This window comes from Anas platyrhynchos, chromosome 31 (genome assembly GCF_047663525.1).
Source record: "Anas platyrhynchos isolate ZD024472 breed Pekin duck chromosome 31, IASCAAS_PekinDuck_T2T, whole genome shotgun sequence".
NCBI classification, from domain to species: Eukaryota; Metazoa; Chordata; class Aves; order Anseriformes; family Anatidae; genus Anas; species Anas platyrhynchos.
The window spans coordinates 4927844-4985726 of NC_092617.1; the positions used below are offsets into that span (position 1 = coordinate 4927844).

At 49.3% G+C, this 57883-nt stretch overlaps 3 protein-coding genes across 3 annotated transcripts; 1 reads left to right on the top strand and 2 right to left on the bottom strand.

Moving 5' to 3' along the window:
- Positions 1–20811: 20811 nt before the first annotated feature.
- On the top strand, positions 20812–21747 carry LOC113841122 (olfactory receptor 14J1-like). The gene has a single exon (XM_027447842.3). The coding sequence runs from the start codon at positions 20812–20814 to the stop codon at positions 21745–21747; it is 936 nt and encodes a 311-aa protein (XP_027303643.2).
- Positions 21748–27210: 5463 nt separating this feature from the next.
- LOC140000009 (olfactory receptor 14J1-like) lies at positions 27211–28287 on the bottom strand. Its single transcript, XM_072029695.1, has one exon. The coding sequence runs from the start codon at positions 28141–28143 to the stop codon at positions 27211–27213; it is 933 nt and encodes a 310-aa protein (XP_071885796.1). The 5' UTR covers positions 28144–28287.
- A 16501-nt stretch (positions 28288–44788) lies between these two features.
- On the bottom strand, positions 44789–45703 carry LOC119716211 (olfactory receptor 14C36-like). The gene has a single exon (XM_072029696.1). The coding sequence runs from the start codon at positions 45701–45703 to the stop codon at positions 44789–44791; it is 915 nt and encodes a 304-aa protein (XP_071885797.1).
- Between the last annotated feature and the right edge of the window lie 12180 nt (positions 45704–57883).

Consider the following 57883-nt stretch of genomic DNA (forward strand, 5'->3'; position numbering starts at 1 on the left):
ACAGGTCTCTGGAGGGCATTCTTCAAGAGTTGTTTATCCTTAAACACAAGTTGAACCACATTCAGGAGACATCACAGTAGGACTATCCCATGGATATCCAAAGCTTTGTAGAGGTAGTGTAATTAGCCTGGAGGAGAAGGGGGAGGTGAAGGAGAAAGAGAGAGCGAAGAAGTGGAGAAGTGTCCCTCCTTTTTCTCCCCCTAGATTGGCTCCTTAAAGCAAAAAGGCCAAGAGTGTAATTCTTAATACTTTCTGAGTGATGGTTCCTGAGGAATGGACGTGATGGCAATGCTCAGTACAAAGAACAGATTTGTCACATGGCCAGTAATTTTATAGACTCATAAGCCAGTGCTACACAACATAGAAAAATAACTTTAAAACAGCCCCAGAAATGAGAAACAGCACAACAGGAACATATGCAGCAAGTAATGTGCTATACAACACATTTCTGAAAACAAGCCCAACAGACTTGAGATCCAAAATGTCGACCTTGTGATCAGCAACTATTAAACTGGTCTAATGCTTATAACAATTTAACTTTAGCACTCTGTGGTAAGATCTGTCATTATCTCAACCCTTCGTGCCCCACACTGGGCACCAAAAAGACTTGTGGTTTAACGCGGCAGTTCGAGTACATCGAATTATTTGAAGAGGTCCAGAGAAGAGCCACAAAGGTGATCAAGGGGCTGGAGCACTTCTGCTATGAAGGCACGCTGAGAGAACTGGCACTACTCAGCAGCGGAGAAACCTTAGAGCAACCTTCCAGTGCTTAGAGAGGACTTACAGGAAAGCTGGGGAGACAGTCTTTGTCTGGGAGTGGAGTGATAGGACAAGGAGTAATGACTTCAAACTAGAAGAGGGCAGGTTTAAATTAGGTATATGGAAGAAATTCTTTCCTCTGAGCATGGTGAGGCACTGGAACAGGTTTCCTGGAAAAGCTGTGAATGTCCCATCCCTGGAAGTGTTCAAGGAGAGGTTGAAATGAGTTTTGAGCAAGCAGGTCTAGCAGGAGGATGGTTGGAATAAGAGGATCTTTAAGATCCCTTCCAACCCAAACCATTCTATGATCCCATGTTTCTATGATTATCTGTGACACTGCTACCATTGTCCTTGTGAAGCCCGTAAAGGCTCTCCTCAGAGATTTTAACCAAGATTTTTGGTTAGCCCAGCTGGCATCCTGTTACAAGTGGTGTCCCCCAGGGCAACCTATCTTGTTTCATGTCTTTATTGATGACCTAGATGAGGGGATTGAGTGTACCCTCAGTAAATCTGCAGATGACACCCAGTTGGGAGGTAGTGACAATACACATGAGGGAAGGGTGGCCTTTCGGAGGGATCTGGATAGGCTGGATTGCTGGGTTGAGGTGAATGGGATGAGGTTCAACAAGGCCAAGTGCAGCGTCCTGCACTTTGGCCACAATAACTCCATGCAATGCTATAGGATTAGGGCAGAGTGGCTAGAAGACTGTGAAGAGGAAAAGGACCTGGGAGTGTTGATGGATGCTCGGCTGAACATGACCCAGCCGTGTTCCCAGGTGGCCAAGAAGGCCAAGGGCATCCTGGCCTGTATTAGAAATAGTGCAGCCAGCAGGAGCAGGGAGGTGATCGTCCTTCTGTACTCGGCTCTGGTGAGGCCACACCTCGAGCACTGTGTTCAGTTTTGGGCCCCTCATTACAAGAAGGACATGGAGGCCCTGGAACATGTCCAGAGAAGGGTAACCAAACTGTTGAGGGTTCTGGAGCACAGGTCTTATGAGAAGTGGCTGAGGGAACTGAGATTATTTACTCTGGCGAAGAGGAGGCTCAGGGGAGACCTCATTGCACTCTACAACTTCCTGAAGAGAGGTTGTGATGAGGTGGCGGTCAGCCTCTTCTCTCAGATAACTAATGATAGGACTCGAGGAAATGGCCACAAGTCGTGCCTGGTGATGTTTAGATTAGATATTACAAAAAAAATTTCTCTCAAAGAGTAGTCGGGAACTGGAATGGTCTGCTCAGGGAGGTGGTGGAGTCACTGACCCTCAGTGTTCAAGAACCACCAGGACAAGGTGCTAGGAGATATGGCTTAGTAGCTTAGTGGGTAGTATTAGTGATAGGAAGGTTGGAATAAATGGTCTTGTAGGTCCTTTCCAAATTTGTGTTTCTATGATTTCTATGACTCTATCATTGGACAAGGAGAATGGTTTTAAACTGGGTAGATTTAGATTTGATAGTCAGATGAAATTCTTGACTTGGAGGTGAGGCACTGGAACTGGTGCTGTGGGTCCAGAGGTCACCCAGAGGGAGTTTGGATCAGCCCATGCCCTTGTGTTTGAAGGAACAGCTGGTGAGAGTGGAGAGGCAGCAGTGAAATCATGGGAACAGCAGAGTGAGAGCAAGGTGGGGAAGAAATGTGTCTGTCTGTAGCCTTCAGGGAAGTGTGGGAAAGCGCAGGAAAGCGTGCAGAGGAGAAGACAGAGGGCTCTGACAAGAATGGAAGGCTGCAGCAAAATTGACATCATTGTCCCCTTGGCCATGGGTTGTGAGGAGACGTGTTTTACTCATGATATTGGGACCATGAATTTTCCTTTCAACCCTGTGCAAACACCTGGAGGTGTCATACCAATGTCCTTCAAATGATATTATGGGCATTGCCCCCTATCCCACAGACCCCGGGAAGAGTGAGACATGGAGGTGCTGGAGTTGCAGGATCTCCCCTCCAGTGGCTGGGGTCAGGCCTTCACCTTCTGATTCACCAAAACAAACCAAGAGTTCTCAGCACAGTGCCTTTGCCTGTCTGTAGTTATGCCTTCCAATTATCTGCCCAACAATTCCCATGCGAGGCTTTCATAGTAACAGACTAGAATAGCCAACACAGTCTGGAATATAGAGTCTAGAGCAGTCTAATACCACAGAATAGAGTAGCCAACAGAGGAGAGACATGTACTCTGATATAATGACAACCATCAGAAAGCTGATCCCAGCTAGATGACTGATATGGGGAGGTCAGGAGTAGCCTGTCCAGGAGAGATGTCAGATTGGGGTACGGGAAGAAGAAGTGAAGAGGAGCTCAGAAGCTTACCTTTGTAGAGGTAAGAGGGTTCATGTAATGTTGATGCTGCTGTAAAACTGATTTCAAGCAGTTGTGTAGGGCCTGTAAACTATTTTATAAAGAATCCCTCAACTTAAACGTTAGTCCAACATCCTGACAGGAATCCACTATTGCAAAGCAGAACTCAAAATATCACCCGAAGAAAAACTCAGCGCAGAGCCCCTTTTTCTTACATTTCCTCTCTTGCTCAGCCTAATTCCTGCCCTTAACACTAACATTAAATGCTCTATTTATCCATAGACTTCTTCACAAACCTAAAAAAACCCTAAGCCATAATGCTTGCCCATACCCTAACCAGAGACCTGACACCACAAACAGAACACCAAACCTTCCAACTAAAAAATTGTTTACTCTCTAAACCAGAAAGGTAAGTCCCAGTCTGTAGGGGACAACAGAGAGGTCAGCTCTACCTCAGGATCTCTTGCCCCAGCAGCAGGAATATGACTGTGGCAGTGACTGTGAGGTCACTTCTGTCTCTGCACTTGATTGGGCAGCAGCAGGAACGTGTCACAGAAAGGGACTGTGAGGTCAATTCAGTCTGGAGGTGGCAGGTCACCCTTGACGTAGATCTGGGATCTGGACTTTTAGGTTGACATCTGGCAGTGGCCCTGCTAGGCCAGCAGAAGGCACCTGCTTGGCATGCTGACTGGGGGATCCCCTCTGCCTCCACACCCAGGAGGACCCAGGCACAAAGAAGGCCCCAACATGGGTTGTCCTGTCCCTTCTGCTTGAGTCCATGACTAGGCAGCAGGAGGCACAAGGCTTGGCTGTGTCTCCACAAGAAGCTGCAAGGCCAGCAGCAGGGCCCTGGCTTGGAAGGTTCTGCTAAGGTGACTTGCGTCTGGTTGGCTGAGAGGCCGCAAGGAGCCTGCTGGGTTGGGATGCCTACTTCAGGAGGGGTTTCCACCCTGATGGAGCTTCCTTTGGTAGTAGGAAAGAGCAGGAAAAAAAAAAAAATCTGCCACAAAGTGCACCATGGATGGTTGGCACTGGCTACAAGGAAGAAGAAATATCCAGGGGAACAACTGGTCTTGCTGCTAGAGTCTGAAGCAAAGAAGGCATTAAGTGCCTCATTATTTACCTTATATCGAGATCTTCAACAGATTTCCCGCATATCTAATAAAGGATGATGGTTCCCCTTAATCCTCCTTTATTTATAGTATTTTTATAAAGAGTTTTTCATTGTCTTTGAGAGTCACAGACAGATTGAGCTCCAGCTTGGCTTTGGCCCTTCTAATTTTGACCTGCACAGCCCCATAACATTCAGGACTCAGCTCCAGACAAACTGACTGCATGCATGAGAAGGAAGCACAGAAGAGGTGGAACCTGGCAGCTTTCCATTCTCTTCTGTGACTCTGTTCTGCAATTCCATTCAACTGGTTATTCCTGTATTACCCAAACTTTCCTGCAAGTCCTGATGATGCTGTCTTCTCAGAGATAGCACAATCACACACAAAGTTTGAATTGTCTGCCTGTAGACATGAAGAGCTGACAGAATGGAGCATCATTGTGGGGCAACCTTGAGAAACTGCAGGATTTTGCCTACAGAAACCTCTTGGCATTTACAAGGAGAAGAGCCCAGTCCTGAAACAGAGGAAGAGGAACCCCACACGTGAGGGCACACTGGGACCCTGCTGAGTGAGCAGTGCCCAGGAAGGCCTAGGTACCACGAGGGATGCCATATGAGCAGTGGTGCCTGCTCAGCAAGAGCTAGGCCAGCTTCCTACAGAGCTCCCTTAAGAGGAGTATGGCCACCAAGAACATCCTAGTTATCAGACGCAGCTCAGATCTGGGGTAAGACTATATAGAAGTGGGTCTGCAGCCAGCAGGAAAAGAGGTGCAGGTCTAGGAGTCCCTAGGACAGCCTGGTGTGGAGAGGTTCAAGGGCTCTACCAAGGCTGAAAGTCCCAACAGGACCCAGGTCTTTGTGTCCATGGCTATGACTGCTGTCTTTGCCACTGAGGCCTATGATGAGACAGCTGATCGTTAAAGCACCAGGGTCTCATTGCCCCCTCGCCCCCACCCATGAACCAGGCAGGAGTCGTACCATTCTCCTGCACTTGGCCATTCTCCTGCACTTGGCCATGCACAGCTCGTGGCAAGAGGGCCCTGGTGCAGAGAGCCAGCTGTGCCCAGGAGCAGCTCCTCTGCGCAGCGCAGCAGGGCTGGGGGCTCTGACCGCAGCTGGCACACAGAGAGAAGAGAAGGAGAAAGGGCTTGGAGGCAGTTGGCAGTGGGAGGATGCTGAGAGCTGCCTGCAGGAGAAACCTGCACAGCCCTGTACAAGGTAAGGGTCTGGCTTCAGGGCCATGCAGCTGCAGGTACTTGAGGGGTCTCCTCTTGTTAGGTCTTGTTTCTGAGAGGGCAGTGGGCAATGCAGTAGGCTTTTAGAATCCTGCTGGGTTGCAGTGCGAGGTGAGAAAGTCTGGCAGAAGCCCCTTGGAGTGTCATAACCCAGCTGCCCTTTTTAGCCAAGAGTTGGGTGTCTAAGTCTCCTCCGGACACTGCAGGGGATGCAGATTGTGTATTGGGACACCCCAGATTTCGAATATCCAGCTCTGTCCGTGGGGCATTGTCCTGGGCTGCAGGCTTCTCTCCTGCAGGATGCAGCTCTCTCGTGGCTTCCTTGTGTTATCCAGGTACCTCAAGGAGAAGACACCTCTGTACTAAAACCATGTCTGTGCTGCTGGATGGCTGTCTGTGGGCAGCTGGAATGAGGCCTCTGCACTCTTGCAGAAGAGGGAAAAGCTGAGATCCTGCTCATGCACCTGCAGATAAGGTGAGGATTTTGTCCATCTGCACTGGGGTTGGGGCTTCTTTGCTTTAAGCTGTCTCCACTTCTTTGGAAACACAAGAGTGTGATTGTTCTACTAAGAATAATAAAATCTGACTTGCTCTACAGTGTGGTTGGAAGTGTTTTTTGCAACAATCCTGCAAAGTTATGGATCTCGTAAGTGGACTAAACTTGAGTTTCCCCCTTGTTCCTGCTTTCTCACTGCTACACAGAAAGAAGGACACCTCTAAAGTCCCCAGCAATCCATGTTTGCAGTGCCAGTCTCACCCAGCATCAGCTGGGACTCAAGCGATAGAGCTGCAGAAAGCTCCTTTTGCAAAAAGAGTGTCTACAGATGAGAGTGCTCTAAGGCTTGCAGTAGGTTTTCCTCAGAGAATTGTCTTCTAAACTTTTTCTGCCTTCTCCTTCTCTACAGAAAACAGTGTTCAATGTCAGAAAATGCCCAACGTCAGCTCTGTGAGTGAGTTCCTCCTGCTGGCATTCACAGACACGCGCGAGCTGCAGCTCCTGCACTTCACGCTCTTCCTGGGCATCTACCTGGCTGCCCTCCTGGGCAACGGCCTCATCCTCAGCGCCGTAGCCTGCAACCACCGCCTCCACACCCCCATGTACTTCTTCCTCCTCAACCTTGCCCTCCTTGACCTGGGCTGCATCTCCACCACTCTGCCCAAAGCCATGGCCAATGCCTTCTGGGACACCAGGGTCATCTCCTATCAAGGCTGTGCTGCCCAACTCTTTCTCTTTGCTTTCTTGGTTGTAGCAGAGTATTACCTTCTCACTGTCATGGCCTATGACCGCTACGTTGCCATCTGCAAGCCCCTGCACTACGGGAGCCTCCTGGGCAGCAGAGCTTGTGCCCAGATGGCAGCAGCTGCCTGGGGCAGTGGCTTTCTCAATGCTGTCCTGCACACAGCCAACACATTTTCCCTGCCCCTCTGCCACGGCAATGTTGTGGACCAGTTCTTCTGTGAAATCCCCCAGATCCTCAAGCTCTCTTGCTCAGATGCCTACCTCAGGGAAGTTTGGGCACTAGTTTTTAGCGTTTCTATAGCCTTTCTTTGCTTTGTTTTCATCATGTTATCCTATGTGCAGATTCTCAGGGAAGTGCTGAGGATTCCCTCTGAGCAGGGCCGGCACAAAGCCTTTTCCATGTGCCTCCCTCACCTGGCCGTGGTCTCCCTCTTTATCAGCACTGGCATGTTTGCCTACCTTAAGCCTCCCTCCATCTCTTCCCCATCCATGGATCTTATTGTGTCAGTTCTCTACTCAGTTGTTCCTTCATCAGTGAACCCCCTCATCTACAGCATGAGGAACCTGGAGTTCAAGGATGCAGTAAGGAGACTATTTGGATACATGCTTCTTTACAATCACTAATGTTTGTGAGTTCCCTGATTATTTCAGGAACTGTGAGGAAAAATTTTGTTACTATATTTCTCTATAAATATTTTCCACATTTTTTTTTCTTTTGATTTAAATTATATTATCCTTAACCTGCTACCTGATTTTCTTATTTATATTTTTTCATTTATAGTGACCCAGTCCTCTAATTATCGAAAGAAGCAGGTTATGTAGAGAAACATAATAAATAAAAAAAAAAAAAAAAATCAGATCTACTTTGTTATCTGCTGCAATCTCTTCCCATCTCCTCCTGTGTGGGGGACCAGCTCCAGCACACAGGAGGGTCTCTGGGCCAAGAGCCCAGCTGCTACATGGAGTTGGGTCAGGGATGCTGCTTCTCTGGAGCCATGGTCATGGCCAGCAGCAGGACGTGGTCTTGTCACTGCTGCTCTCTTCTGGCTTTACGTGTGTTCTCCTGTGCTTTTTTATTCGGATAAGCCATCAGATCTCATGTGTCTTGGTGACAGTCCTGTTCTCTCTGCAGTGGCATCCCTGTGGCTGCAGGCAGCAGCAGGCACTGTGCAGCCCTGGGTCACAGCTGCCTCCCTGCTAGCACCACAGTAACAGGAGGGTCTGGCTCAGGGCAAACCAAGAACCCTGGACACCTCTCCAAAGCTGCTGCCAAGAATACAGCCAAGAGGTTGCTCCCTGCTCTTCGCTTTTCTGGGGTTCTTGTGCCGGGTTCTTCACCTGGGGCTCAATAACCCCAAACAGAGCTACAGGCTGGGAGATGAGTGGTTGGAGAGCTGCCAGGCAGAGAAGGACCTGGGAGTACTGGTTGATAGTTGGCTGAATATGGGCCAGTAGTGTGCTCAGGTGGCCAAGAAGACCAACAGCATCCTGGCTTGTATAAGAAGCAGTGTGGCCAGCAGGGCTAGGGAGGTGATTGTCCTCCTCAGGTACTGATAGGAGAGTGATGTAACCACTTGAGAAGCTAAAGTCAGAATGAAAACTTGAAGTGACTTGGAGTATTAATGGGCCCCACTGAGGGCTGTTACTAACAAAGCCTCCCCAGGGCTTTGTTAGGGCAGATAATTGGAAGCCATGGTTACAGACAGGCAAAGCACTGTGCTGAGAAAAATCTTGGTTGGTTTTAGTGAAGCAGAAGAGCCAAGGCCTGACCACGGCCACTGGGAGAGAAGACCCTGCACACCCGTGTCTGGATCAGGGCTCTTCCTGGGGTCTGTGGGATGTGGTGGGTACTGTGATGCTATTAGAAGACCTTCATTTTGACACCTCCTCAGCCCTGCACATTGTTGCAAGGAAGCAATGCCAACAGTCAGCATGCCAAGCAGGTGCCTTCTGCTGGCCTAGCAGGGCCACTGCCAGATGTCAGCCCAAAAGTGCAGTTCCCAGGGAGAAGGTAAGGCTGACCTGCCACTTCCAGACACAAGTGACCTCACAGTCCCTTTCTGTGACATGTTTCTGCTGCTGCCCTATCAAGTGCAGAGACAGAAGTGACCTCACAGTCAGTGCCACAGTCACATTGCTCCTGCTGGGGCAGGAGATCCTGAGGCAGAGCCGTGCTCATCACAGCATTCCCATCCTTCTCCTTCTTTTGGCCCACAAGCTGATCAGATCAGGGTGAGCAAGAGAGTAAAGGTAAGGGAAAGGGGCTATGGGCTGCGTTTTGGCTTCAAGAGATACTTTGAGGTCAGGCATAAGAGTAGTGGATTCCTGTCAGGTTGTAGAGTAGCATTTAGGTTTAGGGATTAATATCACTTGTTAAAATAAGGGAAAGGCTTTACATGACTGTTTTAAACCAGTGTTACAGCAGAATCAACATTGTCTGAATGTTCTAAACTCACAGAAATCATTAATTTCTCCTGGCCAAACTCCTTTCCCCCCCCCCAAATCTCACATCTCTCCTGGCCAGGCTTCTCCTGACTTCCCCATATCAGTCATCTTCCTAGGGACAGCTTTCTGATGGCTTTCATGATCTCAGAGTATCTGTCTCATATCTGCTGGCTACTCCTTTCTTGAGACTGATGTGGCACCTAAGTCAGGATGAAAAGTATCCCAAAGGCTGTAGGCGAACCCTGCACAATATGCCCAGCATTTCTTGTACTACCCCAAAAATTTTGTTTCCTGATTTCAGCTTCTGGATACGGAATGGTTTCTGTGCACCCAGGCTATCTTTTTTTGAACCATTATGCAGTTTGCCCCAAGCATCTTAGAGGCAGTGGCCCCCTCTGTGTCGAAAACTGAAAGCAGTCCTAAAGGATGACTTCAGGCAAAAGCTGACACCTCTGACATGACAAACCCTATCCAAGACCTCTTCCTCTATGCAGCCTACCAGGTACTTAGAAGGAGCTGATCTCAGAAACTACATGCACAGCAAGTGCCTTCTGCTGCCTTACCATGGACACTGGCAGATGTGAGCCTAAAGGCACAGATCCCAGCCAGGAGTCAAGGGTGACCTGTCAGCTACTTCAGAAAGCAGTCACCTCACAGGCCATTTAACAACCATTCGCTTCCTGCTGGACTTAGTGTTTCTGAGGCACCACTGAGCTTATAATACCACACCTACAAAACACCCCCTTTTTGGGCCCGGACCTGCCCAGGTAGAAGTGATCTGGTTGTGATCCTCCAAGCTCATGGCACACCTGCTGGGCTCCCAGCCTCTCTGACACACAGGAGCCAGTTCTGGGCCAGTCCTTTGAGGTGCTAGGGCAGGAGGGATCTTGCAGACAATGTTTCAGCCCCGTGCCTGTTGGCGGTCTCTCAGCTCCTAGTGCAGACTGAAGAACTTGTTTGTATCCAGAAGCCATGAGCCAAAAGGTGGCATAGAAGGCACTCAGGGGAAGCGCCCTCTCAGCCCCAGCCCCAGCCCGAACCCCAACTGGTGGTGCTGCTCTGCAGAGCGAGGGGGCTGTGGTGCCTGTGGCACAGGGGCTGCAGAGCTCTCCTCTGCCTGCTCACAGCAGATTGAGCACTTGAGCTCTAGACAGTCCACATGGGACACAACATGGTGCTTAGCAGTAAATATTGGCGTCATCTTTCTAAGACAAGCTAGCAGTTTCTCAGAGACTGGCAGCACAGCGGTCTGCTTGTGGGTATTGATGAGTTACTAGATATTCCTTATGTTTGGGGTTTGTGAGGAATGTGTTAACAATTCGTGTCCATAAAGAACAGTCCTGTCTGCCTCTGGGCCCTGCACTGGCAATTTAATTCTTGAACCACAGATGCAGTGTGTCCCAGTCTCCCCCTCATTCTACTCAATTTATCACGTCTTCAGAAAACACTCCCTAAATTTATGAACCTGTTTGCTTTTGTTATTCCGGACTTCTATTTCTAACAGTTACAGCCTTTTTTCCTGTCTTCTTTGAGATTAACTTAACACTGCTATAGATGTGTCTGTGAATGGCTGGGGAAGAATGTTTTAATTACTCGTGAAGTGTCAAATAAGAAAGCTGTTTGATGTCTGGGAGTTTCAGACCAACTGATAACAACTAGTGACTGTTATGGGATACTATGTGGATCTTTGGTATCTGGCTAGGAGGCCGAGAGATTAAGAGGAAGGAAAAAGAAGCTGAAGGACGGCTGGGAGACAAGACTTGCAGAAAATGTTCTATAAACTTGGTATGCTGCCGAGTGAGTACAAAGGTGAGAGGAAGACTACGAGCCTTCATCATGAAAGACCCCTAGAGACCCCCAGAGGAGACTGATGCGCATGCTCCAGTAGGAGGGACTGGACCCTGGAAGCTAATTATAGAATCATAGAATCATAGAATATCCTGAGTTGGAAGGGACCCTTAAGGATCATCAAGTCCAACTCTTGACACCGCACAGGTCTACCCAAAAGTTCAGACCATGTGACTAAGTGCACAGTCCAATCTCTTCTTAAATTCAGACAGGCTCGGTGCAGTGACCACTTCCCTGGGGAGCTTGTTCCAGTGTGCAACCACCCTCTCTGTGAAGAAATTATAATTAATTATAATTAATTATAATTATAATTATAATTATCTATTTTTTTTTTGGAAGTAGTAATGAATATATATTAGTCTAGGAGCATAAAAATCAGCTGCTTGATGTAACTGGTGTGCGTCCTGGTGGTGCGGAGACTCCCGGTGCACCCAGCGCTGTTTGCTTACCTCTATTCCTTTATATTCTTTTAATAAATCCTATTTTTTTATTTAATCCTAATTTGAATCCTGAGCCATTTATAACAATTTGGGGGCTCGTCCGGGATGGTTATAGTTCCTGAATTCTGATTTAATCTAGGAGAGGCGCCCCACCATTTGGTGGCTCCTGTTTGAGTCAGATCGGGACTAATGCCATCCTGAACCTGAATAAAGGTAAGCAAAGAATTTGATTTTTTTTGAGCTCCCTTGTTGCCGGCTGTTTTTTGCCCGTAATTCTGCGCGCGAAGATCCGGACGAAGATGACAGAGTCGTTTGGATACCGTTCGGTTGGATTCCGGTGTCCGGAATCGAACCGGATGAAGACGACAGTCGTTTGGATACCGTCTGGTTCAATCCCAGACGAAGACAGCAGAGACGCTGGTGGGTACCGTCCGATTGGAGTCTGGACGAAGACGACTGATTCGTAAGATACCGTCCGGTTGGGTAAGGGTACGGTTGCCAGTTTTTGTGTGTGAGAGTGTAACTGAGACTTCTAAAGTCAGCGTGGAGGTCTTTTTGTTTTCTCACTGGTTCTAATCTCCTGTCGGGGGGGCTGGACTGGTGAGAAGAGTGGGTGGGTGATAGGTCCTAAACCCCCTGCAAGACACTCTCACTGGGCAGCCAAGGGCTGTGGGAATTGCCACTAGTAAAATTCCTGGATGGGTCAGATAAAATCGAAGACCAAGGACCAGAAAGGGAGCAAATTACCAGATATATGACCAAAAAGTCCATTATGAATAATGATTAGAAATTGGAACAATAGGGGCCCCAGAAAATTAAAGAGTAAATTAAAAATAATCCAGTATTATATGATAGAATGACCAAAAGAACCCTTAAGACCCCATGTATTTTGATCCACGGAGGACGGGGTCTGTCAGGCTTTGAACATTAATAGTAGAATACCTGTGGATCCGGAAAAGAGCAAGCTGAAACATTGGAATTAGAATTTAGAGAGCAATTGATTAAGAATGAATATGTGCTACTGTGCTGTGCTGCACTTATACCACCAGATAACAGAAGCCTCTCGGACACCGAGAACCAGATCAAAAACAACCTCATGGTTCAGACTTTAACCAAGGGGTCTAAAATAAGGAGGACTGTTCATAAAGGGACAGGTTATGCATATGTATAGGAATGTTCATGTATATGTAACTTTTTACTAAAGCAATTTGTCACGTTAGGCCTGCACGACTTTGGTGGGACTACCCACCCCGTGCTGCACGGAACTGAGTAAACATACCTACTTTACAATCTTACTGATTGTGGAGTCAGCTTTCTGTGAGTCATTTTGGTGAGCCAGGCAGGAGGCACTCTGCTCGGCTGCGGGATCGGCTGCAGCGTGGACGCCCCTAGGTGCACCCTGAGTGTTTTTGCTCAGAGGGGACTCCACTCTCAGCTGCTCACCGCAGGAGCAAGGATCTCCTGAAACTGCAGACAAACGGTATGTTTTCAGCTGCTGGAGGGATACTAACTGGAGTGTTAATAATTGTATGTGTTTTTATGTATGTATTTTGTGTTGAAAGTATTTGTGTAAATGTAAGGGTTTGAAACAAAGTGTTACAAGTCACTTCACGAAGAACACAGTCAGAGACAATACTTATTTGGTTGGTTATCATTCTAAATTATATTCCTGTGGTATGAATGAGATGTGCTTGAGGCCTCTGTGTGCGATTGTGCTGTGTGAGTGAGACGCAGCGTTGCTGCAAAGCGAGTGCAGAGTTCCGATCCCTGGTTCCGTACTCTCTGCAAGGGAGTGGGCAGAGACGAACGAAGTGCTTGACAGACTGAAAAGAAGTGCTGTTTTATCCAAGTTTTGAGTGGTGGTGCCTAATATATGGGCCCGGTGTATCCTGTGTATCTTGTGTATCCTATTTTTGCTCTTAAATGTTTTGACTGTGACAAGAAAAAGGCAGGAGCATGATATGACATGCTTCCTGCAACATATGAGGCCCGCACAGGCCGAGACCTGGACTCGCTGAGACCTGAACAGGCTGAGAGACCAGAGCGGCGCCGAGAGACTGGAGCGGCGCCCGGAGAGCTGAGACACTACGGAGGGAACTACCGCTGGACGGAGAGAGCCCTGAGAGACGCTGCAGAGCCACAGATGGCTCTGAGAGACACAGAATAGACCTGACAGAAGCTGCAAAATGCAGGGAAATTGAAGTAATTGCGGAACATCCGAGATCGAGTTGCTACGGGAGACCAGAGGCGTCAGTGGACACTGGTAGCTGACCCTCACCGTGAGGCGAGTCAGCACAGAGCAGAGGGACGGACATCAGGACCCTGCAGCCTGTCTGACGTAACCATGGAGGCAGCGGCAGCGGCTGTGCTGCTTCACTCTAGCGTTCTTTTTATAAAAGGTTTATCTTGCAATGCAAAAAAAGACTATTAGTCCCCAGATCGGTGTTATAACTATTACTAATGACGACTTAGCTCTATTGCAGGGCAGAGATGCAGATTACACTGCCAAACGACCACCGGCAGGCTCTTTCACAAACCTAAGGTTGCAGCTGGCACTGCCTGCAGCCGTATAGCAGACGTTACACTCTCTTTCCTAACTAGTAATCATGTGTCTCATCCATTTGTGGTGAATGGCCAGTGACAAAAAGAAAAGGGGGGAGACAAAGACAGAAACGGTACAAGGAGGATGCCACTGACACTAACAGCATGGGTAATAGGAGTAGTATAAGTGATACAGGTGACGGTGCGGGGCGCTCTGCCTGCTGCTCGCCTTCGCCTGACTGTGCACTGCTGCCAACGGTGCTAGAGTAAAATGTGAAGACTGCTCAGATGGCAGTGATGAGAGTGCTTGTGTGAAGAAGATGTGTACTGAATCTGACTTTGTGTGCATAGATATCAATAAAGTGTGTAACCAGCAGAGAGACTGCAAGGACTGGGGTGATGCCCCTGAAGGAATGCAACATAAATGAATGTGACTGTCCAGCTGGGAAACTGTGGAGATAGTGATGAATGCCAAAACCCTGGTATCTGTAGTCAAATCTGTATCAACCTGAAAGGCTATCAGATGAATCCTGCTACAGGAACCTGGAAAGGGCCATACAGCAAAGCAAATTAGATAACTGTTATTTAACTTGTCAGAAGATAAAAAAGGAAGTGTTTCAACAAGCAGCCACGGGAAGGAAGAATCACTGAACCCTCGGTGTGAGGGACTGTACCTTGTTTTACTGACTACTGAAACAGCTGTAAGAACCGCAGAAAGGGACCCATGCATCCGGAATAAAAGGACCAGTAACTGCTGAAACTTGGAGGGTTGAGTCCGCTCCTGGGAAACTGAAACTCAAGCTAAGGAAGAACTAATATTCTGGCAACGAGGCTGTGCATGAATTAAGGATGCCAAATAAAGGGGACAAGCCTGAAGGGAGGAAAGGGAGAAGGCAAGACCAGGGCAGGACCCTCCACTGCGGTGTGTATGGTCTACCAAGGGAGGCAACCCCTATGGGTATTGACTGCCGAGTGAGAGGGCCTCGACTGGACTTCTCCCACACTAAGGTCAGGTTGTCCTGAGAAAATAACATAAGAACCTTTTTTTTAACCTATATAAATTTGTGATTCGTTTTCCAGGAGCTGGATCACCCTGACAGGCCGAATGGTAACACAAGCCTGAATCAACCCTGAAGGTGTTTGCCTATTATGATCCAGATACGTGGGCAGAAGACAGATCCTGGGACTATAGGACCCCAGTATATATACTTAATAGAATAATTAGGTTATTAGCTGTAATAGAAATAGTTATAAATGATGAGAACTGCTTTGTATCAAAATAGCCTAGCTTTGGATTATTTACTAGCACAAGAAGGAGAAGTCTGTGGAAAAATTAGCTTTAGTAATTGCTGTTTAAAAATTGATAAAAAGGGTGTTTCTTCCTAGTAGCTGATAGAAAGTTATGTTCTGGTTTAGGATGAGAAGAATGTTAATAATATGCTGATGTTTTAATTGTTTTTAATTGTTACAGAGCAGTGCTTACATCAAGCCAAGGACCAAGCTAAATTCAGCTTCTCACTGTCCTGTCAGCAGGCAGGCTGGGAGGAGGGCCGGACTGCTCGGGGTTAGGTTGGGCATCGGACAGCAGGTGGTGAGCAATTGCATTGTGCATCACTTGTTTCGTACACATTATTACTAGTAGTACTATTATAATCATTATTGTTATTATTATTATTGTTATTATCTTCTTGTTTTTATCTCAACTCACAGGCTTCACTTTCCCATTTCTCTCTCCCATCCCAGAGAAGGAGAGGGGGGAGGTGAGCGAGCAACACAAACCTGGAAGGATATGGAATGGGATTTATTTTCATTTATTTTCATTTATTTTTATTTTCATGGCTGCCTGGTGGACCATGGGTTAAAAGAGTGTTATTTTTATTGTTATGTGGTGTAAAGATGTTATTGTTTATACCTTGTATGATACCTTGTCTTACATTATTAATACACCGGGTGATAAATAGTACATTGGTAATAACTTCATTTAAAAAAAAAGAAGAGAATATGTCAATTATGATGCTTAAGAATTGGACCCTCCAAGAACAAACTGATGAAATCCAATTATTAATAACAGAAGAGACACGAATTGGGGATATTAAAAAGAAGATAAGGGATTGTGAGGAATGTTTTAACAATTCTAATTCGTGTCCATAAATTCGTGTCCATAAATTCGTGTCCATAAAGAATAATTCTGTTTGAATCCTGTCTGCCTGGGCCCTGCACTGGCAATTTAGTTCTTGAACCACAGATGCAGTGTGTCCCAGTCTCCCCCTCATTCCAGTCAATTTATCACGTCTTCAGAAAACACTCCTTAAATTTATGAACCTGTTTGCTTTTGTTATTCCGGACTTCTAGTTCTAACAGTTACAGCCTTTTTTCCTGTCTTCTTCGAGATTAACTTAACACTGCTATAGATGTGTCTGTGAATGGCTGGGGAAGAATGTTTTAAGTACTCGTGAAGCGTCAAATAAGAAAGCTGTTTGTGTTTGATGTCTGGGAGTTTCAGAACAACTGATAACAACTAGTGACTGTTATGGGATACTATGAGGATCCTTGGTATCTGGCCAGGGGGGCCAAGAGATTAAGAGGAAGGAAAAAGAAGCTGAAGGACGGTTGGGAGACAAGACCTGTGGAGAGTGTACAGAGAGTGTTCCATAAACTCGGAATAGTGCCAAGTAAGTACAAAGGGTGAGAGGAAGACTACGAGCCTTCAGCATGAAAGACCCCTAAAGACCCCCAGAGGAGACTGATGCGCATGCTCCAGTAGGAGGAACTGGACCCCGGAAGCTAATTATAATAATCTACTTTTTTAGAAGTAGTAATGAATATGTATTAGTCTAGGTGCATAAAAATCAGCTGCTTGATGTAACTGGTGTGCGTCCTGGTGGAGCAGAGACTCCCGGTGCACCCAGTGCTGTTTGCTTACCTCTATTCCTTTATATTCTTTTAATAAATCCTATTTTTTTATTTAATCCTAATTTGAATCCTGAGCCATTTATAACAACAGCATCCACGTTACATAAACCCTCCTACTTCTATGAAATCATAAGTTTCTGTTGGCCAAGCTCTTCTTCCCACCCCGAAATATCATATCTCTCTTGTCCAGGCTGCTCTTGATCTCCCCATATCTTATTGGGATCAGCCTTCTGATAACATCCATGATCGCAGGGTATCTGTCTCACCTCTGTTGGCTTCTCCATTCCTCAGACACTACTGGCATGGTAGTTAGAAGAGAAAAGGACACAAAGATCCTTAGGAGCATCCTGTACAATGTGCCCATCAGTTCTGCACCTCCACAGAACTGTGTTTCCTACCTACATGTTTCATTCCCAGAATGGCTTCTATGGAATCAGGGTTATTGTTTTCTTATGCATGTTTTAGTTTTGGATATTCAGAGATGGAATAAGGAAAGTTAAGGCACAGATGGAACTGATCTTCTCAATGGATTCAAGGAATAATAGGAAGGGATTTTACAGATACACTGCTCAGAAAAGAATGGCCAAGGAGAATGTACCCCCTCTGATGGATGAGAAGGGTGCACTGGTAATGACAGACATGGAGAAGGCTGAGGGACTCAACAACGTCTTTTCCTCAATCTTCCCTGCCGGTCAGGCTTCCCAAGTCTTTCCTTTCCCTGAACCTGTAGATGGAGGCTGGGGGTGAAAAGTCCCACCTGGTGAGAGTGAAGAGCAGGTCCAAGACCACCTGATGACACTAAACAGGTACATGTCTAGGGGGCCTGATGACTTGCATCCCAGGGTCCTGAGGGAACTGGCTGATGTAGTTGCCAAGCCTCTCTCCATCATACTTGGTGGCAGATCATTCTACAGAAGAGAAGGCTCCAGGGTGACCTCTTTGTGGCCTTTCAGTACTTAAAGGGGACTTCTTAAAAAGATGGAGAGTGACTCTTTGCTCAATCGTATGACAGGACAAGGTGGAATGGTTAAAAGTAAAAGACTGGAGATTTGGACTAGAGTTTAGGAGGAAACTTCACTCAGAGGGAGGTGAGGCACTGGAACAGGTTGCTGAGAGACCTTAGGGATGCCCCATCCTTGGAACTGATCAAGAGCATGTGAGATGAGGCCCTGGGCTACCTGATCTCATGGGGGGCATCCCTGCTAATGGTGTCCATGGACCGGGGCTTGGAACTAGATGCCTCTAAGATCCCTTCCAATAGGAGCCATTCTCTGATTCTATGGTCTCACTAGCTCTACCTCAAGCATGACTCCCATGTCATCAACCTTCCTTCACCTGACCAGAACAGAAGGTGCCTCACCATCATCGTCAATGCCATGTGCATACTTCTGCCTTATACGGTCCCTATCTGTGCCACATTCCTCCTGTAGGTCCGTCAGCTCCACAGATAGAAGTGGCTTCCCAGCCTCCTTCCCAGACATGTGCCTCCTGCAGGCCCAGCAGATCCTGAGGCACACCTGACTTCATCCCAGCATTCCCAGCCAGCTCCTCCTTGTGGCCTGTGATCTGATCACATACCTGTCACCTCACATGCCTCTTCCAATGCCATGGGACTGCTGCAGGACCTCACAGTCCCTGCCCGGCCCCACGGAGACAAACAGATGAAATTAGGGGTAGGAGTGAGGTTGAAGCTGAGATGTGCTGGGTACATGGTGGAGGGCTTTGGGGGTTAGATGATCAGATTAATGTTTAGGGATTAGAGGTCACCCTCCAGGGTCAAGGGAACAGCAAATCATCAAGGGAGAGATTGGTGTTCTGCTTAAGGATCCTGCTCAAGGTATAGGATAAGGGCAAGCTTTGAGGACTTCAGTTTAGGTCTGGTTTGGAGGTTAAGGTTAAGGTTGGCATTTTATTCCTTGGTTAGGCTTTATCATCCTTCTGCTTGCCTTCCTATTAGCAGATGAGTTTGACATCTGTCATTTCCAAGTTCTGAGGAATGTCTTTGATCCATCTGTCCTTTCCAAGGTCTTGAGATAGGTCTTACGATGACATCTGCAGATCCACTTGAACCTCTCTCACCCTTCCCGTACCACCTCTAGGCAACGTGAGGACTGACTGGGAGGATGGTGGTTTAGGAAAGGGCTTCATTAAGATCTCTGAGGAGGGCTGTATTTGGGCTTCTCTCAGACCATGATGGCAGTATCATAGAAAACAATGACACTCGTGAGGACAGAGGAGCAGGTGGATAAGGCCTTGGCCTGCCAATACAGGACACACACACACCTGAAAACTGCATGAGGGAAGAGGAAGATTGGATCCAAAATGTAGATTATGAAATCAAAGACTGTGAATATCACCTTGGCACTGCAGGACAGCTCCAGCAATGGGGCAAAAACACAGAAGGTGTCTACGACACTGGGGCCACAGAGCTGGAGCTGGGAGGAAGAGAAATAATTCCTGTACATGAGAGAAATTCCCCTGGTTCAGGTACAGCTGCCTTCTGGATTCAGGCCTTCCAGTTCTCGAGCCTTGCAGAGAACAGGGATGGCATACAGCCCAGGGCTGACCGTAGGACATGACCCCAGTAGGAAGCACTGCAGTCATGCAGAAGGTGCAGCTGAGAGTGCTGCCACCTCTGTGAGCAAAGAGGGTGCTGTCCCCAACCAGGAAGCTGGCCAGCATCTGGCGCAGGGTGCTGGAGCTGTGCAAGGACAACTCTCCCCCAGGAAGAAGGCGATGGGCATCTGCAGGTGTTTGGTGTTAGGCACAGGAACAGTGATGAGGGTGTTCCACATCCCAGTCACCATACTGGTCATATGAGAGAGAAAGAAGAGATTTGTGTACGGGTAGAGGATCTTCCATGTGGATTACTGGGAAAACTCAACAAATGCTGTTTAGTGTCCCATTTCCTTTATGGAAACCCTTTTAGAGCATTCAGTTCCCCCTCTCTTGTTAGAACACATTCAGAGGGGTGAAATGATCCCTGGCAGTCGTGGCTGAAGTGTCCTGCCATGCAGTGGGAACAGAATAGGGGTTAAGGGTGGGAAACATTTGTACTCATATTTGATAACCACAGTCCAACAGCACAAATCACACTTTAAAAAATCAGTCTCTGACATCTACAGAGAGAAGCAGTCAGTGATGTCTTCAGTCTGATTTGAACACCACACCTCAGCAGAGAGCCTGCTGCCTTGGGGAGCTGTCAGCCCTGAGGCCTTGGGGACACCTCGAGGGAGCCCAAGGGCACAGAGCAAGCGATGCCATGGTCGGGTGCTGTGCTGCTGAGCTGGGACGGGCTCCTGGGCCCAAGGGGAGCTCCTGGTAAGCGCTGCAGAGAGACAGCTGTGCCCAGGAGCAGCTCCTCTGCACAGCGCAGCAGGGCTGGAGGCTCTGACTGCAGCTGGCACACAGAGAGGACAGAAGGAGAGAGGGCTTGGAGGCACTGAGGAGCACAGCAACAGAGGGCAGCGTGTGGCAGGACACATCTGCAGGCTCTTGGCACCGTGAGGCTCTGGCAGCAGGGCACTGCAGGTGGGGTTGCCAGAGGGGTCTTCTACAGCTGGCACATCCAATAGCTGATAGCATCTGTCAGGCTGGGTCTCTCTGTTTCTCCAGAAAGGAGTGGAAGATGCTTTAGAGAATGGCATTTATAAGGTGTCATTTCCACAAGAAGATTGAGGCTTTGTTTATCTGAAGGAGAAGGCTTTTTTTTTTTTTTTTTTGGTTCTGTGATTTCCGATTCCTGCACTGCAGAAGAGGCAAGTTTGAGGTTAATGTGTTCTCAGGATTGTACAGGAGACTGAGAATCCCAGAGCATTGCACAGAGAGATCAGAATGGAAACAATGAGATTCTGGCAGGTTCTCCTGTAAAGAGAGAAGATCGCCTGGGGTGTGTGCTAAGACAGGGAATAGGTTTTCCTCATTTAAGTCTGTTCTAACTTTGATCTGCATTGTCATCTTCAACAGGAGGCTCTGCTTAATGTCAGCAAATGCCCAACAGCAGTTCAGTCAGTGAGTTCCTCCTGCTGGCATTCGCAGACACGCGGGAGCTGCAGCTCCTGCACTTCGCGCTCTTCCTGGCCATCTACCTGGCTGCCCTCCTGGGCAATGGCCTCATCCTCAGCGCCGTAGCCTGCCACCACCGCCGCCACACCCCCATGTACTTCTTCCTCCTCAACCTCGCCCTCCTCGACCTGGGCTGTATCTCCACCACTCTGCCCAAAGCCATGGCCAATGCCCTCTGGGACAACAGGGCCATCTCCTATCAAGGTTGTGCTGCTCAAGTTCTCTTTTTTGTCTTCTTCTTTGGTTCAGAGTATTCAATTCTAACCATCATGGCCTACGACCGCTACGTTGCCATCTGCAAGCCCCTGCACTACGGGAGCCTCCTGGGCAGCAGAGCTTGTGCCCAGATGGCAGCAGCTGCCTGGGGCAGTGGCTTTCTCAATGCTGTTCTGCACACGACCATTACATTTTCCCTGCCCCTCTGCCAAGGCAATGCTGTGGACCAGTTCTTCTGTGAAATCCCCCACATCCTCAAGCTCTCCTGCTCAGATGCCTACCTCAGAGAAGTCTGGGCTCTTGTGCTTAATGTTTCTTTAGTCTTTGGTTGTTTTGTCTTCATTGTGCTGTCCTATGTGGAGATCTTCAGGGCAGTGCTGAGGATGCCCTCTGAGCAGGGCCGGCACAAAGCCTTTTCCACGTGCCTCCCTCATCTGGCCGTAGTTTCTCTGTTTGTCAGCACTGCTGTGTTTGCCAACCTGAAGCCGCCCTCTATTTCCTCGCCATCCCTGGACCTGGTGGTCACACTTCTCTACTCAGTGGTGCCTCCAGCAGTGAACCCCCTCATCTACAGCATGAGGAACCAGGAGCTCAAGGATACAGTGAGGAAAATGTTTCCATACATGCCTCTTAAGCAACCATGATGTGTTCAGAAGATCTGTACTTAATAATATGCAAATATTTTGATTCATATTATATCATATCATTTTTATTGTTACTAGTGTATTCCTAAGTTTGTCATTAATAGTAATCCTAACAGAAATCAAAGGGTATTTGGGAAAATGATACAACATTTCTTAAATTATATTTCTTTGTTAGTATTTGAACTACATTTCATTTTGTTTTTATTAATCTCATTCTTAGCATTCTGAATGTTACATCTTGTGTAAGGTTTGACCACATCATCTAATGTACATACAGAACCAGGCTTCCTTGGTAGAGAAAGACAGTAAAGATGTCAGTGGAATTTCATAGGTCTCAGTATCCTTCTCTTCCCATCTCCTCTGGAGCTGGGGAAGCAGCCCCAGCATCCAGGAGGGGCTCAGGTCCAGGAGCCCAGCTGCCACGGTTAGGAGCAGTGTATTTGGATTCGACCTTGTGGATCTAGGTGACAGTCCTGTCGTCTCTATAGCAGGGTGTCATGGTTCCACTCGAGTGGGCAGCCGAGCTCCACCACAGCTGCTCTCTCACTCCCCCTCCTCAAAGAGGAATGGGGAGAAAATATGTGAAAAGGGCTCAAAGGTTGAGATAAGGATGAGAAAATCACTCAGTAATTATTGTAATGGGCAAAACAGACTCAGCATAAGGAGATAGTAAGATTTATTGCTCATTACTAACAAGCTAGAGAAGTGAGAAACAAAGGAAAGAAACCAAAAGCACCTTCCCCCCGATCCACCCTCTTCCACCTCCTCCCCCTGAGCGGCGCAGGGGAACGGGGGAATGGGGGTTATGGTCAGCCTACAGCACTTCTTCTCTGCCGCTCCTTCTTGGTCACTCTCGTCCCCTGTGCTGTGGGGTCCCTCCCACGGGATGCAGTCCTTGATGAACTGATCCGGCGTGGGCTTCCCACAGGCAACAGCTCTTCCAGAACTGTTCCAGATATGGGTCTGTACCACGGGGTCCATCCCTCAGGAGCAAACTGCTCCAACCTGGCTCCCCCACAGGCAGCAGCTCCTGCCAGGTCACCTGCTCCTGCGTGGGCTCCTCTCCACGGGCTACAGGTCCAGCCCAGAATCTGCTCCGGCAGGGGTCTTCCACAGGCGGCAGCCTCCATCGGTGCAGGGCCACCTGCTCCACCGTGGTCTCTTCCACGGGCTGCAGCGTGGAACCCTGTTCCACCATGGTACTCCATGGGCTGCAGGGGGACATCCTGCTTCACCATGGTCCTCACCACAGGCCGCAGGGGACTTCTGCTCCGGCGCCTGGAGCACCTCTCCCCCTCCTTCTGCACTGACCTTGGTGCCTGCAAGGCCGTTCCTCACTCCTTTCACTTTCCCAGCTGCTGTGTGGCGCAGTGGTTTTTTTTCCCTGTCTTAAATCTGCTCTCACAGAGGCGCAAAACAACATGGCTTATTGGCTCAGCTCTGGAAAGCAGTGGGGCCCTTCCCAAACATGGGGCAGCTTCTAGATCCTTCTCACAGAAACCACCACTACGGCCCCCTGCTACCAAAAACTTGCCATGTAAACCCACTACAAATATATTGCCTGCCTTCTTCGGTAAATCACTCGTAATGTTACTCGTGATTGGCGAAGCCTGTGGGTCTTGTGTTGTTGTGTTTTTTCCCATTGTACTTTATCAAATGTTGTCCACAGAGAAATATTATTCTTTATTTTGCTTGTGTATTTAAATTAATTGAAGTGCCTTTTTGTTTTATGTCCTTCCTCTGAGGTCTTTTCTGTGGCTGCAGAGGCAGTGCCCGTGTGCAGGAGGCAGAAGAAAAGAGTCACGGCCCAGTAGTCCAGCCCTAGAGCACCAGGACCTGGTGCATGCAGAGCTGTTCTCCTACCACTGCCACCCTCTCCTGCTGAGCCCTGCTGGCGGTGTAAGGCCTGGCTGCTCCTGGAGCTTGGTCCAGTATTGCTGTGTGGCTATGCTGGGACTGCAGGCCAAAGTGCAAGAGCTGAATGCAGCTCTGTGATGTGCTTCCTTGAGCCTCCGGGGTCCCTGTGCCCATTCCTCATGCTATGGGGCATCTCAGAGGAAGGCGATGCACTGCAATGCTGAGGTGCCTCCCAGCCTCTGCCAGTGGCTGCAGGAGCCAGAGGGACCTGCAAGTGCTGCAGTGCATTGCCTGTGTGTGTGTAAGGCAGGGACTCGTGTCTCTGAACAGCCCAGTGTAGATGAGCAGTGCACGAGGCCAGTTCAGATGTTGGCACCTCACAGACCCCCGACATTCTCTGTGCAGAACTCCAGTAATTACCCCCAGCGTTCCCATGAGATTTCTGTCACCCTCCTTCCACAGGTTCATTTCAAATGCCTCTCTCTGACTTAACACATTACCCTGCTTTTTGGACTGGTGGGGACAGCAAACTGGTGGCTGTTGGTGACAGCCAACATAGCTTCACTAGGGGCAGATCGTGCCTGACAAACCTGGTGGCCTGTGGTGGTTTTACTCAGGTGGGCAGCCGAGCTTCACCACAACTGCTCTCACACTCCCTCTCTCCTCAAAGAGGAAGGGGGAGAAAATACAACACAGAGAACTTGAGGTTTGAGATGAGGAAGGTTTAATTAAACGGAAAGGGAATGGGGAGGGAAAAAAAAGAAACAAAAGAAACAATAAGTCTGTGAGGAAGCACAGAGAGAGGGAAAAAAATATTCTCTAATTCCCATCAACAAGCGATGTTAGGCCACGTCCTGGGAAGCAGGGCCTCAAACGCGTAGTGGTTGTTCAGGAGGAACAGCCCCCTCCCCCACGAGAGCCCCCCCTTTAATTGCTGAGTGTGATATCAGGTGTTATGGAATATCCCTTTGGTTGGTTTAGGTCAGCTGCCCTGGCAATGTCCCCTCCCCAAAACTTGCCCACCCCCAGCCTGCTGGCTCTTGGGGGCTTGGAAGGAGTCGTGATGCTGTGCCAGCACTACGCAGCAATAGACACAGCACTGGAGTGATATCAGTGCTGTTCCAGCTACGAGTGCAGAGCACAGCACTGTGCGGGCTGCTGCAGGGAAAGGTGACTCCAGCTCAGACAGATCCAACACACCCACTGAGCACCTTGTCCCTGCAGATCCCCTGACATTTCCTGGCAGATCCAGATTCCTCTCCAAGCTGGCATTGGCCATCTGCCCCACTGCAGTGGGCAGTGTTGTCTATTTGGGCATGTGCTGCCACAAAGGAAGTTCTTGGCTTAGCGCTTGGTTCCTCAGGGACCACTCTGGGACTCTCAGCCTCTGTCTCTCACTCCATGAAAAAAAACAATAAACAGAAGAGCAGAGAGCAACCTCTTGGCTCTATTTCTGATAGCACATTAGGAAGAGGTGTCCAGGGTCCTGGGTTTGCCCTGAGCAAGACCCTCTTGCTACTGTGGTGCTAGCAGGGAGGCAGCTGTGACCCAGGGCTGCACAGTGCCTGCTGCTGCCTGCAGCCACAGGGATGCCACTGCAGAGACAACAGGACTGTCACCAAGGTACACGAGATATCAGGGCTTACCCAGAAAAAAAGAAGCACAATGTGGAAGCCAAAAGAGAGCAGCAGGGAAAAGGCCACGTCCTGCTGCTGGCCATGGCCATGGCTCCAGGGAAGCAGCAGCCCCGACCCGAAGGCAGCAGAGAGGCAGAGCCCAGCGGGCAGGGAGGGGCAGCCCCAACGGCCACCGGGGCTGCTTCTGCATGTGGCAGCTGGGCTCTAGTCCCTGAGCCCCTCCTGTGTGCTGGGGCTGCTCCCCTAAATCCAGAGGAGATGGGAAGAGGTGGCAGCTGACACCCACAAAGTTCACAGCTTCTTTATTCTATTTATCCACAGAGAACCCAGTTCTGTAGGTATATTAGATGATTGGGTGACAGACAATAAATAATTAGTAGGCAGGAAGACAAGAGTAGAATTCAGTCAAAATGACAAGTTTAAGAAATAATTTTAAAAATAATAGAAGAATTACAAGCTGTTGTATGAAGAGGTTTTTCAGAAAACCTGTTCGTTTTATAGGCACATTATTGGTGCCAAAGTAGGATGTCTCCAAAGAGTTTCCACAAGGTTTCCTCGAGCTCCTGGTTCCTCATGCTGTAGATGAGGGGGTTCAGTGCTATAGGCACCACCATATACAGAACTGACATGGAATATTCTCTGCAGGGGCTACTTGCACTGCTGCAGCTCCTTTCTCTGACCCAGCCACAGGAGCCGGAGCAGCTGCAGGAGCAGGAGCTGGAGCGGCTGCAGGGTCCATCATAGTGGTCGGAGTGGCCGTTGGGTCTGTCACAGGACTTGGAGTGGCTGCAGGGTCTGTCACTAAGTTGGTAGTAGTATCAGCTGCAGCTCGATAGGCATGGGCCAGACCCCAGCACACTCCAGTGATTTGTGTCACTTTGGAACTGCCAGAGTCATGACACCCTTTTTTCAAGCATTCTACCCATTTTTTAGGATTTTGCAGTTGTTCAGGGGAGAATTTCCAAAACACTGGAGGTGCCCACTGCTCTAGAAACCTGCCCGTATCCTCCCACACTCCCTGCCACTCACAAGTGTCCCGCCTCAGGACAGATCTCTGGATAAAATTCCTAAGTGGTTGTTTAACCTTAAACAAAACCTGAAGCACATTCAGGAGACATAACAACACGAACATGCTAGTCTGGGTGTCCCAAGGATATTAAACATCTTGGAGAACTATCGTACCAAGCTCGGAGGATAAGAGGGAGGTGAAGGAGAAAGGAAGGTTGAATGAGTAGGAAAAAATGTCTCCTTCTTCCCCCTCCACAGATTGGTTCCCTGACAACAACAAAAATAAATAAATAAATAAATAAAAATAAAGGCAATAGGTGTAATTGCTAATAGTTTCTGAGATATGGTTTCCAAAGTATAGAGTCGATGACAGTGCTGAGTACAAATACCAGGTTAGGGTCATGACCAGAAATTTCATCGTCTCATAAGCCACTGTTACACCTCACAATACCATAACAATCTTAAACCAGGGCCCAGAAAGGATAAACAGCATGACAGGGAACACATACAAAAAGTAACGTGTAATAAAACTCAGTTTGGAAAACAGGTGCAGCAGACTTGATATTAAAGCAATCAGCATTGTGACTAGCAACTATTAAGGAGGTCTAATAGTTATACCAATTTTAGCTTAACACACTCTGGTGAGATCTGTCGTTATCTCAACCCTTCGTGCCCCAAGTTGGTTGCTAAAAAGGATCGTTGTGGTTTAACCCGGCCGGCAGCTAAATACCACACAACCATTAGCTCTAATTAGCTGTAAGCACTGCTCTGCAACAAGTAAAACATCAGCATGTCATCAGCACTCTTCTCATCCTAAGCCAAAACATAACACCCTACCAGCTACTAGGAGGAAAATTAACACTATCCGAGCTGAAACAAAGACAAATGCTATACCTAGAGGTCATATATTGCCTGATATTAACTTGAGGTAAACTAGAAAAGTGAGATAGCCAAATTATTGCTAAGTAAATATTACCACTAGAATCAGTTTCTTCAGTGTGGCTTTCAGCTCCTGGTTCCTCATGCTATAGATGAGCGGGTTCACTGCTGGAGGCACCACTGAGTACAGAAATGAAACCATCAGGTCCAAGTAAGAAGAGGAGATTGAGGGGGGCTTCAAGTAGGCAAGTATGGCAGTGCTGACAAAGAGGGAGACCATGGCCAGGTGAGGGAGGCACGTGGAAAAGGCTTTGTGCCGGCCCTGCTCAGAAGGCATCCTCAGCACTGCCCTGAGGATCTGCACATAGGAAAGCACAATGAAAACAAAACAAACTAATGCTAAACATGCACTAACCACCAGAAGTCCAACTTCCTTTAGGTAGTCTGAACCTGAACAAGAGAGCTTGAGGATGTGGGGGATCTCACAGAAGAACTGGTCCACAGCATTGCCGTGGCAGAGGGGCAGGGAAAATGTATTAGTAGTCTGCAGAAGAACATCAAGAAAGCCACTGCCCCAGGCAGCCGCTGCCATCTGGGCACAAGCTCTGCTGCCCAGGAGGCTCCCGTAGTGCAGGGGCTTGCAGATGGCAACATAGCGGTCGTAGGCCATGGCAGTGAGAATAAAATATTCTGCTGATATAAAGAACAGAAAGAAAAAGACCTGTGTAGCACAGCCTTGATAGGAGATGGCCCTGGTATTCCAGAGGAAATTGGCCATGGCTTTCGGCACAGTGGTGGAGATGCAGCCCAGGTCAAGGAGGGCGAGGTTGAGGAGGAAGAAGTACATGGGGGTGTGGAGGCGGTGGTCGCAGGCTACGGCGCTGAGGATGAGGCCGTTGCCCAGGAGGGCAGCCAGGTAGATGCCCAGGAAGAGCGCGAAGTGCAGGAGCTGCAGCTCGCGTGTGTCTGCGAATGCCAGCAGGAGGAACTCACTCACAGAGCTGATGTTGGGCATCTGTTATTTCTGTGAAGTGGTCCTGCACAAAGAGAAAGAATAGTAATAATGTACAGCAGACATATCAGAGGAAAATTCAATTGTTTAAAACCGTCAAACAGATTTTCCACTTGCAGGCAGTTATTTTGAAGTTCCCTTTAATGACTTCCCGCTGATACTGAGTCTCTCTGAGAGAAGAGTGTTCTTCTGTGGGCAATGGAAGAATCAGTCCTGCACTACAGCTCAAGGTAACAACATGGTAGGAACATGGGGCAGTCTCAGATTCACTTCAGTTCATATCAGATTTCCCCAGTTTTGCTCAAAGTTCATCACAGAGCAGACACATGGAGATTTATGTCTTTGTTTATTTGTTTGTTTGATTTGTACTCTTTGTTCAGCTGCTCCACCACATCTGAGGAGTCCTAAGGCATAAATCCTGGGCATTCAGCTGCACTCCAAGTGAAACCTTGTAGATCTTCAGAGTCACAGATACTGCATTTTAGAGCAGAGTGCCCTTCAGAGAGGAGAGGCAGTCAGTCCATCAGTTCTGGTCTCAGCTGCCCTGTGTTGGCCGGTCTTTGAGCTACAGGACAATTCTCCTCCTATGTTCTTGGAGTCATAGAATCATAGAACATCCTGACTTGGAAGGGTTGCACAAGGATCATCAGATCCCACCCCTGAATCTGTACATGACCACCCAAAAATCAGTCCATATGCATGAGGGGGTTGCCCAAATGTTTGAATTCTGACAGCCCCAGTGCTGTGACCACTTCCCTGTGGTGCCTGTTCCAGTGCCTATAGAACCTGGACACTTCTGAGTTTTTCTAAAACAGAAATTCTGGGCATTCCCCCTGCACTTGAAGGGAAACTTTGTGTCTGCTCAGAGAAAAAGGGACTGTCCCTACAGTGCAGAGCGTCCTTTAGTGAGGACAGACAATCTGTCCATCAGTGCTGGTCTCAGCCGCCCTGTGAGAGCTGCAGGAAAGTTGGACTCAGTTGTTCATCTGAAAGGAACCTGAACACTGCTGAGAGCAGAGGAATCCAGGCTCAAAGTGCCCATCTCCACACCCCTCACCCTGTCCCTCCACTCAAGCACACCGAGGGCTCATGCCATGGGCATGTGAAACCCCCACCCCCAGCCAGCCTGGGAACAAGACCAGAAGCAGCACGGCCAGCTGGAGAAGCCAGGAGGAATGCCAACGTGCCGCTGCCAGGGGAGGCAAGGCCAGGGAGGGACAGACGGACACTCAGCAGACCCTCCTGTGCTGCAGCTCTGCCTGCAGACGAGGCAGCTCCTTATCATTGCAAATGATCTGTGATCATCTCAAACTGTCAGAGACCCCCCAAAGACAGAGCACTGGGCATTGGAGGGTTTGCAGCTTCTAAAGATCAGCTAGGATAAAACCTGAGAGGACCACAATGATGATGTTGGTGCTGTCTGTGGGCTGAGGTGTGGGAAGGGACTTCATGAAGTTCATTGATGAAATATCGATCCCTCACTGCAATACTCTAGCAGTCTCAGTCTGCAGTACAAACCTGACCACCTATTACCATGAAACTGGCATCCACTCTACCACAGGTATCTGCAAGCACAAGCTACAGTAAAAGTCTTGTCTTTCAGGTAGCCCCTGCCTTGGTCTTCCTTTTGAAAAATCCAATCATATATACCATTCTTTAAAATATCTTCTACTCCTACCTGGAGAAACAGAGAGACCCACCCTGACAGATGCCATCAGCCATGTGATGTGCCAGCTGTAGAAGACCCCTCTGGCAACCCCACCTGCATGGCCCTGCTGCCAGAGCCTCACGGTGCCAAGAGCCTGCAGATGTGTCCTGCCACACGCTGCCCTCTGTTGTTGCGCTCCTCAGTGCCTCCAAGCCCTCTCTCCTTGTCTCCTCTCTGTGTGCCAGCTGCGGTCAGAGCCCCCAGCCCTGCTGCGCTGTGCAGAGGAGCTGCTCCTGGGCACAGCTGTCTCTCTGCAGCGCTTACCAGGAGCTCCCCTTGGGCCCAGGAGCCCGGCCCAGCTCAGCAGCACAGCACCCGACCATGGCATCGCTTGCTCTGTGCCCTTGGGCTCCCTGGAGGTGTCCCCAAGGCCTCAGGGCTGACAGCTCCCCAAGGCAGCAGGGTCTCTGCTGGGGTGTGCTGATTGAGGCAGACTGAATTCATCACTGTCTTCTCCTTGATGAATTTGGGAGAGACTGATTTTATGCTATTATAGTTTGATTGTCAAACATGAGTACAAATGATTCCCTCCCTTAACTCCTATTGTGGAGGAATGAGCTAGCCTTAAAGCTAGCTCTCTAACCAAACTTAAACGAAAAGCCTCAAAACTTGTCCTTATCCCAGAACCTGAGCAGGCATCTTGAGCAGAACACTAATCCCTCACTCAGAGCCTTTGCTATTCCCTTAACCCTGGATGGTGACCTCTAATTCCTAAACATTAATCTGATCATCTAACCCCCAAAGCCCCCCACCATGCACACAGCACATCTCAGCTTCAACCCCACTCCTACCCCTAACTTCAGCTGCTTGTCCCCTTGGGGCATGGCAGGGACTGTGACGTCCTGCAGCAGTCCCATGGCATTGGAAGAGGCATGTGAGGTGACAGGTATCTGATCAGATCAGAGGCCACAAGGAGAAGCTAGCTGGGAATGCTGGGATGAGGTCAGGTGTGCCTCTGGATCTGCTGGGCCTGCAGGAGGCACTTGGCTCTGACGGAGGCTGGGAGGTCACTTCTGTCTCTGGAGCTAACAGACCAGCAGCAGGAATGTGGCACAAATATGGACCATAAAGAGCAGAAGCATGCTCAAGGCATTGAAGAAGATGGTGAGGCACCTTCTGTTCTGGTCAGGTGAGAGACCACAGGAAGGCTGATGGCATGGGAGTCATGGTTGAAGTATAGTTTGTGAGACCATAGAATCAGAGAATGGCTCCTGTTGGAAGGGACCTTAAAGGTCACCTAGTTTGAATCTCCCGGCCATTAACAGGGATGTCATTAGCAGGGATGCCTCCTATGAGATCAGGTTGTCCAGGACCTCACATAACCTGCACTTGTTCAGCTCCAGGGATGGGGCACCTCTGAGATCTCTCAGCAACCTGTTCCAGTATCTCACTACCCACTAATTGAAGAAATTTTCTCCTCAGCTCTAAGCTAAATCTTCCCTCTTTTAGCTTAAAACCATTCCCCCTTGTCCTGTCATTATCTGAGTGAGGAAAGAGTCACTCTCCATCTTTTTATAAGCCCCTTTTAATATTGAAAAGCCACAAAGAGTTCACCCCTGAGCCTTCTTTTCTCCAGGCTGAACAGCCCCAGCTCCATTGAGCACCACGCTCTGGGTGTGACCTTCAGGCCAACTCCTTATCCAATGAATGGTTCACCCATCAAATGCGTATCTCTCTAGTTTGGAGACAAGGATGTCATGTGGGACAGTGTCAGTGGTCTTACAGAAGTCCAAGTAGATGATATAGGCTGGTCTTCTCTTGTTGTCTGATGTGATCACTCCACTGTAGAAAGCCATCACATTGGTTAGGCATGATTTCCTCTTCGGTGAAGCCATGCTGTCTGTCTGAGATCACCTCTTTGTCTTGCATGTGCCTTGACATCGATTCCAGGAGGATCTTTTCCATGATCTTTTCAGGCACAGAGGTGAGGCTCACCATTCGGTAGTTCTATGGGTTCTCATTTCTACCCTTTTTAAAAATGGAAGTGATGTTTCCTTTTTCCAGTCAGCAGAGACTTCACCTGACTGCCAGGACTCTTCAAATATGATGGAGAGAGGCTTGGAAACTACATCAGCCAGTTCCCTCAGGACCCTGGAATGCAAGTCATCAGGCCCAATAGACTTGTACTTGTTGAATTCCATCAGGTGGTCTCAATCCTCCTCTTCACTTGGAGTGGGTGGGACTTTGCCCCCCAGCCTCCATCTATGGCTTCAGGGAATGAAAGTCTTGGGAAGCCTGACTGGCAGGGAAGACTGAGGCAAAGATGTTGTTGAGTCCCTCTGCCTTCTCCATGTCTGTTATTACCAGTTCACCCTTCTCATCCATCAGAAGAGGGTACACTCTCCTTGGCCTTTCTTTTCTGAGCGATGTATCTACCGAATCTCGTCCTGTTATTATTTTCATCCCCTGCTAAGCTCAGTTCCATCCGTGCCTTAGCTTTCCTTATCCTATCCTTCCACATCTGAAACTGAAACTTGTGAGAGAGCCTGAGAAAAGTAGCCCTGCATCCATAGAAGCCATTTGGGAAACAAAACTTGTAGGTTGGAAGCATGATTTTGTGGAGGTGCAGAGCTGATGGGCACATTGCGCAGGATGCGCCTAAAGATCTTTGTGTCCTTTTCCCTCCTGACTACAATGCCACTTCATTCTCAGGAATGGAGGACCCAACAGAGGTGAGACAGATACACTGAGATCACAGAATCACAGAATCACAGAATTTCTAGGTTGGAAGAGACCTCAAGATCATCGAGTCCAACCTCTGACCTAACACTAATAGTCCCCACTAAATGGAGGTGGTAAATGTCATCAGAAAGCTGATCCCAGTAAGATATGGGGAGGTCAGAAGCAGCCTGGACAAGAGACATGTGAGATTATGGGGTGGTAAGAGGAGCATGGCCAGCACAAATTAATGATTTCATAGAGGTAAGAGCATTCATGCAATGCCAATGCTGTAGTAAGACTGACTTAAAACAGTAATGTATGTCCTTCACCTTACTGGGAACAGTGATTTTAATCCCTAAACCTAAATGCTACTACAACACTCTGAAAGGAATCAATTTTCTCTCTTGATAACCGTAATGCCTTCACCTAACACTAACATTAAAATGCTCTATTTAACCCTAAACTCCTTGGCAGACGTAAAACACCCGTAAACCACGGAGCTTGTCCATACCTCAACCACAGATGTGACAGCATAAGCAGAACACCAAACAATCCCACTAAAACTTTGCTTAATCTCTAACCCAGAAAGCAAAAAGAGATACCGAGGGAGCTATAGAAAGCTCAGCTCTGCCTCAGGATCTCCTGCCCCAGCAGGAGGAATGTGACTGTGGCAGGGACTGTGAGGTCACTTCTGTCTCTGCACTTGATAGGGCAGCAGCAGGAACGTGTCATGGAAAGGGACTGGGAGGTCACTTGTGTCCGAAGTAGGTGGCAGGTCAGCCTTGGCTTCTCCCTGGGATCTGCACTTTTGGGCTGACATCTGGCAGTGGCCCTGCTAGGCCAGCAGAAGGCACCTGCTTGGCATGCTGACTGGGGGATCCCCTCTGCCTCCAGAGCCAGGAGGACCCAGGCAGAAAGAAGGCCCCCAGATGGGTTGTCCTGTCCCTTCTGCTTGAGTCCGTGACTGGGCAGCAGCAGGCACAAGGCTTGGCTGTGTCTAGCCAAGAAGCTTCAAGGCCAGCAGCAGGCCCCTGGCGTGGAAGGTGCTGCTGAGGTGACTTGTGTCTGGTTGGCTGCGAGGCCGCAAGGAGCCTGCTGGGTTGGGATGTCTACTTCAGGAGTGGTTTCCACCCTGATGGAGCTTCCTTTGGTAGTAGGAAACAGCAGAAGAAAAAACTGCCACAAAGTTTGCATTGGAAGTTTGGTACTGGCCATGAGGAGGAAGAAATGTCTAGGGGAACAACTGGTCTTGCTGATAGTAACAGAGGCAAAGAAGGCATTAAATGTCTCAGCCTTTACCTCATCCCTTGTCACTGGGTTTTCCCCCCAAAATCCAATAAAGGATTATGATTCTCCCTAATCCTCCTTCATTTAAGCTATTTCTATTATTTTTATCTTATTTTATTTTATTTTTTTAATTGTCTTTGACGGTAATAGATGGATTGAGCTCCAGCTGGGCTTTGGCCCGTCCAGTTTTGACATGCACAGCCCCATAACATTCAGGACATAGCTCCAGACAAACTGACAGCATGCATGAGAAGAAAGCACAGCAAATGTGGAACCTGACAGCCTTCCATCCCCTGCGCTTCTGTGACTGTGCTACAATGCCATTTAGCTGGTTACTCCTGAATTATCCAAATTTCCATGCAACTCTTGCTGCTGCTGCTGTCTGGTCAGAGATAGCACAATTACACGAAGGTTGAACTGTCTGCCTGCTGGCATTAACAGCTGATAGAATGGAGCATCACTGTGGGGCAACCTTGAGAAACTGCAGGATTTTGACTTCAGAAAACTTTTGACTTTCACATGGAGAAGAGCCCAGTCCTGTACCAGAGGGAGAGAAACCCCACCCATCAGGGCAGACTGGGACTCTGCTGAGTGAGTAGTGGCCAGGAGGAGGAGGCCCTGGGCACCACGAGGGATGCCATACGAGCAGTGGTGCCTGCTCACGAGGAACCAGGCCAGCTTCCTACAGAGCTGCCTTACAAGGAGCATGGCCACCAAGAAGATCTGAGTTATCACGCTCATCTCAGATCTGCTGTGACACCACAGAGATAAGGGTCTGCAGCCAAAAAGGAAAGATGTGGAGGTCTCAGAGTCCCTAGGAAAGCCATGTTTAGACAGGATAGAGGGCTGTGGCAAGGCTTAAAGTCCCAACAGGACCAGGTCTTTGTGTCCATAGTTATGGCTGTTTTCTCTGCTACTGAGGCGTATGACGAGACAGCTGACTGTTAAAGCACCAGGGCCTCATTGCCTCCTCATCCCCTCCCATGAACCAGGCAGGGGTTGCACCATTTTCCTGCACTTGGCAATGCACATTCCCATCTCCTACTGCCCCACAAAGAGCCCTGAGCAGTGTCTGAATGGAAAGGATCTCCCTTCCAGGGGACATGGGTCAAGGTCTGGCCCTTGTACTTGGTGAAACACATCCATTTTTCCTACACATCAGTGTCACCTTCATATTGCCTTTGTCTCCTTGTCCTCACTGCCTCCAGGGTTCTGCTCTAACAAGCTCCAAGGGAGGCTGTGTCAGTGCTGGCCCTCAGGGGGACACTGCAGGAAACTTGCCTGGGGTTTGTGGGCTCATCAGCAAAGCCCCCAGAGGGGTGATTGCAGTGCCTTGGGCTGGTGCTGTGCTGCTGAGCTGGGCCGAGCTCGTGGGACAGAGAGAGCTCGTGGCAAGAGGGCCCTGGTGCAGAGAGCCAGCTGTGCCCAGGAGCAGCTCCTGTGCACAGCGCAGCAGGGCTGGGGGCTCTGACCGCAGGCACCCGGGCAGAAAGGGATTCCAGGCAGCCTGGAGGCTGTGGGCAAAGGAGAGTTCAGAGCAGGAGAAACCTTCACAGCTCTGCCCACGGTAAGTCTCTGGCTGCACGACAGTGCAGGACAGGCTCCTGGGAGGGGCTTCTGTATGCGGAATGTCTCTGCCTGGCCAGGAGCTGCCAGGATGCCTCTCGTGGCTTGTGCAGTGTGGAGGAGAAGATGCTGCAGGGCAGCCTTGGACAGAAGATGAGCAGGTCAGGGTCTGCCTGCAAAGAGAAGGCACTTTGCACTCTCTGCCTGCCTCATCCTGCTATGATTGCGGGGCAGACTCTGCATTAACAGAGTGGCTGGGTTTGCCCAGGCGATGGAGCTTCCTGTTGCATTTCAATAAGACATAAACAGGTTAGTGATGAACCCGAGAGTATCCCTTCAGGTCTCTCTGCTTACACACTGCACCAGGGCTTTGCTGAGATATTCATTAAGGACCTGCAGACAGGGAGATCTCCCCAGAGCTGTCCTCATCCCCGGCAGCTGTCTGCAGGGCTGAGCTTGGCACACAGCGGGTGGAATGGGGTCTGTGAGCATTGATGGGAGGAGCCGTGGGGACAGAGAAAGAGCTGCTGGCAGGGACAACTGCAGGCAGCAGGGACATGGGCAGGCAGTGAGAGGGAGCTGCTCCCTCCCTGCCATCCCCTGCAGTGCAGGCACCTTCCTTCCAGCAGCCCCTGGTCTCCTCTCTTCCCCTCAGAGCTTCTGTCACGGCTTGTATAATATGGGGGGCTGAGAATATGGGGTGTCTGAACCCTAAATCTCTGTGTAGTTAGTCACATTTGCTGCAGGCCCCCTCCACCTTCCTCCATGGAAGAAGTCACAGAATCACAAAATCATAGAATATCCCGAGTTGGAAGGGACCCACAAGGATCATCGAGTCCAGCTCCTGGCTCCACACAGGTCTTACCCCCAAATTCCTACCATATGACCAGGAGCATATTCCAAACGCTTCTTCCACTCCAGAACTCTTGTCCCTCTGCTGTCTGTGCAGGGCAGATGGCACAGGGCTGTGAGGACAGGCGCTACCTCACCGACACCGCAGCCTCTGCACTGGCTTGGGTCCGCCTTGCCTGCCCATGCCTGCTTCTCTCCCTTGCCCAGCGTGGCAGCTGGTCGTGCCTGATTCTGACGGGGAGTGCTGTGCACGAAGGGTGAAGCAGGAGATGATCCCTGTTCTCTCCGGCCAGACGTGCACGATCCATCTGCTGGTTTTGTCTCCTGGGTATTGAACAGGGAAGATGCACACAGAGGCACACAGCTAAACACCCCTCACTCAGCAGAGGGAGCCACTGCCCAGGAACCTTCCCTCTTGGAACCTCAAATGGAGCAGAGCAGGCTCACTGGGAGCTGCTGGGCAGAGGAGGCTGCAGTGTACAGGACACTCAGCAAGCACACAGCAGGGATCCAGACAGGGATATAGGCAAAGGTCTTCTTGGAAACAGGGAATGTAAGGCTTTAATTGGGAATTTTCTCAATTTTGCTCAGAGACATTACTTGTAACACTCTCTATTTATTTTTTTTTTCTCATTTGGCAGTGTCCATGTCCAGAACCAGCAAATGTCCAACGTCAGCTCTGTGAGTGAGTTCCTCCTGCTGGCATTCGCAGACACGCGCGAGCTGCAGCTCCTGCACTTCGCGCTCTTCCTGGGCATCTACCTGGCTGCCCTCCTGGGCAACGGCCTCATCCTCACCGCCATAGCCTGCGACCACCGCCTCCACACCCCCATGTACTTCTTCCTCCTCAACCTCGCCCTCCTCGACCTGGGCTGCATCTCCACCACTCTGCCCAAAGCCATGGCCAATGCCCTCTGGGACACCAGGGCCATCTCCTATCAAGGGTGTGTTGCACAAGTCCTCTTTTTCGTATTCTTCATTGGAGCAGAGTATTCCCTTCTCACCATCATGGCCTATGACCGCTACGTTGCCATCTGCAAGCCCCTGCACTACGGGAGCCTCGTGGGCAGCAGAGCTTGTGCCCAGATGGCAGCAGCTGCCTGGGGCAGTGGTTTTCTCAATGCTGTCCTGCACACGGCCAACACATTTTCCCTGCCCCTCTGCCAAGGCAATGCTGTGGACCAGTTCTTCTGTGAAGTCCCCCACATCCTCAAGTTCTCCTGCTCAGATGCCTACCTGAGGGAAGTTGGGGCACTTGTGTTTAGTTTTTCTTTGGGGTTTGGTTGTTTTGTTTTCATTGTTTTCTCGTATGTGCAGATCTTCAGGGCAGTGCTGAGGATGCCCTCTGAGCAGGGCCGGCACAAAGCCTTTTCCACATGCCTCCCTCACCTAGCTGTGGTCTCTCTGTCTCTCAGCACTGCCTTGGTTGCCTACCTGAAGCCCCCCTCCATCTCTTCCCCATCCCTGGACTTGGTGGTGTCATTTCTGTACTCGGTGGTGCCTCCAGCACTGAACCCCCTCATCTACAGCATGAGGAACCAGGAGCTCAAGCACGCCTTGTGGAAACTCATTGGATACATGCTTCTTTGGCATCAGTAGTGTGCCTATAATTTTAAATGGACACACAGGTTATCTGAACAATCTCTTAGTAAAATAGCTTGCAATTCTTTTATTATTATTAATATTATCTCTTAAAATTGTGATTTTGATTGAATTATATTCATGGCATCCTATTTTTTTTTATTTACTTTCACCCAATCATCTTATGTACCTGCAGAACTTGGCTTCCTGTGTGGAAAAGGAGAATAAAGAATCCACGAGAACTTCATTGGTCTCAGATGCTATCTCTTCCCATCTCCTCTGGAGCTGCTCCCACACAGAGGAGCAGCCCCAGTGGACCTTGAGACTGCCCCTCACTGCCCGCTGGGCTCTGCCTCTTTGCTGCCTTCGGTTCGGGGCTGCTGCTTCCCTAGAGCCATGGCCAGCAGCAGGATGTGGCCTTTTCACTGTTGCTCTCTTTTGGCTTCTATGTTGTTCTCCTGAGCTCTTGTACTTCACTAAGCCCTTAGGTCTCGTGTACCTTGGTGAAAGTTGTCTCTGCAGTGGCATCTCTGCCACATCTCTGCTTCTTGCAAAGCTGGTGTCAGGAATACACCCAAGGAGCTGCTCACTTGTCCTGGTTTCAGCTAGGATAGAGTTAATTTTCCTCCTAGCAACTGGTAGGGTGGTGTGTTTGGGATTTAAGATTAGAATAATGTTGATAACACACCGATGTTTTAATTGTTGCAGAGCAGTGCTTACACCAAGCCAAGGACTTTTCAGCTTCTCGCTCTGTCGTGCCAGTGGGCAGGCTGGGGGTGCAACAGGAGCTGGGAGGGGACAGACCCAGGACAGCTGATCCAAATTGCCCAAAGGGGTATTCCATACCATCTGACATCATGCTAAACAATAGATAGGGGTGTTTATCCAGGGTTGGAGGGGTGGCCGCTCGGGGATAGGCTGGGCATTGGTCAGCGGGTGGTGAGCAATTGCATTGCGCATCACTTGTTTCGTACACATTATTATTAGTAGTACTATTACCATTTTTTTTTTCTGTCCTAATAACTGTTTCTATCTCAACCCACAGGCTTAATTTTCCTGTTTCTCTCCCCCATCCCAGAGAGGGAGCGAGGAGGGTGACTGAAAGGCTGTGTGGTGTTTAGCTGCCGGCTGGGTTAAACCACAACAGTGTGAGACACTGCCTTTCACTGCCAGGTACCAGGTCAACCAATGCTGGCCCCACACTGCGAGGAAAAAAAAAAAAAAAAAAAAAGCTAAAAATGTTACATACAGAAGATGGTTCTTGAGGATACAAGACTGCAGGCACCTGTGGGCAGTACAGACACTGACCCGTGGTCTCAAGGCAAGGCTCCCTGAGTGGGGTGAGGGGAGATCAGAGGATGTTGTCTACTTGGACTTCAGCAAGGCTTTCAGCACTGTGTCCCATAACATCCTCACAGATAAGCTCAGGAAGTGTGGGATGGACGAGTGGTCAGTGAGGTGGATTGTGAGCTGGCTAGATGTCAGAGTTCAGAGGGTTGTACTTAGTGGAGCTAAGTCTAGTTGGAGGCCTGTAGCCAGCAGTGTCCCCAGGGATCTACCCTGAGTCCAGTCCTGTGCAACTTATTTGTCAGTGACCTGGATGATGGAATAGAGTGCACCCTCAGCAGGTGTAAAGATGTGCTGTGTTTCAGTCAAAGTGCTCTGTTTTGAGTCAAAGCTCTTCTCAGGCTCTCCTCAAAGCTCAACTCAGACTCTCCTGCTCAGATGTCTACCTCAGGGAAGCTGGGGCACTTGTGTGTAATGTTTCTTTAGCCTTTGGTAGTTTTGTTTTCAATGTGCTGTCCTATGTGCATGTATTCATGTATTTCAAAACTGATTTTCATTCTTTGGAATACTATTCCAGTTAAAATATTTTTCTTCAACTCACTTCTACTTTTTTTTTTTTTTTTAAAGAAAAGTCCTCATTAACAGGTGCTGGTAAGCTCTTTGTAATTAACCATATAAAGTAACCATATAAAGTAACTAGAAGGTAGTCATTTTCTGTGACTCTTTTTTCTCAGAATTTCTCCTCAGGTACAGCAGAGGTGGTGGAATGAAGAGCCTAGCTGCAATGTGGAGGAAAAGCAGAGACGTGGCTGAGGGACTTGATGTTTTTTCTGCAGTAGTCTGTACCAAAAAGTTCTCCTATGCCTCTGTATTCAGTAAAAGAGATCAAGGATGAGGAGAGTATGTATTGACAGGAAGGCCATGAAAAACCACCAGGACAAGGGCCATTTTCTGCCCCTACAGAGGACTAACCCTGGGTAAGGCCCAGACTGGGAAGCAGCCCTGTTGGATGTTGGTGGTGGGCAGTGAGCTGGCAATAAGACAGCCATGTGCCCTGGCAGCATAGGAGGGAAGGCTGAGGGGCACCTCACTGCAGCCTTCCAGGAGCTGCAGGGATGTCAGGAAGAGCCCAGGACCAGGCTCTGCTCTGTGGTGCCCAGGGAGAGGGCAAAGCCACGGGGTGTGAGTCGAAGCAGGATCTGCTGGGCCTGCAGAGCAGGAAACACTTTGTTCCCCAGCTCAGGGCTCATCCGCAGCAAGGCGGCCATGAGCCCTGCCTGCCCTCCTCCTACCATGCTGCATGCGGTGGCTGCAGCAGAAGGGACCCTCAGCCAGCCCCTGCATGGGGCTCTGCCACCCACCTCACCCTGGCCCTCTCCAGAGCCCTCCTTGCTGCTCTCTGATGCATGCCAGGACCTCCCCATGTGTGCCACTATTAGAACAATGAAGAATATTAAAAAGGACTTTGCATCCCTGGGGAGGTTGTTGAGGGGATCAGCGGTGCACATTGTGTTCTCCTCTGTCCTCCCGCTGGGTGACTGCGATGCAGATAGAAGGAGCAGAACAGGACAGGTAAATGACTGGCTGAGGGGGAAGTGTCTGGACCAGGGATTTGGGTATTTTGATCTTGGGCCGTCCTTTGAGAGGCTGGGTATGTGGGCTACGGACAGACACCGACTGAGCAATTGGCGCCCAACTGTTTTGGGGAGCAAGCTCTCTGGGCTGATTACCAGGGTTTTAAACTAGGTTTGATGGGGGAAGGGAGGGGAGCTAAAGGTGACAGAGAAGGGCTGGGGGAAGTTGTCACTGCTGTCACTGTTGAAGACAGGGAAAAACTTCTGAGCTCTGAGGGCTCCTCAGGGAAGGTAGAGTTCCCAATCCCCCGTCCAGTATCTTCTTCTTGCATCCCCCCAGGGGTAACTGCACCTGCTGCTTCCCTAAAGTGCCTGTACATCAATGCACGGAGCATGGGAAACAAACAGGATGAGCTCGAGATCTGTGTTTGGTCGTGGGGCCACAATCTCGTTGCAAGCACTGAGACATGGTGGGACAGCTCGCATGACTAGAATGCAGTCATGGAGGACTGTGTCCTCTTTAGAAAAGATGGGCTGGGGAAGTGAGGAGGTGGGGTTGCCTTTTATGTGAGGGAGCAATTAGAGTGTACCCAGCTCCAGCTGGGGGAGGGTGAAGGACAAGCGGAGAGCTTGTGTGTTAGAATTAAGGGGTGGGCTGGTATGGGAGAGACGGTGGTGGGGGTCTACTACAGGTCTCCAGATCAGGAGGAGGAAGTCGATGAGGCCTTCTATGAGCAGCTGCTAGTAGCCTCACGATCACGAGCGCTAGTCCTCATGGGGGACTTCAACTACCCAGACATCTGCTGGGTAAGCAACTCAGCCAGGCACGAGCAATCCAAATGGTTCCTACAATGCGTTGAGGACAATTTTCTGACGCAGGTGGTGGAGGAGCCGACGAGGTGGGGGGTGCTCCTGGACCTCGTTCTTTCCAACAGGGATGGCCTTGTTAGAGATGTGAAGGTTGGGGGCAGCTTGGGATGCAGCGACCATGAGATGGTGGAGTTCCACATGCAACTAGGCAAAGAAAGTAAGGCTGAAAGCAGGATTGCAACCTTGGACTGTCGAAGAGCCAACTTTGACCTCTTCCGGGACCTGCTTGGGAGTATCTCATGGGATAGGCTGCTAGAAAGCAAGGGTGCTTGTGAGAGCTGGGCTACATTTAAGCAGCACTTCTTCCATGCTCAGGATCGGTGCATCCCAAGGAATAGGAAATCGGGGAAGGGGGGCAGGAAACCTGTGTGGATGAGCAAGGAGCTCATCAATAAGATCAAATGGAAGAGGATGGTCTGTGAAATGTGGAAAAAGGGCCTGTCCTCTTGGGAGGAGTATAGATGTGTTGTCAGGGCCTTCAGGGAAGCGACAAGGAAGGCTAAAGCCCACCTAGAGATGAGGCTTGCAAAAGAGATAAAGGATAATAAGAAGGGTTTCTTCAAGTATGTAAACGGCAAGAGGAAGACTAGGGATAATGTGGGTCCCTTGCTGAATGAGGAGGGGTTTCCTGGTCAAGGGAGACGTTGAGAAGGCATACTGAATGCTTTCTTTGCGTCAGTCTTTGCTTCAAGGACACTCCCCCGGGACTCCTCACCCCTGGCAATAGGACAAAGGGTCTGGGAAATGGAGGGCTCCCCCCTGGTGGACGTGGGAGTGGTTCGGGAGCGTCTGTGTGGGCTCAACACACACAAATCCCTGAGTCCCGATGGGATGCATCTGCGTGTGCTAAGGGAGCTGGCAGATGTGATCGCCGAACCGCTCTCTATCATCTTTGAAAGGTCCTGGAGAATGGGTGAGGTGCCTGAAGACCGGAGGATAGCCAAAGTCACTCAGAAGTGACCTCGTAGGCCCTTTCTGTGACATGTTGCTGCTGTTGCCCTATCAACTGCAGAGACAGAAGTGACCTCACAGTCCCTGCCACAGTCACATTCCTCCTGCTGGGGCAGGAGATCCTGAGGCAGAGTTGAGGTCATCAGAGCATTTCCTCTCATCTCCTCCTTGTCGCCTACAAGCAGATCAAATCCATGGCCCCTCACATTCATCTTTGAATGCCGTGTGACTGCATGGAGTGGGTTTACGTGGTATGGTTTTGGTAGTGGGGGGCCATAGAGGTGGCTTTGGTGAGAAGAATCCAGAAGCTGCCCCATGTTAGGTAAGGGCCCCACTGCTGTCCAGAACTGGGCCAATAAGCGACATTGTTTGCACCTCTGTGAGAGCATATTTAAACAGAAGAAAAAAAAAAAAGCAAAAAATGTCCTTGTGTTTGGGGCAGCTTTTCAAACATTGCCAAGACCTAAAAGGTCCTGTCTCCCTGCATGGGGACGGTCAGTTTCTGAGACAGAAGTGACATCTTAGTGGGATGGAAGGACACAGCATGCTGTAGGCAGGCCCAGCACAGCATGCGTAGCAGCCCTGCACAGCCCCTGAGGGGCCCAGCCCCAGTTCGTGCCCCCCAGCTTGTGCTCCAGAAGGGCTCCCCTAGGTCCTGTGTCACTTTTCCCACCTGGGTCCCTCGGCTATCCAAGGAAATCTTGGAGGCAGTGTCCACCTCTGACTGGAAAACTGAAACCAGCCATGAAAATAGATTGAGGAAACAGTTCAAAGCTGTGCAAAAAAGGATTCCAAGTAATAGCTGAAATAATCTCCCTTGCCAGCACCACCAGCTTTTTTTTTTTTTCTATGAATGTTCATTATTTATTTTCACAGTTTTCCATTGACAACACCATGGAGAAGTGCAATAAATCAAATTATGCTTTCTTGAACAATAGTTTTATGAAAACATTTAGGAAAATACATTTTACATAAACACACGTTTACCAAAACACATTTCCCAACAATTCTAATGCTTCTTTCTTTTTTTCCTTTTTTTTTTCCTCCTCCATTTATTCTGTCCTTGAAGAGCACTCTGAGGGAGAGTCATTGAATTAAAGAATAATGCATGTTTAAAAGACTGAGATTGAGAAATACGCTCCATGCCATCATGAAGGGAGATAACAAAGAGTGTCAACAGTGTTGGCCCAAGTGCCCATCACTGAGGGATGCTGCTGGTAACTGGCTGAAAGGAGGACTTTGTACCACTGACACCTTGCCCCCGAAAACATCATCCCCTTTTTCAGTCCAAATATCACCAGTGTGGCTAAAGGGAACCCCAGGAAACCATGGCAAAGGCCTTGCTAAAGTGCAGGTTTACCTCGTTCCCTTCTTTCCCCTCTCCTTCTGTTTCAGCAGTTCCTTTGGTTCCTCCAACTGCCTGAAGATGGCTGTGGCAGGACTTTCCCTATCACATTCCCAGGGTTAGAGGTGACAATTGCAGTTCTGCCAATCCTTTTTCTTGCCCTTCCTGAAGATGCGTTTGATGCCCACATTTTTCAAGTCCCCAGAAATCTTGCTGATCCAAATGCCTGACAGCCCGGTCCAGAAAGGCGGGGTAGTGTGACATAACAGAGAGGGGCATCTGCAATGAACCTATGCAAAAGGGGTTCCAGGAATCTCACAGGGACACTGGGGGTTGTTTCTGGAATCACACAGGGCAATGGCAGGGCTGTGTGAGGTGTCCACATCTGAGCAGACCTCATACACACATGCCTTTAGAGAGAGCTCCTGCAGTCACTGCCAGAGGCTGGGAGACACCTCAGCTGTGGGGAGCCTCGCCCTGCTCTGCCCTCCTCTGAGATACCCCAGGACATGAGGAATGGGCACAGAGACCTCGGTTCAAGGAGGCACATCCCAGAGCTGCCTTCAGGTGGCTTCCCAGGGGACGTTACTTGGCCTTGTGACACTGTCTGCCCAGCTGGCCTTCATGAGACTTCTAGGAATAGCTGATGGCCTTTGTGCTCCTTCGTGTTCATCTCTCCACACACATATGATGTGCCAGCCAGCACCAGCATTGGGTTTCTCTTTCAATGTCTCCCATGCACATACAGCAGGCCCTGCTCTTCTGGGAAATCTTATCCCCCAAGAAGCAATGAGCAATGGCCTGGCCAGCCATTGCTGAGCTTACTACCCACACCTCTGAGCTTGTGATGGCACTCTCCAGAGTATGAAAAATTATTAAAAAGAAAACCTTGTTCCTGCAATGTATTATGAGTCATATGCAGAAGACAATAAGTTTTTTTTTTGTTTGTTTGTTTGTTTTTTAATATTAGTTCATCAGTTTCCTCAAGGCATCCTTGAGCTCCTGGTTCCTCATGCTGTAGATGACGGGGTTCACTGCTGGAGGCACCACTGAGTACAGAACGGATACCACCAGGTCAAGGGATGGCAAAGAGATGGAGGGGGGCTTCAAGTAGGCAACCATGACAGTGCTAACAAACAGGGAGACCACAGCCAGGTGAGGGAGGCACGTGGAAAAGGCTTTGTGCCGACCCTGCTCAGAGGGCATCCTCAACACAGCCCTGAAGATCTGCACATAGGATGCCACAATGAAAATAAAAGAACCAAAGACTAAGGAAAAACTGAAAACAAGTAGCTCAAATTCCCTGACGTAAGCATCTGAGCAGGAGAGCTTGATGATCTGGGGTGTCTCACAGAAGAACTGGTCCACAGCATTGCCGTGGCAGAGCGGCAGGGAAAAGGTGTTGGCCGTGTGCAGGACAGCTTGGAGAAAGCCACTGCCCCAGGCAGCTGCTGCCATCTGGGCACAAGCTCTGCTGCCCAGGAGGCTCCCGTAGTGCAGGGGCTTGCAGATGGCAACGTAGCGGTCGTAGGCCATGATAGTGAGAATTGAAAACTCTGAACCAAAGAAGAAGACAAAAAAGAGGACTTGTGCAGCACACCCTTGATAGGAGATGGTCCTGGTGTCCCAGAGGGCATTGGCCATGGCTTTGGGCAGAGTGGTGGAGATGCAGCCCAGGTCGAGGAGGGCGAGGTTGAGGAGGAAGAAGTACATGGGGGTGTGGAGGCGGTGGTCGCAGGCTATGGCGGTGAGGATGAGGCCGTTGCCCAGGAGGGCAGCCAGGTAGATGCCCAGGAAGAGCGCGAAGTGCAGGAGCTGCAGCTTACGCGTGTCTGCGAATACCAGCAGGAGGAACTCGCTCACAGAGCTGCTATTGGGCATTTTCTGACATTGAACACAGTTGTCTGTTGAAAAAGAGAAGGCAGAATAAAGTTAGAAGAGACTTCTCTGAGGAAAATATTTTGAAAGTCTTAGAGCACTCTCATCCCAAGACTCTCTCTTTGCAGGAGAATCTTTCTGCAGCTCTACCGCATGAGTCCCGGATGATTCTTTCTGAGGCTGGCACTGGGAGCAGGGATTCCTGTGGCTCCAGAGGAGTCCTTCCTGCTGTGAAGCATTCAGGAAGCAGGAACAAGGGGGAAACTGAAGTTCAGTCCACTTATAAGATCCATGAACTTCGCAGTGTTGTTGCAAAGAACACCTTTCTCCAGTATAGAGCAAGACAGATTTTCTTATGCTGAGTACAACAAGCACACTCTACTGTTTCCCAATATGTAGACAGCTTAAAGCAGAGAAGCCCCAGTCCCACTGCAGATGGACAGAATCCTCACCTTGTCTGCAAGTGCATGAGCAGGACCTCAGCTTCTCCCTCTTTGCCAGGGCTGCAGAGGCCTCACTCCAGCTGCCCACAGACAGCCAGTCAGCAGCATGGACATGGTCTTAGTGCAGAGGTGTCTTCTCCTTGTGGCACCTGGAGAACACAAGGATGCCAAGAGAGAGCTGCATCCTGCTGGAGAGCAGCCTGAAGACCAGGAGGATGCACCTCAGACAGCTGAATTTTTGAAAGCTGGGCTGTCCCAGCATCCCAGCTCCATCCCTTCAGTGTCTGGAGGAGGCTTAGCACTTGGCATTTGGCTGTCCAGGTGAAGCTGGGTTATGGCTCTCCATGGACTTTCTGCCAGATGTCCTCACCTCACAGTGCAAACCAGCAGGACTCTCAAAGCCTACTGCATTGCCCACTGCCCTCCCAGAAACAAGACCCAGCAGGAGACACTTCCAGGACCTGCAGCTGCATGGACTCACAGCCAGACACTTACCTTGTCAAGGGCTGTGCAAATTTCTTCTCCAGGCAGCTCTCAGCATCCTCCCACTGCCAACTGCCTCCAAGCCCTCTCTCCTTCTCTCCTCTCTGTGTGCCAGCTGCGGTCAGAGCCCACAGCCCTGCTGTGCTGTGCAGAGGAGCTGCTCCCGGGCACAGCTGGCTCTCTGCACCAGGGCCCTCTTGCCACGAGCTCTCTCTGTCCCATTAGCCCGGCCCAGCTCAGCAGCACAGGCCCAGCCCAAGGCATTGCAATCACCCCTCAGGGGGCTTTGCTGATGAGCCCACGAACCTCAGGCACTCAGAGACAACTGAAGACATCTCTCCAGAAGTCCAAGTAAGAGGCAAGTTTCCTGCAGTGTCCCCCTGAGGGCCAGCACTGACACAGCCTCCCTTGGAGCTCGTTAGAGCAGAACCCTGGAGGCAGTGAGGACAAGGAGGCAAAGGCAATGTGAAGGTGACACTGAGGTGTAGACAAACTGGATGTGTTTCACCAAGCACAAGGGCCCAGACAATAATCAATGATTTAAAATTTGAAAAGACTGAAAAGGAAGATAAATTTGTAATAATAATAATAATAAGAAGAAGAAGAATATGTACAGCACAAGTGATGCACTATGCAATTGTTGAGAAGCCCCTCACCAATGCTCAACCTGTCCCTGAGCATTGGTCCCCCTGACCCTGGCCAGCCTGCATCAGGATCTGTTGTGCACGTCCCTTGGCCTTAATTTATTTTAGTGCAAAATCAGCTTTCAGAGGAATTTGGAGTATTTTCTTCCCTTTCTCAAATACTTCCTCTGCTCTGTCACCCCACACGATGATGCCATTGATGTAGTGCAGGTGTTCAGGAGCTTCCTCCTCTTCCAGTGCAGTCTAGGTCAGACTATAGTCCCTCAGGGCTGTGTTTCCAGCCCTGGGGCAGTTGATTCCAGGTTATAAGCAAACTGCGGCCTTCACTTTTCTGGCAAACGGATGGAGAAAAATGCATTAGCGATATCAATTGTGGCAAAACATTTCGGTGCCTTGGATTCCGGTTTTCATGCAAGCTCTACCGTGTCCGGCATGGCAGCACTCAGCATTGCATGACTTCATTCAGGCCACGATACTCCTCTGTTAGTGGACTCGGTTGTTGCTATACTGACTCAGGTGTACGGTTGTGGTAGTGATTGGCACCAGCTGTCCTTCAACCCTCATCAACCCCACAACAGAAAAGTCCTTTGAGAGACCAAGGCAAGGTAGACAACAGTTTAATGTCCTCCATCTCCAAGGCAGCTATGCCAAAACCCCACAGATACCCTTTTGGGTCCTTCAAATATCTATCCTCTCCTGAAGTAGTCTCTTGCAAGGATGCACAGAGTCTCTGGGGCAGTGCCAATGGGTTGTTTTTCCCGCTTCTTCCCATTTAGACACACTTCAGCCCTGAAGGATGACTTTAGGCAAAAGACAATATCTCTGACATGACAAGCAGAGGTGCTGCTCGGCAGAGTGAGGGGGCTGTGGTGCCCAGGGCATGGGGGCACTCTGCAGGGCTGTGCTGGGCAGGCTGGGAGGCACACCCAGCTCATGGGGTCACTGCCATTGCCACAGGGCTGCAAGGAATCACTCGCCAGGCTCCTTTGCTGGGGCTGCTGCATGCCCTGGGTCTGCAGAGGTCTCCTCTGCCTGCTTACAGCAGATTGAGCACTTGAGCTCTGGTCAGTCCACCTTGGAGGAGATCCCCCCTTAGGATGGAAGTGCTGCAGTGGAGGCCAGCTGTGCCACTGCCGTGCCCACTGCCTGTCCCTGCCTGCAGTCCCAGCACAGCCCCACAGTAGCACTGGCACCAAGTGAGAGGAACAGCCGGGCCTGACCCCACCAGCAGGGCTCAGCAGGACAGGGCAGCATTGGCAAGAGAGCAGCTCTGCATGCCCCAAGCACTGGTGCTCCCTGGCTGTGCTGCTGGGATGGGACTCTTTTCCTCTGCAGCCCTGCACATGGGCACTGCCCCTGCAGAGCCAGACCAGGTATCAGAGGAAGGACATCAGACAAAGAAGGCAGTGCATGCTCCTTCGGTTTGTTTACATTCACACAGAGCGTGGCTCCACATGCACAGTGTCTATGAGCTATGTTTGAAAGGTACAAACTGAAATGGAAAGGTGAAGAACAATATCATTTTAATGGGCAATATTAGCTGAATTAATATCTGTAATAAGAATATGCACAGCCACAAACAAAACAAAACAAAACAAAACAAAACAAAAGTATATTGGGTATTCCTCCACTTATTGGCATTACAAGTCATGTGCAGAAGCAGATAGGGAATTTCTTGCATCCAAAACACATCTAGTTATCAATTTCCACAAGGCATGCTTGAGCTCCTGGCTCCTCATGCTACAGATCAGGGTGTTCACTGCTGAAGGCAGCACCGAGTACACAACTGCCACCAGGGGTCCAGGGATGGCGAGGAGATGGAGGGAGGCTTCAGGTAGGCAACCATGACAAGGCTGAGAAAGAGGGACACCATGGCCAGGTGCGGGAGGCATGCAGAAAGGGCTTTGTGCCAGCCCTGCCGTAGAGACAACAGGACTGTCACCTAGATACACAAGGTCAAATCCAAATACACTGCTCCTACCTGTGGCAGCTGGGCTCTTGGCCCTGAGCCCCTCCTGGATGCTGGGACTGCTTCCCCAGCTCCAGAAGAGAAGGGAAGAGGAGGATACTGAGACCAGTGAATTTCCGCTGAGTTCTTTATTGTCTTTAACTACCAAGGAAGCCTGGTTCTGTATGTACATTAGATTATATAGTCAAAGCTAACACAAAAAGTAATATTCAGAATGTTAAGAATTCGATTATTAAAACCAAAATAAAATATTGTTCAAATATTAACAGAGAAAAATATTTTTTAAAATGCTGTATCATTTTCTGAAATACACTTTGATATCTGTTAGGACTAGTATTATTGATTATGTTATGATAACACTAGTAGCCATAAAAATCATATATAATATGAATCACAATATGAATGATAATATTTTATTATTAAGTATATATCTTTGGAATACATCACTGATGCTTAAGAAGCATGTATTGAAAAAGTTTCCTCACTGCATGCTTGAGCTCCTGGTTCCTCATGCTGTAGATGAGGGGGTTCACTGCTGGAGGTACCACCAAGTACAGAAATGACACCACCAAGTCCAGGGATGGGGAAGAGATTGAGGGGGGCTTCAGGCAGGCAAACAGGACAGTGCTGACAAACACAGAGACCACGGCCAGGTGAGGGAGGCACCACTCTCTGGGTATGACCTTCAATCCAACCCCTTATGCACTGAATGGTTCACCCATCAAATGCATCTCTCTCCAATCTGGAAACCAGGATGTCATGTGGGACTGTGTCAAAGGTCTTACAGAAGTCCAAGTAGATAACATCAGTCAGTCTTCCCTTGTCAGGCACAATTTAATCTTTGGTGAAGCCATGCTGCCTGAGATCACCTCTTTGTCTTGCATGTGCCTTGACACTGACTCCAGGAGGACCTTTTCCATGATCTTGCCAGGCACAGGGGTGAGGCTCACCATTTGGTAGTTCCCTGAGTCCTCCTTTCTACATTTTTTAAAACAGGGCTGATATTTCCCTTGTTCCAGTTAGCAGGGACTTCACCTGACTGCCAGGACTTTTCAAATACGATGGAGAGAGGCTTGGCAACTACATCAGCCAATTCCTTCAGTACCCTGGGATGCATGTCATCAGGCCCCATAGACTTGTACTTGTTGAGTTTCATCAGATGGTCTCAAATCTGCTCTTCACTGACAGTGGGTGGGACTTTGTGCCCTAGCCTCCATCTATGGGTTCAGGGAAATGAAAGACTTGGGGAGCCTGATTGGCAGTGAAGAACAAGGCAAAGACGTTGCTGAGTCCCTCACCTTTCCCATGTCTGTCATTACCAATCCATCCTTCTGTTTCATCAGAGGGGGTACATTCTCCTTGGCCTTTATTTTCTGAGCCATGTATCTATAGAATCTCTTCCTGTTATTCTGTGCATCATTTGCCAAGCACACTTCCATCTATTCCTTGGCTTTCCTTATCCCATCCTTGGACAACCAAAAATGAAGCATGCATGAGGGCCTGGGAAAAGTAACACTGGATCCACAGAAGCCATTTGGGAAACAAAACTTGTAGGTATGAAGCGTAATTTTGTGGAGGTCAGAGTTGATGGACACATTGTACAGGATGCTCTTTAAGACCTTTTTGTCCTTTTCCCTCCTGACTACAACGCCACTTCCTTCCCAGGAAGGGAGTAGCTAACAAAGAATAGATACTCTAAATAAAGACAGATACTCTACAATCATGAATGTCATCAGAAAGCTGATCCCAGTAAGATATGGGGAGTTCAGGAGCAGCCTGGACAAAGGAGATGTGAGATTTTGGGGTGGCAAGAGGAGCATGGCCAGCAGAATTTAATGATTTTGTAGCAGTAAGATGTAACTGCTCTAGTAACATTGACTTAAAACAGTCATGTATTGTCCTTATCTTATTTTAAGCAGTAATTTTAATCCCTGAACCTAAATGCAACTACAACACTCTGACAGGAAACCATTCCTCTAATGCTTGAACTCAAGATATAACTTCAAAAAAGTCATCGCATAGCCCTTTTCCTTCCCTTTACTCACTTGCTGACCCTAATCCCTTCTCTTAACACTAGCATTAAAACATTCTCTTTAACCCTAGACTTCTTGGGAGACCTAAAAACACCCTAAAGCAGAGAGCTTGCCCATACCTTAATCACAGAAGAACACAAAACCTTACAATTAAAACTCTTTTTATTCTGTAACCCACAATGGTGAGCCCTAGTGCCTAAAGGACTAGAGAGGTCAGCCCTACCTCAGGATCTCCTTCCCCAGCAGGAGGAATGTGACTGTGGCAGGGACTGTGAGGTCACTTCTGTCTCTGCGGTTCATAGGGCAGCAGCAGGAACGTGTCATGGAAAGGGACTATGAGGTCACTTCTGTCTGTAGGTGGCAGGTCAGCCTTGGCTTCTCCCTGGGAGCTGCACTTTTGGGCTGACATCTGGCAGAGCCCTGCTAGGCCAGCAGAAGGCACCTGCTTGGCATGCTGACTGGGGGATCCCCTCTGCTGCAGACCCAGGAGGACCCAGACAGACAGAAGGCCCCCAGATGGGTTGTCCTGTCCCTTCTGCTTGAGTCCATGACTGGGCAGCAGTAGGCACAAGGCTTGGCTGTGTCTAGCCAAGATGCTTCAAAGCCAGCAGCAGGCCCATGGCGTGGAAGGTGCTGCTGAGGTGACTTCTGTCTCTTTGGCTGAGAGGCCGCAAGAAGGCTGATGGGTTGGGATGCCTACTTCACAAGTGGTTTCCGCCCTAATGGAGTTTTCTTTGTTAGTAGGAAAGAGCAGGAGAAACAAAATGCCACAAAGTGGACCTTGGAAGTTTCACATTGACCACAAGGAGGAAGAAATGGCCCTCAAAGGGTTGAGCCGTGGTGCCAGAGGACACCCTCTGATCAGACCCTGGCTTTGTGTTTCAAGGAACAGCTGGTGAGGGGTTGACGAGACATGGGTGAAAGCAAGGGATGAGAGCAAGGTTGTGAACAGAGATGGGTGTTTGCAGACTTCAAGGAAATTGGTCTAACTGTGGGACAGCAAAGGAAAGCCTGCAGACAACAAGGCAGAGGGTGCTGTTAAGAAGGGTAGGCCCAAACTACCCTGGGGTTTTTGTCCCCTTGGCTAGAGCTTATGAGGAGATACGATATATTCATTGTGATGAGGGCTCATGGATTCCTTTCAACCCTGTGCAGCAACTTGGGTGTGTCATACCACTGTTCTTCTCATGGCATCACACTGCCCACCACGTCCCCCAGAACCCAGGAAGAGCCCTGAGCCAGATGTGGGGGTGCAGAATCTCCCCTCCCAGTGGCTGGGGTCAGGCCTTGGCTCTTCTGCTTCAACAAAACCAAAAAAACAATTTTCTCAGCACAGCGCTTTGCCCGTCTGTAATCATGGCTTCCAATTTTCCAGTTCCTGCCTTCATACATCCCTGGAGAGGTTATGTTAGTAATAGCCCTCACTGGGACCCATTAATACTTCATGTCACTTCAACTTTTGTGGCTCCTGACTTGACTTGCTCAAGCGGTTACATCATTCCCCTCTCAGTACCTGAGCTTCATAGATTCAACACCAAAATACACCATGGACCTCATAAAAATGAAGAAGTTCCTAACATTTCTACCACAGTTTTCTTAAAGACTTCAAGATTTGTTCAGCTAATTGCAGAGCTTGCATGATGTAGTTAAGGAAAAAGATTTCAAAAAGCACCTAATCAAAAACTTCTTGTTTCAAAGTCTGAATTTTGCTGCATTTCAGTTTTGAGCATCATTCTCCTATTGCTCTTCATCCTGGCTGACTTCTTTGGAGACCTCCATCAGGAAGAAAAGCAGAGTCTGGAGGTCTGACAGCTCCACTGCCAGCAGTGGTCTTTGTCCCTGTAACTGCAGCCCAGTCCAGCACATGAAACCCTTTCTAAGACAAGTCAGGTGTTGTTTGGGAACAAAATAAATATTTAAATTAAATTAAATTAAATTAAATTAAATTAAAATATTAAAATAAAATATTAAAATAAAATAATAAAATTGAAATAACCGTTGGAATCTGAGAAATTCAGCTTAAATCTTAGTAGAAGCCTGGACATCCATAGTGTCTCTTGGGTTTTCTGTGGAAAACTCAGGGTGAAAAATAAAGAAAATATATCTTCAAGTGGTTGTAGCTGTACCCATGAGCTTGGCCTCTTTTGGGAAATCATCTCCTTCGAGCCACAGAAACCTAAACTGAGTAATGTGAAAAGACGTGTCCAGTCAATAGAGTAGGGCAAAGTCATGCTTCCTTTGCTATAGATGCAGAAGGCAAAAAGAATTGCATTGTGCTTTATACCTACTAGGAGGAAAATTAACTCTGTCCTAACTGAAACCAGGACAAGGGTGCACTCTATTCCATCATCCAGGTCATTGACAAATAAGTTGAACAGGACTGGACTCAGTGTATATCCCCGGGGGACACTGCTGGCTACAAGCCTCCAACTAGTCTCTGTTCCACTAAGCACGACCCTCTGAACTCTGCCATCCAGCCAGCTCACCACCCACCTCACCGGCCACTCCTCCATCTCACACTTCCTGAGCTAGCTTATGAGGATGTTATGGGAGACAGTGCTGAAAGCCTTGCTGAAGTCAAAGTAGACATCTGCTGCTCTCCCCTCACCCACTCAGCTAGTCATTCCATCATAGAAGCCTATCAAGTTGGTGAAGCATGGTTTTCCTTGGTGAACCCGTACTGACTACTCCTGATCACCTTTTTCTCTTCCACATGCTGGAGACGACCTCCAGGATGAGCTGTTCCATTGCCTTTCCAGGGACAGAGGTGAGGCTGACCGGCCTGTAGTTGCCTGGGACCTCCTTCTTGCCCTTGTTGAAGACGGGTATGACATGAGTTTTCTTCCAGTCTTCAGGCAGCTCTCCTGTTCTCCATGACCTTTCAAAAATGATTGGCCAGCAGTAACATCTGCCATCTCCCTCAGAACTCATGGATGTACCCATTATGACTCATGGATTTGTGGCTGTCAAGTTTGCCTAAGAGATCTCTGACCTGTTCCTCTTCAACCAATGGAGAGTCCTCGTTTCTCCAGATTTCCTCCCTTGTTCCTAATGCCAGAGATTCCGGAGGGCTGCTCTTAGCAGTGAAGACAGAAGCGAAGAAGGCATTCAGTAATTCTGCCTTCTCTGTATCCTTTGTCACGAGGGCACCCACCTCATTAAGCAGTGGGTTCACATTTTCCTTCCTCTTCCTTCTGCTCTTGATATATTTGAAAAAGATCTTTTCTCGGACAATGTCTCTATATTGGCTTGTCCCTTTTTTCCACTTTATGTGTACTTCCTACTTCCATTTAAGTCACTCATGGATCTCCTTGATTATTCAAGCAGGTCTCCTGCCCCCTTTGACATTTTGCTCACGGGAATACATAGCTCTTGAGCTTGGAGGACTTGCAGGTCAGTGCACTATTGCTGCCGGTGCACCGTTGTGGCAGCCATCAGCACCTGCTTTTCGCCTCTCAGCAACCCCACAACAGAAGGGTCCTGTGTGAGACCAGGCAAGGTAGACAACTATTTGGCGTTCTCTGTATTCACGGCAGTTATGCCAACAGCCCTCTGGTACCCTTTTGTTTAGTTGTTTGCCCTTGGAATAAGCCAGAAACACAGTCTGAAGGCATGTCATTAGGGTTACCCAATGATGTTCACATTACTCAAGAGTTATCATGACTGGCCCGAAAGAAAGAAGGGGAAGGTGCCATGCATTGTTCCCTCCACAAAGTGGATTCATGAGTGTCATACCAGTAGCACCTCAAATAATATTTATTGGTGCAGATTTAGGGAAAGCATCACAAGCCCATATTTGCTTTCCTAGTGGTAACTTAGCAGTTTCTTGCAACCTGTAGTTGCTTTACAGGGAAGAATTTGTAGCAATTTGTAATACAGACATTCATGAAAACAGAGCCATCAGGTGTCCGCGTCCTTGTGAACTATGGAATCTTACCAATATACTGCTGTGATCCATGGGCGAGCTGACCCTCCCAGGTCCTGACCATTGATACTTTGATGCCCTTGGAGAGGTCCTCAGAGCTGCAGGAGCAACCACGGACCTGGGGCTTGGTGACAGCCCTTTGCTGCAGAGAACAGACCCAATGACAAGGGCTGGACCCTTCAGATTCCCCAGTGCCATGAAACTGGCTTTTTTTCTGCTCAGGTCTGCTGCCCCCTCGCACACAGCCAGGCCTGTGGCTCATCTCCATGTAGAGGATGAGGAGTCAAAGCTCTGCTGGTGCCCAGCTAAGAAAGAAATACTCCACCTATGGAAGGGCAGGGCTGGCAGGGAAGTGGCACAGGACAGGCACTCACTTCTTTCTCTTATTCCCCACCCAGGGAGCCTTGAGACCACGGGTCAGTGTCTGTACTGCCCACAGGTGTCTGCAGTCTTGTATCCTCAAGATCCATCTTCTGTATGTAACATTTTTCCTTTTTTTACTTTTTTTCCTCGCAGTGTGGGGCCAGCATTGGTTGACCTGGTACCTGGCAGTGAAAGGCTGTGTCTCACACTGTTGTGGTTTAACCCAGCCGGCAGCTAAACACCACACAGCCTTTCAGTCACCCTCCAAGCTCCCTCTCTGGGATGGTGGAGAGAAACAGGAAAATGAAGCCTGTGGTTTGAGACAGAAGCAATTATTAGAACAGAAAAAAAATGATAACAGTACTACTACCAATAATGTGTACAAAACAAGTGATGTGCAATGAAATTGATCACTGATTGAAATTGCTGACCGAATGAAATTGCTGACCGATGTCCAGTGGCCATGCCCCTGACCCCAGCTAGACACCCCCATCTATTGTTTAGCATGATGTCAGATGGTATGGAATACCCCTTTGGGCAGTTTGGGTCAGCTGTCCTGGGTCACAGAATCACAGAATCACAGAATCTCTAGGTTGGAAGAGACCTCAAGATCATCGAGTCCAACCTCTAACCTAACACTAACAGTCCCCACTAAACCATATCCCTAAGCTCTACATCTAAACGTCTTTTGAAGACTTCCAGGGATGGTGACTCCACCACCTCCCTGGGCAGCCCGTTCCAGTGCCTAACAACCCTTTCAGTAAAGAAATTCTTCCTAACATCTAACCTAAAACTCCCCTGGCGGAACTTTAACCCATTCCCCCTCGTCCTGTCACCAGGCACATGGGAGAACAGGCCAACACCCACCTCTCTACAGCCTCCTTTAATGTACTTATACAGAGCAATAAGGTCACCCCTGAGCCTCCTCTTCTCTAGGCTGAACAAGCCCAGCTCCTTCAGCCGCTCCTCATAGGACTTGCTCTCCAGGCCCCTCACCAGCTTTGTCGCCCTTCTTTGTACCCACTCAAGCACCTCGATGTCCTTCTTGTAGCGAGGGGCCCAAAACTGAACACAGTACTCGAGGTGCGGCCTCACCAGAGCCCAGTCCAGGGGGACGATCACCTCCCTAGCCCTGCTGGTCACACTGTTTCTGATACAAGCCAGGATGCCGTTGGCCTTCTTGGCCACCTGAGCACACTGCTGGCTCATATTCAGCCGACTGTCCACCATCACTCCCAGGTCCTTCTCTGCCTGGCAGCTCTCCAACCACTCATCTCCCAGCCTGTAGCTCTGCTTGGGGTTATTGCGCCCCAGGTGCAGGACCCGGCACTTGGCCTTGTTGAACTTCATGCAGTTGACCTCAGCCCATCGGTGCAGCCTATCCAGATCCTCCTGCAGAGCCTTCCTACCCTCGAGCAGATCGACACACGCACCTAGCTTGGTGTCATCTGCGAACTTACTGAGGGTGCACTCAATGCCCTTGTCCAGATCATTGATGAAGATGTTAAAGAGGACCGGCCCCAGCACCGAGCCCTGGGGGACGCCACTAGTGACTGGCCTCCAACTGGACTTGGCTCCATTTACCACAACTCTTTGGGCCCGGCTATCCAGCCAGTTTCTAACCCAACGAAGAGTGCGCAAGTCCAAGCCAAGAGCAGCCAGTTTCTTGAGGAGAATGCTGTGGGAGACGGTGTCAAAAGCCTTGCTGAAGTCAAGGTAGACCACATCCACAGCCTTTCCCTCGTCCACCCAGCGCGTCACTTTGTCGTAGAAAGAGATCAGGTTCGTCAAGCAGGACCTGTCTTCCATAAACCCATGCTGACTGGGCCTGATCGCCTGCTTGCCCTGCAAGTGCCGCATGATGACTCCCAAGAGGATCTGCTCCATGAGCTTCCCTGGTACTGAGGTCAAACTGACCGGCCTGTAGTTCCCCGGGTCTGCCCTCTGGCCCTTCTTGTAGATGGGCGTCATGTTTGCTAGCCGCCAGTCCACTGGGACCTCCCCTGATAGCCAGGACTGCTGATAAATGATGCATAGGGGCTTGGCCAGCTCCTCTGCCAGTTCCCTCAGTACCCTTGGGTGGATCCCATCCGGCCCCATCGATTTGTGCACATCCAAGTGCCGTAGCAGGTCACCAACCAGTTCTTCGTGGATGGTGAGGGCCACATCCTGCTCCCCGTCCCCTTCCACCAGTTCTGGGTACTGGGTCTGTCCCCTCCCAGCTCCTGCTGCTCCCCCAGCCTGCCCGTTGGCAGGACAGAGCGAGAAGCTGAAAAGTCCTTGGCTTAGTGTAAGCACTGCTCTGCAACAATTAAAACATCAG

Excerpts from the sequence above, each read along its gene's own strand:
- LOC140000009 (XM_072029695.1), bottom strand. The coding sequence starts at position 28,143 with ATGCCCAACATCAGCTCTGTGAGTGAGTTCCTCCTGCTGGCATTCGCA.
- LOC119716211 (XM_072029696.1), bottom strand. The coding sequence starts at position 45,703 with ATGCCCAATAGCAGCTCTGTGAGCGAGTTCCTCCTGCTGGTATTCGCA.
- LOC113841122 (XM_027447842.3), top strand. The coding sequence starts at position 20,812 with ATGCCCAACAGCAGTTCAGTCAGTGAGTTCCTCCTGCTGGCATTCGCA.